Source organism: Desmodus rotundus, chromosome 6 (assembly GCF_022682495.2).
Source record: "Desmodus rotundus isolate HL8 chromosome 6, HLdesRot8A.1, whole genome shotgun sequence".
Classification (NCBI taxonomy): Eukaryota; Metazoa; Chordata; class Mammalia; order Chiroptera; family Phyllostomidae; genus Desmodus; species Desmodus rotundus.
This window is the reverse complement of record NC_071392.1, coordinates 9,670,364-9,739,546: the sequence shown is the minus strand read 5'-3', so window position 1 is coordinate 9,739,546 and position 69,183 is coordinate 9,670,364. Positions and strand designations below refer to the sequence as shown.

The 69,183-nt window shown below is 55.9% G+C and overlaps 2 protein-coding genes across 2 annotated transcripts in view; both read left to right on the top strand.

Annotated features, from left to right (window-relative positions):
• Positions 1-8,749, top strand: part of AQP1 (aquaporin 1 (Colton blood group)) — a 12,708-nt gene extending 3,959 nt beyond the window's left edge. Inside the window, exons 2-4 of the mRNA XM_024563106.4 lie at positions 5,314-5,478; positions 5,809-5,889; positions 6,701-8,749. Of these exons, the coding sequence (XP_024418874.1) occupies positions 5,314-5,478; positions 5,809-5,889; positions 6,701-6,880 (426 nt within the window). The 3' untranslated portion in view covers positions 6,881-8,749. The remainder of the gene's footprint in view (positions 1-5,313; positions 5,479-5,808; positions 5,890-6,700) is intronic.
• A 17,858-nt stretch (positions 8,750-26,607) lies between these two features.
• On the top strand, positions 26,608-36,162 carry GHRHR (growth hormone releasing hormone receptor). Its single transcript, XM_024563104.3, has 13 exons — positions 26,608-26,664; positions 26,927-27,029; positions 27,156-27,263; positions 27,981-28,078; positions 29,136-29,233; positions 29,573-29,705; positions 30,989-31,142; positions 31,357-31,417; positions 32,007-32,076; positions 32,728-32,819; positions 33,386-33,515; positions 34,148-34,189; positions 35,805-36,162. The coding sequence occupies exons 1-13, from the start codon at positions 26,608-26,610 to the stop codon at positions 35,928-35,930; spliced, it is 1,272 nt and encodes a 423-aa protein (XP_024418872.2). The 3' UTR covers positions 35,931-36,162.
• The last annotated feature ends 33,021 nt before the right edge of the window (positions 36,163-69,183 follow it).

Below are 69,183 nucleotides of genomic sequence, written 5' to 3'. Positions count from 1 at the left end.
GTGCCACCGCTGGGATGTATAATTACCGGTTCCAGCCAGAACCAGATGAGGGGGAGAGTGGCAGGACCTTTGCGGTGGAGACTCCCTCACTGCGGAAACTTTGGAGGCTGTTTACCCTGTTAGAGCAGCCCGCTGGCCCCTCGTTGCCACCTCCACCCCTGGCCCTCCCCAGGGCTTGCCTTGGGAAAGCCCCATGCAAAGGGGTGCCGCTCTGAGAGGGACGCTGGGTCTGAAGGGGCTTGCCCAGGCCACAGCCCACCCCTCCGGAGCCAATAGGTCCTGCAGGCCTCCCCGACCTGAGCTCAGCCCTGACAGTGCTCCCCACTTTCTCAAGGGCCCCTCCCAGCGGGCGTTTCTTTAGGACCCACCCAGCGGAGCTCTTCCCAGGCAGCTCAGAGAACCCCCTGCCTGCTTCTTGGGGACTGGCTTAGGAATCCTCCCCTGGGGGCACAGGAAGCCCTCCGTTCTTACAGGCAGAGCCTCCCTGGGGGCAGGGGAGTCTTGGTGCTCGCCCTTGGGAAGAACCCCTGTCTGGGGCTGAGCCCCCACGCCTGCAGTGGTGGGCAGGAGAACTCTGTCCTGGCCAGGGTCCCCTCAGCCAGGAACTCTCCCCAGGGACCAGAGGGACTCCTTGCCCACAGTGCTGCCCACTAGGGCGAGCATACCCTGAGGCTGAAAACCCCAACTCCAAAGATGGAGAAGAGGCTGGAAAATGAGCGGTTCCTTTGGGTGCCTCAAATCCACCACCAGGACAACTATCTGCTCAGTGTCAGGGAGGACTTTTTTTAATTGGGAAAGGCTGCCTCTGAGCCAGTGAGCTCCCCATCATGAGGGGTGTGCAAGGAGAATCTGTGTGGTGGCTGGCTGCTCTGGGTCACATGGCTGTGCACGGAGCAGCAGGGTGGTAGGCGGGAGGTCCTGTGACAGGCTGGATGCCTCATGGAACCCAGAGGTTCAGATGACCGGGGGTGGGCGGGTGGAGCCTGCATTGGGGTTTCTGGAGGCTGGCCGTGGGTCTGGGAGGCAGGGTCTGCACCCGGAAGGGAGGAATCCTGGAAACTCTCTGGGCTGGAGTCAGAGCCAAGGCCCCCATTTTCCCAAGTGGACATGCTTAAGCTTCACCAACACACACTCACACACACTCATGGGGGCACACACACATGGGCATGGGGCCATCCTCAAGTCTGGGTGCTTCCACCCAGGCCCTGGGAGCCCAGGAGGGCGGGGCAGGGGCTCCTCAGTGGAGCCTCGGCCTCGTCCTGGCAGCGGGGCGGGGGCTGCCTGGGAGTGAGGAAAGGAGGGAGGAAGGCAGGAGGAAGCCATCGCTTTGTGTATTGTTTCTCGTCAGGAAGATGAAATGGCTTCTGGGAGCAAATAAACAGCCTTTTGAGACCTGCTCTCTCTCACTCAAGGGGCCTCCTTTGCGTCTTCTCCCCTCTCTCCAGCCAGCAGGGGCACCTTTGCTCAGGTGTACCACACCTAGGGACACCCAGGGTGACCCACTCAGAAGTGCCAGTAGACACCCATGGCCGTCCAGGGCCACATGCTGCACGGAGACTGCCCCCAGCCCTCAGAGCCCCCGAGAGCCGGGACCCTAGTGGTCGGGGTTCTCCGACTCAGCGGAGACAGAGCCGGTTTGTCTGAATGTCCCGCTGAGAAAAAGTCTATCTTCTCAAATTAGGGGGTGCGGGGTTTTACATATTTTCCTTAAACCAAGCTTCTTAATTATGTGGCTCAAATCCTTCCCAGTCGTGTGTTTTATTTTTTGAATCCTTTATTCCATCGGTTTCCAAGAGCGGGTTGTTAAATTCTCCCTCTGCCCGCAGCTCATCCATGTTCTTGAAATTCTGTCGATTTTTGCGTCCTTGATTTTTAGGCTATATTTTCTGGTGAGTGAAGGTTGAGAATTTTTATGGCTTTTGGACAGGCTTGTCATGCACTTACTGGGTGGTGAATCTCTTGATGTCCGAGGAGAGGACAAGGAGGGAGACGCCCGCTGGCGCTGCAGACACAGGTCTACGCAGGCACACAGAGGGGCACAAACTGTGGGCACCCGGGGGCATGGGCACATGTGATGCCCACGGAGGGGTGACACAGGGCCCTCTGAGGCGCCCCCACTGTGAGTGCTGAGTCTTGGAGGCAGTTGCGGGGGGCAGGCCTCGCTGTCTCCCATCCCCTGTTCTTCAAGAAAAGATGCTCCAAGCCTCAGGCGGGCCTGGCTCTGGAGGGCCCCAAGGGCGGGGCCTGGGGTGCCCAGGCCAAGTAGTGGGCCCTGGGACTTGTAAGTAACCTTGGTCAGCCTGCTCATGGTCAGCAGAGAGGGTTTAAAGGTTTTTGCCTAGAGAGGCCAGCCCTGTGCCACTCTGGAGCCAGGATACCCCGGCAGCTGAAGCGCCATCTTCTGTCAGTTCCCCAGTCCCATCTGGGAGCGGCCAGGTCCCTTGGCTGGGCCTTGGGTAGCCAGAGCCTTGGTCTTGGCCTTTGTTCTCTCCTCCCTGAGCCTCGGTCTCTTCCTCTACCACCTCACAGAGCCCTTGTACCTGCTGTCCCGCAAGGACCACAGAGACAAGTGACTGCCCTGTGGCCCCTGGCTAGAAAGCAAATACACCATCCCTGGGTGCAGAGAGCTTTCCTGGATCCAGGCTGCTTCCAGAGAGGGTGGAAGTTCTAGATAATTAGCATCCTCCGCCACTCATGTTACCACAGAGTGAGTGGCCCCTCCAAAGTCTGGGCGGGGAGATGGAACGTCCTCACTGGGCTCTCAGGCGAGGAGGGTGGAGCACCCCCGTAGGAGGCAGGAGGGCTGTGAGGTGAGCTTCGACAGTTCAGTGGGAGTATGGGGGTGGGGCGTAAGAGCAGAAGCTAATTCCAGCCAGGGACCTGGGGAGGCTCCTTGGAGCTGGTGGGGTCTGAATGCACCTGGAGGGCTGGTGTCCATGGGCTCGGGGTGCGAGCTTGCATCTTTCAGCTGCTTCAGATTAAACGAGTGGATTGTTCCGTTGTTTTTTACTTGTAGTCACAAAACTGATGGTTATTTTTTTTTGGCATCCTCAACCAGTGAGATATCAGACCTGGGCTGGGCCAAACTACCTGGGGAGGAGCAAACGTATATTTTTTTCAATAACAACTGACTGCAACTGGGATGGGCCCTCCTATTAACTGCTTCAAGTTTAACGGGTTGTAAATAGTAACACATATTTGAATTTTTACCTGCTCTTTCCTGGACATCAAGTTTCAACAGACCTTTAACTACCCCTTCCAATTCTGAATTATCACGTTTTCCCAGATGTAAGTAACACAAGTACATTGGCAGTCAAAGGAGAGGTAATCAGTAGACAGTGAAGCAATCAGGGGAGGCTTCCTGATGGTGGTGGCAGTAATGGGTTTTGGAAGAAGAAGGTTTCCAACCTGTGTGGTTCTGGGCAGTGAGGAAGGGACATCCTAGAAACCCTGGGGCAGGTGGCCCATTCCTGTGGAACCAGAGTGCTGGGCATGGCACCAGCCCCAGCCCTCTGCCCCTGCTCACTTGGCATGAGAAGTGGTACCTTTGGGGAGTAGGAGCCGTGATGCTGGGACCTGTAAGAATGAGGTGGGGGGAGATGAGCTCATCCAGGCTACATTTGTGAAAGGGTTGGGTGGGGTGGGGGAGTGTGAGGCCAGAAGCCACTTAGAGCAATGGGTCCATTAATCAGCATGGAGGGGCTGGTTTCAGGACCCCCGCCAGCTAGCAATTAGACTGGCCCTGGGGAGCAGAGACAAGGCAGAGAGGAGCCAAAGCTTCCCAAGTGCTCAGACATGGAGTCTGGAGCAGGTATGAGTGTGATGGGTGTCGGTACAAGCAGCTGGCTGGGCACCAGCCCTGCGTCCACAGAGCCTGGTTCGGCACCCGGCACCCAGCAGGGCTCGACCCTATCTCCACTCCCCTGCCGGCCTGCCTCCCAATCCTGGGGGTAAGAGGAAAAAGGACCAGAACAAAGCTACAGCTTTTCTGCTCCCTCCTGCCCCTGCACCATTTTCCAAATGCCCAGAGACAGCTCCATTGCCTTCGATCTATTTTACACTCGGGGAAACTGAGGACCAGAGAAGGCAAGGCCACGGTCATGGTGCCAGCGAGTTAGAGAGTCAGGACCTGAGCACCTTGCGGTGGGGAGAAAGTGGGCATTGCCCAGAGGGCTGGCTGAGCTGAGGGTGCAGGGATCTGAGTCACTTTCCCTGTGACCCAGGGCTGCAGACAAAGGCGGGAAGAGAATTGTTCGTGCAAGCTGCCCTCACTGTGGGGCTGAGAAAACTTCTGGAGGGTGGAGGAGTGCCCCCCACCTAGGATTTTGCAAAATGCCCAACTGCCTTGGAGATACCCTCCTGCCCTCAGGAGGAGACTTCAAGTTTCCGCCTATCTGTTCACAACTGCCTGGGAGCAGGCAGCTGAGGCCCGCCCCCCCCCCCACCAGGGCCTCTCTGCGGGTGGGCCTGAGCTGGTGTGGCTGGCTCCCCTGTGTGGGCGCACCTGGACCCTGAGACCCCCATGTGGGGCAGAGCAGGGGCTCGCTGGGAGGGGTCTCCCCAGTGCAGCTGCAGGGGGAGGGCCCTGGTGACTTCACGGCGGCGGCTCCTGTCCCCTTCCTTTTCCATGAGTCATGCTACTAAAAGTGGCCCAGGAGCAAGTGTCAGCCAGACGGTGGTGGTGGGGCCTGTGTGGCCAGAGGGAGAGGGCTGGGCCAGGAGTGGGGGGAGAGGGCACAGACAGGGAGACCCCAGGCCCAGAAGATATGGGAGAGAGACACTGGAGCAGGGGAGAGGCAGGCACCAAGGGCGGAGGGACAGGGGGAGCTGGGCCAGCGGACTGAGGAGGACCCTCCCCAGCTTTGGGAGTTTTAGATGCAGCCAGGGATGGGGTAGGATGTTATGGACTTTGGGGATAAAAAGCAATCTCCAGCCGGGCCATCCCACCCATTTGCGTCTCCTCTCCTGAGTGTCCCTGACCATCTCCTCCCACGCCTGGGCCTTGCCCCTCATCTCTGGCCTTGGTCCCCACTGGCCCTGCACTGGATGTAGCTGACGCAGACACCCCCCCACCTCAATCCTACCCCAGGACTCTCCAGCCTCTGGGCAGAGCATCCAAGGTCTAGACAGGCACCAGGGGGTCAGCTGGTGCTGCCTCAACAGGTATGACAGGGGACAAGTCCTGATGTCCACCCCTAGCTGTCCCTCTAGGCCCAGCCAGGGGCTGGTGTGACAGGCTCTGAGGGCACTAAGGGTCTGACTCACTGCCCACGTGCCCTGCTCACCTAGCCCCGCTGTCCCTGTCCCCTACAGCTGGCCCCTGGCGTGAACCCAGGCCAGGGCCTGGGCATCGAGATCATCGCCACCCTGCAGCTGGTGCTGTGCGTGCTGGCCACCACTGACCGGAGGCGCCGTGACCTCGGGGGCTCGGCACCCCTCGCCATAGGCCTCTCTGTGGCCCTGGGACACCTGCTGGCGGTGAGTGAGGGGCCTTCCTGGGTGGGGGCAGTGGAGAGGGTGGGGGCAGACAGTGGAAGGGTCCTCCGACTGGGCTCATTCCATGGGGGACAAGAGCTCTTCGGGCCGGGGGCTGTGGGGGCAGGGTCGGGGGTTCAGGTCCTGCCCATGGCAGGGAAGCACAGTGACCTCCTGGCCGCCTTTCTGGGTCCACGCGCTCCTCTATCTGTGGTTCTGACTGCCACCTCTGTCCCCTCTCTGTGCCTCACGCTCTCTTCCTCTCCCTCCTCTCTGCTCCTCCGCCCCCTTCCCGGTGCCCCGCCCCCTTCCCGGTGCCCCGCCCCCTCACAGATTGACTACACCGGCTGCAGTATTAACCCTGCCCGGTCCTTCGGCTCTGCGGTGATCAGTCACAACTTCACGAACCACTGGGTAAGGACTGAAGGGCTGCCTGTGGAGGTGGGCGGGAGGCTGTAGTGCTTGTGGAAGGCCGGCCCCACCCTGTGAATCTCCTCCCGTCGCAGAGGCTCTGGGAGGCAGCCAGGGCCGAGGGATGCAGGACAGTGAGACCGGTGAGGAGGGGGCCGGAGGGGCCAGGCTGGGACCAGCATGGGCTGGGCGCCCCCTCCCAGCTCAGACCTACCCCAAGTCAACCAGCAGCTTGGTGGAGAGCGAGGCCTGAATCCAGGCTCCACTGCTTTCCAGCTGAGCGTGTCTGTGGGCAGGCTGTGGGCTCTCTCTGTGCCTGTGTCCTGAGCTGAGGGGTTGGGGTGGGTGCTACCCACCTGCCTCCCAGGCTGCCGGGAGGACACATGGCCTCGCCACCTGTAAGCTGAGTGCAGCACGGAGGGACCACTCCGTGGATTTAGCTGTTCTGGCTTTTGGTGTTTGTTCCAGGCCAGCCTTTCACCCAACTAGACCCTCTGTGGCCAAAGCTGGGGCGGGGCAGGGGGCCCCCTTAAGAAGGGGTGGGTCGGACCATGTCCAGCAGGCTGAGCTGGGCCACACAGAGGGAAGGAGATGCCCACTACCAGAGTCTTGGCTTGGGCCAGGTGTGGAGGGCCTGGAATCAGGATGCTGGGGCACAGCACTGCCTGCCTCTGCCCCAGACACTGGTGGGAGAGAACCCATTCGTAGGGTGGTGGGGCGGGGATTCGGGGAGAGCCTCCCAGGAGAGGGGACTTTCGGTGGAACCCCGAAGGCGGGGTCAGACACACTCTGAGCTTGCCTGCTCTGTTCCCAGGTTTTCTGGGTGGGGCCATTCATCGGGGCCGCCCTGGCTGTGCTCATCTACGACTTCATCCTGGCCCCGCGCAGCAGCGACCTCACAGACCGCATGAAGGTGTGCACCAGCGGCCAGGTGGAGGAGTACGACCTGGATGGCGACGACATCAACTCCAGGGTGGAGATGAAGCCCAAATAGAGGGGGCCAGGCCCGGGCATCCCCATGGGGGACAGGGACAGGGGCGGGCGGAGGGCGGGGAGGGGTGAAATCCATATTGTAGACACTCTGACAAGCTGGCCACCGTCACTTCCCGAGGGTGCAGAGGACGCATGTGGCCAAGCCTGATTTAAGGCTGTTGCTATCACTTTCTTTCTCTTTCTCTGTTTCCTGGCCTCGGGGCTTCCTGGAGACCAAGACTTACTTTTCACCCACTCCCTTGAAGTCACAGAGGAGGTGAAAGAGAGGGACCCACTCTGCCAAGTTGTCCCCTCAGAGTGTGATAGGAGGTGTGCCAGAAAGCACCCCTCCTCCCAAAGCAGCTCACCAGCTCACCTGCCACAGGTGCCTGGGGCTCCAAGTCATTGTTTTGTGCCTTTGGGCCTGGCCCTTTCCTGTAACTTGCACTTTGCCCCCTAGGGTGCCTTGAGGGAAAGAGACCCCAGGAGGGGCCGGGTTAGGAGCAAGTGGTGACAAGCTTCATCTGCACAGTTTGGCTTGCTTCCAGGGCCCTCCTTCGGCTGGGCTGCAGAACCTTGGGATGGTCCCTCAGTGACCCCGTCTGTGTAGTGGCAGGAACAGGGAGAGCTCTCTGTGGGCCTGAGGTCCCTCTCTAGGATTCCGTAAGTGTAGGCACACGGTGGATGCTGGAAGATGGGGTCTGGACCAGCGCTGCATCTTCCACTAGCGCTGTGTTCTTTCTCCAAGTACACAGCTGTAGCTGTGCGTCTAGTGAACACGTGTACGCACGCATGCGTGTTTCAAAGCAGCGAGTGACAGACAGTCTGGCTCTCGGAATCTCCCTCTGCAGTGGCCTGTCCAGACAGGGCCTGCTGTTGCTGAACAAAGGGCCGCTCAGAGGTCAAAGGAGGAATACCCATGTTTCCTCATCGAGTTTCGCTTGGCCTTTCCCACCTACAATGCATCATCTTGACCGTTATTCGGGTCTCCACTTCCTCCCACCAGAGTGGACACAGGTCCCTGTCGCGTGGGTGTGTGTTTATTAAGGGACAGTTTGTTACCCGAGGCCCCAAGTCTGGGGACAGATGACCACAAGGTGGCTCAGCCCACAGAAGCAGATGCCATTGCTGGATCCTCAGGGGGCTTCCAAGTCCCCAGCTGACTCTGAGGGGGGAGGAGCATCAGATGTCCCCCTTACTGCTGAGGTCCTGGCTGGAGGTGCTGAGGGCAGTGGGGTGACCTGTACAGGCTCCCCGTGTGACCTAGGCCACCGCCTTCTGTCCTCACTCACCTGGAGGGAGAATCGGCCTTGACCTGGTGAAGGGGCTGTGGCTGCAGCTCAAGTGCAGCTTGGAGCACAGAGTCTGTCCTGGGGCAGCTGTCCACGCAGTCCACTCAAGTCCATCAGGGCCGGAGTGGGTCCCCCATGGGCCCTCCACCACGGTGGTGGCAGAAACGGAGACACAACACCCAAATATCCAGAAGCAGGAAGCCCTTGACAGTACCGACCATCACAGCATGCCCACACTCTCTTCCCCCTCCCGAGCTGGGGCTTCCAGTCCACATAACGGGTGAGAAACCTGAGGCCCGAGGTCCCACAGCTAGATCTCGATTTGGCCGGGCCTGGCAGCCAAGGCATGTCTCTAGCTACTATCTGGACCACGAGATTGACCCCTCTCATCCCCAGCTTCTCGGTTTCTGCCTGGAGCACAGCCAGGGGCCCGGAGGGCGGAGGGTTGTGCTGCAGGGGGAGGGGCACACCCGCACTCCCCGCCTGGTTCTTGCTGTGTGCACCAGGGCGCTGCTTCTGTCTGCGCTGCATATATGTCTCTTTGGAATTGGAGTTTCATTCTATGCAAAGAAAATAAAGGAAAATGACTCCTAAGGTCATCCAGGCTTCCCGTAGTTTTCTTTCGTCACCGCGTTTCTACAGAGGACCTCTGGTCTGGGAGGGCATTGGGGCCCTCTCCTCGGGACGCAGTCTTGGGGGAGCCACTGCCACCTCCTGCCCCAGGACCCCTGGTCTCAGGGGGCAAACGCAGCCCAAGCCCAGCACTCCGTCGGAGGGACACAGGGCCCAGCCCCTGATAGGGCCCCTTTGTGATCGCAGCATGTGAAGGGATGGGGACAGTGGGACTGAAGTGTGACAGCCCTGTGAGCCCTCTGCCCTCCTAGTGGTGGGACTCAGGGAGCCCCAGGGATGGCCAGGCATCCTTCCTTCTGGTCCTTCACCCACGCCTGTGCTGGGTCCTGGGGCCCCGGGCTCAGTCCCATGGGGGAGGCAGGCCCACCCCCCAGAGCCGAGTGAGGGCCCACCCGGCGAGGGGGAGGCTGAGCTGGCTGGCAGAGGACCACTAGCAGAAACCAAGAGAGGAAGCACACCCTGAGCTCTGGGGGCATCTCTGCTCCTGGAGCTGCCCGGCCAGGCAGTGAGAACATGCATTTTCCCTGGAGGGCTCTGTGGCTTCCTCAGGAGAGGTCACAGTGGGCTGGCCTCTGCCCAGATGGTGACGGAGAGCCAGGGAGGGACCCCTCTGTGTACTCCTGCCTTTATAGCCTGTCCCTGTGTGGCCCCAAGGCCAGTGTGGGATGAAACAGACCCTGTCCTCACCCCCCAGGCCTCTTGAACTCACACAGTCCTCCCCACTCGTGGCTCCCCTCTACCCTGTGAGGGGCATGGAAGGTGTGTGGGTCCTCCGAGAATGTCCCAGGTCTCAGAGCAATGTCTCCGTCAAGCTGACACTTGGACCCAGAACCCTGACGCCGCCCCCCTGCCATGCACGCAGTCCAAGGGCTAGTTTCTCCAAGCAGGGACAATTGTATCGGCAGCAATGAGTGCTCCATGATAGGGGCAAGCCCCTTCCCGTGGCAGCCTGGAGTCTGGGAGGCTCTGAGAACCGTCATCCTTTTGGAGATCACCCTAGGCCACACAGGCTGGTGTCACCACAGATGGGGACTGAGCAGGGCTGGGGTGTCCGGGAAGGTCCTCGCGCCCCAGCAATCCTCCTAAGAAGCACGTGTCTTCTGGTGGAGGGTGTGGCTGACGGTGACACAGGGCCACCGGGCCGGGCCAGGGGGCCAGGCTGCCGCAGCGAAGGCCGAGCCAGCGCCGTGGGAGCAGGGTTTCTTTCTGCAGTGTGTGCGCTGGGCCCCTGGGAGTGGCACCTGGCCTGTCTCAGCCACTCAAACTGTCTGTGCATCTCCCAGGTGGGGGACAGGCTGGTGTGCACGGGGTGTGACCGCCTGGCCATGGGAACAGGGTATGGGCTAGCCCACGGCACCCCAGGCCCAACGCCGGGGTGTGCCAAGGCTACCTCGCACAGCCCCGCTTGGCTTTTCTTATTGTGTCCCATCCTCCCAGGCATGTAGCCCTCTCAGACCCTGCCTCAGGCCTGGCCCCCCTCCCCTCCACCCTCCTTTTCCTGGACCACCACTGGCCATTCCAGGGCAGACCCTTTCTTCCTGATTGTTTAATGGTAACTTCTAGAATCCTAGTGTTAAGAGATGGGGTCTGAGAAAGAGGCTGAGGAGCTGGTATTTTGTGAGAACTTACTATTCGTGAGGCTCTCCCCTCAGACTTCACACACAGTCTTTCTAGTCTTTACAGCACCCTTGGGAGATGAAGAGAGCTGCCTCCGTGTGCAGAGGATGCTGAGGCCCAGAAGATGAAATGGTTTGCCCAAGGCCCCACAGCAGGTGCGTGGCAGAACTGGGATTTGAACTTGCTCTGCCTGGCTTCAAAGATGGGGCTCTCTCCTCTCTGTGGCTGGCCAATTTTGTCATGACCTCCACTAAGTTCAGCTCTAGGCCAGCCAGCTGGGCAACCAGGCTTCCTCAGTCTGAGAGGTATTAAGAGGAAGGAGTAGGGAAGGAGGGGACTCTGGCACCAGGCAAAAGCTCAGTTCATTCCAAGACTAGTGGGACAGAGTGTCTGCTTGAGACACACCATCACCACCTGGCCCCAGGCTGCTTCTCTGGCACTGGCACCATCACAGCCTCCCCAGGGCCCTCTCAGCCTGACTGGTCCTTTACCTGGAAGGAAAACACCTGCTAAACCTGCTCACACAGTGGTTGTCCTCTCCCACCAGAGAACCTGAGAAGGAGAAGGGCAATGCTGCAAGCTGAGGAATAATAATGCACTAGGAAGGGGCCTCAGATACCATTCGGGCCTGGGGGCAAAAGCTTTGGGGCCAGCCTGTCCCTGACTCTCTGTCACCTTCCAGCCTGTGGGTTCAGTGCTTGAGGTACCCCATCTCTCAAGGGTCATCCCTGACTCTGCTCTGCTCGTGTTCTGTCCAGCCCAGCATAGAGGAGAGGTTTGGGGGGAATAACTAGAACTGGCGTGGGGCTTCTGGAGCAACCAGAGCCCTTGTCCATCCAACTTTAATGGAGAGAGTAAATTTCCTGGAAGATTCCATGACTCAACCTTTAACTTCCAGCTGCTGAGCATTCAGGTGACCACACACGTGAGGTGCTTGGTGGCGGGCACCTATTGCCCTGTCCAGTGTGTCTCTGCTGAGACTAGACAGCAGGTTCCTGCCCCCTTGGACTTCCCTGTGGTCCTGAGATGTGCACTCAGAGGTGACTCAGCTGGCCTGGACGGCTGTGCCCTCTGCCCTTGGCCCAGCAGGAAGCTGGATGTCATTCAGCAGTTACTCCGTCCTAGAATATTTGTCTCTCCATTAAACCCACAAGAGCAAAGAGTCGCTCTTGCACAGTTGCCCCACCTGTTCTGAGGCCTCCTAGGAACCCTGGTCCAGGCTGCACGATTTCCCAAAGTCCTTCAGAGGGAATGTCAGCGAGAGCCCGCGATCCACGTTCTGATTAACCTGCAGTTGCTTCTTAGTTGCACACATATACGACCTCAAGCATTGGGTCAATCGGGCCTGGGTTTCTGAGCCCCCAGGAATCTGGGGTCCTCGTACACCCGCATTTCCCTTTTGATATTTTCCTTTGTTCTCCAGGATCAAGCGGAGCCCTCCTTCCAGGTCCTGGAGCCGTGCTGAGAGGTCCATGGGAGAAGACTGGGTCTCTGAAGCTACCCTGGGCTGCGGCCAGTCAGCTGGTCAGGCAGAGGCACCACGCAGCCTCTGTGGGGCCGTGACTCTGGCCCTGGTCCCGGCACCTTGGCTCATCTCAAAAGCTCGAGTGGCCTCAAAGAGGCACCAAGTGCATGGATGGCTCGCGGCAGCCATTTGCCCCTTGGCCCCAAGGACCATGGCGCCTTTGGGGGGACCAGTAGATGCAGGGAGGGCTCTCTCCCTTTTGGGGTTCCCAGGCTGGTCCTCAGTATCCTGGGAACCAAAGCCGGGAGCTGGCCTGGAAAAGCACTGGAGGGCCTAGTGCCAGGGGCCCCCGCCCTTGGTGTGGCCCAGCCACGTGCTGGCCCATTAGGGTTTTTCCATCCCTCCTGTGGGTCACACCTTCACTGGTCAGGAGTCTCTCAAGGAGGGGGACAGTGATTAATGTTTTATGGACGAGCTGCTGGGCATGACGCCTTGTTTTCTTTAGGTTTAGAAGACAATGAGGGCGATGAGTGGAATTTGCTGGAGCACAGGGCCAATCTTGGGGGCTGAGGGCCCACAGGTGGTGATGTTTACTGTCCTTAGTGCTGAAAAGGGGGCGATTCTGGAGGCAGGGAAGGCAGGCGAGGCCTTTGCTTGTGAAACCATCATCCCCAGACCTCCAGAGAGAGCTCCCACCAGCGCCTTGGGCCCAGAGTGCGGAGGCCACTGGTGAAGGGTCCCCAGAAATGTCAGTGAGCTTGTTCTGCTCAGGTGACTCCTCCTCATTCCAATAAAACCACATTCTCTGCATATAGGGCTTTGCTTACTTTTCTGTGCTTCCCAGGGTGTTGATGGGGAACGAGGTGAGGGCACAACTGACCTTCAGCCATACGGGTCTGTACGGCCTCTCGGGTCCTGAAACGTGACAATGCTTCTAACTGGTCTGAGCTCCGTCTGCAAGAGTTCCTCCCCCCCCGGTGTCTGGCCTCCCTGGCTACCCTGGTCCTCGTCTGGTCTCTGGTCACCTCTGTGCTTCTCCACAGCCCAGTACTTGTAGGGTCAACGCCGTCATCAGCAGGGGGCCGCCAGGACCCTGTCCAGCACCACACTTGTGGGGCAGTTCTGGTGTACTGAAGCCCTGGCACATGTGGCTGTTACATGTTTTATATGTCACCTCTGGGTGGGACCCAAAACATTCAGTTATATGTGTGCGTGCATGTGTGTGTGTGTGTTGGGGGAGAACTCAGCCCTGTCACACACTTGGCGTTATCCTCTGATCTGTCCTAAGAACCTTCCCAGTGATTGTCACTTGTGGGAGAGCCGTGCACAGTTTGTATAAGGACACAGACCCAGGGCTCCTCCAGGTCCTGCAGCCTAGCCCATGGCCCGTCCCTGCCACACTGTCAAAGGCTGGAGACCTGTCCCCTGCCCACAGTCGTGTTGTTGCTGACAGACGTCGCCACCCGGTGCTGTGCTGGGTTGGCTGGAAGCCAGCCTGACCCCGAGTAAGAGAGCGGCAGCTTGAGAAGACTGGCCCGCTTGTGTTTGCGGGGGGGGCCTCCGTAAACACAAGGCATTTTCCCACAGACCCCTAAGTACGCAAATAGATCTATAATCTGGAGGGAGAAAAATGGATGGAGAGAGAGAGACTGCGTCTCAGTAAGCTCAGTGAGTGTGTCCAACCCACAAAAAGCAAACCCAGAGAGTCAATAAAGCCGAGGAAGTGCCCAGGGTGGAAGCCCACCCATCGTTCGGGCAGCCTTGAACACGCACATGTGGGCCGCACACCCCTGGCTCCTCACTCAACATGGGCTTTACCTTTTATGTAAACTTAGCTTATAGTTTTCATTATGCAACTTAGATGTAAATAACGGATGCCTTTAAGGAGCCCAACGAAGAAACCTGGACAAACTAAGCCTATAAAACCAATAAAATTCATTTTAATCACCTGAGTGTAAGACTGACCCCCTCCCCATGGGAGGTGCCCATGTCACGTGGGGGTCAGTACATTTTGAAGGTCACTTGGGTGTGTGTGTGAGGGGGTGAGTGGTGGGGGGGGTGTCAGTCCACGGAGCAAAAATCGGTGACTCCTGAGTTGGCCGTGGCGCCTATGGCAGGGTCTTCCACATTGTCGCCCATTGAGGGCACGACCCCATCGCAGCTTTTAGGTTATGTGTTTGAACTCCAAGGAAACATCCCTTACTTTGAGCTTGGGTTTTTGAACAATATGAAGGCATTTTATGAGATCCGCAGAGTGGGTGGGCCACTGCTGAGCTCCAGGCAGTCGGTACTGATCTGCCGGTGGGAAAAAGCAAGCTCCTAGGGGGTCTCGCAGGGGCCCGGCTCGCTTCCCCCTCGCCATTCAGGCCTCTTTGCCGACTAGATTACACTCCTTATTTTTATTTTTTTTTCTTAATTCAATGAGAATATTTTTCAATGAGAAGTGCCTAATAAATCAAACATGTGATAAGAATGCTGGCAACCTCTATTTCCATGCCTCATGCTTCCTCAGCTAACATTGCTGATGGAGTTAGGCCCTGGGTGAGTGTGTCTTTAACAAGCTGGTTCTGTGTGTCCGTCAAGTCAGCGACTGAAGTTGGCTTTGCAGGCGGCCCCTCCCAGAGCCGCAGGGCACAGGGCCTTTAATTTCAACAGACCACCTGGCACGTGCCCGAGGCCAAGCCTGCACTTACACCCTTCAAGTAAGTATTTGTGACCTTCTGGCCTAGCATCCTCTGCTTCCACCCACACTTCTGGGTCTTACCAGTGAAGACACGGACACACAGAAGTTTCCGGTTCTCCGGACACACCTGTGCCTTTTTGTTTCCTGCCTTGTTTTACCCGCTCTCTCCTACTCGGCACTTCTCCCAAGGCTTGGAGAGGTGTGTCTGCTCCATGCCCAGGCTTCCTGGGCTCTAAGGTGAGAACCACTCCGTTAAACTCCCGTGAAGTTCCAGGAGTCACTGACGCACCGGGATCGTGACCCATGGGCCAGTGGCTCCCTCCATCCGAGACGAACTCCAAGAATTTCCATGGCTGGCAGTGACTTCCTGGGCTGGAAGGAGCTGAGGCATCTGCCTCCAGGAATGTGGGGCCTAGAGACACCAAGCCCAGGAATGCCTTTGTGGGGCCCACACCTTCAGTTCCAGAAAATTCTGGGTGCTCCCAGCTCCCTGCTCATTTCCCTCCTCCTGCCTAAGAGTGAAGCCACCCCAGGCTGCCCCAGGTCGAATTTCTGGAGTGAAAATCCTAGAGTTAGGTGAGAAGTTGAGTTTAGCAGCCTGGGCCTTTTACCAACGGTGCCGTTCATGTGCCTGGACAAGGCCTTAGTGATGGGCTTAGGTGTGTCACCTGCCCTCTGTGGGCCTCGCAGGATGACAGCCCCAGCTCCTGGAGCTGTTGACTGATTTTCACAGGTGATGAGGCAAGTTGGACAAGCTCGCTGCCCTCTGGGAGACTGACCATAGTAGACTAAAAAAGAACTCATTTATCCAAGCTGGGGTTCACCAAACACGTTTGTCCCCAGAACTGTCTTTTGAGAGTGACTCACAGTGCTGTCTCAGAGGACCGATTTTCTGCAGAACACACCCTGGAAGTCTTGGGCTGGGCATTATCTCTGAGGCCCCCCAGCATTCAGGCTCCCCAGTTTAAAACCCCAGCTGGCTTGGTTTGTCGAAACCTCTCCTGAGGGCCAGTGAGAGGGAAGAGGGCCAGAGAGGAGTTCTGAGTCGAAGTGGGCGTGCTGGGGGGAGGGAGGCCGCTGCAGTGCGTGTGCACAGAGGGCAGTGGTGGAGGGAGTCGGGAGGGGGGAAGTAAGAGCCAGTTTAGAAGAGAAACCGAGAGATTATGATGGCTGAGAGAAAAACAGAGAGGGAGAAGGAGAGAGGACTGGGGTGGGGGTGGGCTGGGCTCGGTCTGGGTGATGGGTGGGGAGGACCTTAGTCCTCGCAGCGACTTCCGCTGGGCCCATCACTGATTAATCCCCATCCTGCTCTGTCCTGTCCCCCTGGGGAGCTTGTCCGGGAGCCAGTGGCAGGTGCCTGGTACGTCCAGAGAAGGCCTCCGGGAACGGAGCTCCGTGAATCATTGACTGGCCTTCGGTTGTGCAGGAAGCAGCTGGGCCTGGTGTCCCTGCCAAGCTCCTGGAGGTGTGGGCAAAGGTGGCGCAGGCTGGGTGGGGCCAAGCCAGGTCCCCATCTGGGGTGTCCAGAAATGGGGCTGCCCAAGGTGGGGCAGGACCAGCTTGGGGAGACAGGGCTCTCTCACCACCAGGGCCGGGAGAAGTGGGATGAGCACTGGGCTGGGAGTTCTAGGTCCTTCTCTGCCATGGGATTGCTGTGACCCCTTGAATGAGTCCTTTTTCCTCTCCTTGCCTCAGTTTCTTCATCCATACAATGAGGATGGAGTCCGCCCCAAACCCTTTCAAAACCTCAAAACCTCATGCCTGGAAGCCCCTCCCCATGGGCTGGCCTTGGGGGTCTTCCCACTCACGCCTCGCTCCTACCTATCTCTGCAGATCTACCCTACTTCCCCCCCACCCCAAGGCTCTGCACTCGCTCAGCGGTAGGCAGGAACACAGAGGGGTGGAGGCCTTGGGCCCATCCTTGGAGGCTCCGGGACGCCTGGGAAGACCCAGCCAGGCTGGGATCAGGTGGGTCCAGTTCTGTCTGGGGCAGGACTATGCTGAGTGTGGGTAACTGCTCAGACCCGGGTCTTACAGGCTGGCCCCCAAGGGGTGGTCTAGGGTGCTGTTTCCCCAGATACAACCTGGAGGGAACATGGGGTAGGCACAGAAGTGGGATCACCAGCCGAAGAGCCTGTTGGGGAGGAGGCCAGCCTGGGGTGCTCCGAGCAGACTCCTTAGGCTTGGAATCCCCAGGCTGGGGTAGGAAGGGAGGCTGGAACCCTGAGCGGTCGGGGAAGGGACGATTTGCCGTTTGCATGAGTGGCACCATGCGGGAGCGCCATGCCTGAACTCCACAGGCAGGGCTTCGCCTGGTCCTCCTACACCAGACCAGCTGAGAGTTAGGGTTCCCTCCTTCATCCGCTGGGAAATATCTATTGAGCCCCTGCTATGTGTCAAGCACCATTCTGGGTACGGGGGAATGAACAAAACAGACCAGGCTTACATTTTATAGATGAAGCAACTATGAATCCGAGAGGTTAGGCAACTGACGCTGAGTGGCAGGGCTTGAACAGGCAGCACGGGAGTCGGCGCCGTGATCCGGCCTGCGGCCTTTCCACCTTTCCACCTCTCTGCACAGGTCAGGTTGGCGGGACCGCGGGGCCGAGAACTGGGGAGAACGCCCAGCTGCCGGGCTTGTGAGTGAGGCCGAGTCATTTCCCTTCTCTGGGCTGTCTCTAAACGTCCTCGGTCGGCTCTGAGGGCCTTGGCCGAGCACTCTGGCGTTGCTGCAGGGGGCCACCACGGAAATTCAATGTTTAAAGGGAGCCGCTACTGGTCTGTGAGCCTGGTCTGTGAGCCTGGTCTGTGAGCCCAGTCTGTGAGCCCGGTGTAGGCACTGGGCCCTGCTGTGTCCATGGGGAGCCCCCGAAGCTTCCTGAGGAGGGGAGGGGAACGGCAGAGAACCCCTGAACTCCACTTGCCCTGAGCCCCTCCTCATTTTCCAGGACCTGGGTTATCAGGGGAAGCAGCTGAAACTTTGGACAAACAGTGGGGCAGGCAGGGACACAGGGACAGATGGTTTATAAATAAGGGGGCTGGGAGGGGCGGGGCTGGTTGGTGTGGGGAGGGTGAGCTGCAGTGAGAGGCCAGGAGAGGGCCCCTGGGGGACGTCCAGCCCCTCCTTACACTCACCGCCTCGTCACAGCTCAGGGGCAGGCCCCTCAGGTCAGGACTGAGTGCCAGCACCCAGGCAACCAGCTCCAGGCTCAGGGGTCCTCCCAGCTGGGAATGGGGGTGCTTCCCCCTGAGACTCCCAGGCTCCACCCGGCTGCCTTAACAGCACCAGGCACCCAGGGGGCCCACAGAGGCACACTGTCTTCAGTGGGGTTCCCAGAGGAGAGATGGGTGGGCAGTCCGATAGGTAGATGGGAGGGGGCAGAAAGGACAGGACAGAGGAGGGGACACGGGGAGGACTTTTATCTGAGGGAAGGGAGCAAATGCGACACACCTGTATCTCTCGCTTGGAACAAAGGAGCAGCTTCCTTCCCACCCTTCCCAGTACGCTTCAAGTTTTCTGTCGCATTAGAACAATGACACACTTGTACAATAATACGTGTCGCTCGTAGGGCGGTTTAGACCCTGGGCTCTGAAGCCAGGTGGCTTGGGTGAGAATCCAGACTCTCCTACTGGCTGTGGGCTCTCCAACAAAGCACTGGTGCCTCAGTCTCCTCATCTGTAAAATGGGGACCCACCCATGGAGCTGTTGTGAGGATTAAATGAGCTCACGGACGTAACGTGCTTATCAAAGGGCCTGGCACAGAGTAAGCTCTGTGTTGGTATTAACTGTTAGAGAAGTAAGTGATGAACTTGAGTAATGCAGTAAACACCCATGAGCCTGCTCCTCATCCCGAGAACTTCAGCCTTTCCAGCAATGTGCGTCTAGCTATGTGCCCGTCCTCTGCTCCCCGAAGAGCCCTCAGGGATGCCCACTCTCCTGAATTTTGTGTTTGTCATTCCTTGGCAAAAAAAAAAAAAAAAATTATCATGCTTGTGTATATACCTTTTTTGAGTTTGATAAAAATGGTGGCCTATTGCAGATGTTTTTCCGGGATGTTCCCTCCCCCTTCGGTTCCTGAGATTTGTCCATGTGAGTCTTGCCTGTGGCAGGAGGCCATTAACTGTGGGGGACTCGGGCCCCTCCCGACCATGGCCACACTGCAGCCGGGAGCACCCTCCTCAGCTGCTGGCCCCCTCCGGCGCTGCTCAGGCGGGCCCCTCAGCCCCCCTGCTCTGTCTCCACCAGACCTGGGGCCACTTTTCATGGGCACACCCTTCTTCTGTTGTTTGGGAGGAGTGGCTGGCCAGGTAGCCCCCTAGCTTTGCTCCTGACTGGCTGTGTGACCCTGGGTAGGTCTCCAGCCCTCTTTGGGCCTCAGTTTCCCCACCTGTGAGGAGAGTGGGCAAAATGGCGGATCCTGCTCGGCAGCTGAGTCCTTCCTCCGCCTGCAGGGGTGCATGGCCTCATCTGGGAAGTCTGGGGAAGGGTGCAGGTGGCACAGTGTGTGGGGTGCAGCCCTGCTCTCTTCTCTCTGTGGGGTGTGGCGGGCATTTGTCCCCCGATGCTCTCTGCTCCCAGCATCTCGAGTTTGTGTATAAACCTCTTCCAGGCCCAATAAGCCACTGAAATTTAGAGTCAGAATCTTATGGTGAACCACAGTGTGTGACTTGGGCCACAGAGAGCACTGGGGGCTGGGAGCCAGGAGACTTGGTCCCCAACCCCACTGAGAGAACAGTTTCCTGTGTGAACTGGGGCACCTCGGTTTCTTCTGCAAAATAAGGACAATTGTCCCTGCTGGGCACATACCAGAGACAGCTGGGCCTGTGCCCCTCACGGGGAGGCCCTCTGGTCGGGCCCGGCTAGAGAAAGCTGGCTCTGGGAGAGGGAGGGCAAAGTCTGTGTAAGTTTAAAGTTCCTGAGAGATGAGCTATCCATGCTCAAATCCAAGCACCTTCTTCGGTTGGAAGAAAACAAAGTGTCACATTGTTCTCGCAGGGGCAGGGAGGGTGCCGGCAGAAGGCCAGCGCCCCCCCTGCACCCCTGCCGGTCCACACCTCATCCTGCCCCACCCTGCCCCTCCCTGGGGACCATAGCAGGTGCTTTTCTCTGGGGACCATAAACTCCGTTCAGCAGAAAAATCACTTTGCCTCTGTGAGACAGACTGGAAGCCTCACAGCAGAACCTGCTTTGCCATCCAGAGGCCAAGGAATCGAAGCATCATTAATGGTACCCCGAACACCCTCGGCCCTGGTTCTCTTCCTGATCGCGACCTTGGCTGGAGACTGCCTGACCCGGCCCCACAGTTAGTCCTGACCTGTCCCCCAGTCTGAGCTCCAACCCTGGTTCGCTGAAGACCCCAAATAGATGGCAGGCTGAGCTCCAACCCTGACCTCTGACCGTGGCCCAATGCAGAGCTGGGTCGGAGGGCCCCTGAGAGAGTGGCTGATGGCAACAGACAGCCAGTGCCCCTGCAGAGCCCCAGCGGGGTGTGGCGCCCTCTCAGAGGGCCAAGGATGGGGGCCTCTGCCTGTAGGGATCCATTCTGAGGTACCAGGGCCCCTGATCCTGTGCTAGAGGAAAGGGCAGAGTCAGGGAGCAGGGCCAGGGGCTAAAACTTAGCCAGGGCAGGGGTCACTCTGGCCTTGTTCTGAGTACCTTCTGCCTCGAGCTCAGCCCAGAAAGGGACATTGAGCCAAGTATCCAGAAATTGCTGCTCCCTCAGACCGCTCACCAGCTACAAGAAAGACCCCAGTCCCAGCAACAGGCAAGCCCAGAGCCACCCTGAGACAGCCACCACCAGGAAGGGGCTGCGTTTGCTCCACAGGACCACCAGGGGGCGCCAGACATAGAGAGGACGGAAAACCTGTGGTCCTGTGCCCGGGGTGCTGTGCTGTGGGCCCCGCTCTGAGAAGAACCTGTCGGTCCCTGCCCTCAAGGAGCCCACCGGCGTGTGGGACAGACCTACTCGACCCTGATGCAGGGAAGAAAGAAACACTAGCAACTGCGATCATTTAAAATTTTGTATAGTACTACTGTTTGGTTGTTTTTCCTGAAAATGAGTTTCTTGAAAGTAGCATATAGTTGGGTCTTGATTTCTCTTTCAATCCGACAGTTTCCTTAATTGGGGCGATGAGTCCATTTACATTGAATTTTTAAGTTAATATTGCTGGGTTTACTTCTATAGTTTTGCTCTTTTCCCTTTATTTGTCCCATCTGCTCTTTGTTTCCACTTTATTCCCTTTCTTTTCCTTCTTCTTCTTCTTCTTTTTTTATTAATCAGTTTTGATGTGACTTATTTTATCTCCAGTTTTGGGCTAATTAACCATATCTGTTTGTTTTATTTTGTGATGTGGGAGATTAAGAATTTCCAATATATACCTTTAACTTGCTGCAACCTGCCTCCCCACTGTATTACACTGTTTCATGCAGAATACGAACTTTATAACCACCCACTTCCAGTTCCCTCCTCTAGTCCTTTTTCCTATTATTTCACACTTTTTACTTCTTACCTATGCTGTATTAATTATAGTTTTGTTTTAATTAATTATTTTCCCCTTAAAAACTGTGGTAAAATATGCATCACATAAAAATGACCATTGGAAGCATTTTAAGTGTACAATTCAGCGACATCAAGGGCATTCACAGTGTTGGGCCACCATCATCACTGTCTGCCATATTCCCAGAACTTTTCATTTTCCAAACAGGAACTCCCTACCCATGAAGTAACAACCGCCCATCCCCCGTTGCTCCAGACCTCGGTAGCCGTTCTTCCGCTTCCCGGGTCTTTGACTTTGATTACTCTAAGTGCCTCACTGAAGTGGAATTCTGCCGTCTCTGTCTTTCCGTGTCTGGCCTCTTTTACTTAGCAAACCTCCTTTTACAGGGTCCGTCCATGCTGTAGCCCGTGTCACAAGCTGATTCCTTTTTATGGCCGAGTAATATTCCGTTCCGGGCAGAGGCCACATGTTGTTTGTCCGCTCCTCTGTTGATGGACGCTTGGCTGGTTTCCAGCGTTTGGCTACTGTGACCAATATTGCCGAACACATTGCTGTGAGGCAAGTACTGTTGGAGTTCCTGCTTTCAGGGTTTTGTTTTGTTTTTTTTGTATGCATACCCAGGGGTGAAATTGCTGAGTCATATGGCAATTCTATGGTTAACCTTTTGATACACGGCCAAACTGTCTCCGAAAGCAACTGCGCCATTTTACATTCCTACAGGCTTGCACGATGATTCCAATTTTTCCACATCCTCATCCACACTCCTCATTTTCCATTAAAAAAGAGTAACAGACATCCTAGTGGGTGTGACATTATATCTCATAGTAGTTTCGATTTGTATCCCTCAAATGACTAATCATGCTGAACTCTTTTTCATGTCTATATCATTTGGGGACTATGTCTGTTTGAGTCCTTGGCCCATTTTTGATTTGGGTGGTTTATTTTTTTGTTGTTCAGTTTTAAGAGTTCTTTATATATTCTGAATATTAGTTCATGATCAGATATATGACCTGCAAATATTTTTCTTATTCCACGGGTTGTCTTTTCATTCTTTTGATAGTGTCCTTTGCTGCACTCAAGTTTTTAATTGTAATGACGTCCAATTTGTCTCCTTTTCTTTGTTTCTTGTGTTTTCGGTGCCATAGTTAAGAAACCATCGTGAAATCCAAGGTAATGGGGATTTTCCCTTGTGTTTTCCGCTACGAATTTTAGGTGTAGCTCTTGAGTTTAGGTCTTTATTCATTTTGAGTTAATTTTGTATGTAATGTAAGGTAAGGAAGGATCCAACTTCATTTGTGCACATGGAGACCCAGTTTCTCCAGCACCATTTGGTGAAAAGACTGTCCTTCCCCACCGAATGGTCCTGGTCACCTCGTCAAAGAACCAACTGACCATATATACCAGGGTTTATTTTTAACCCTGTTCTCTATTCTATGCCAGGTTCTCTATTCTATTCCACTGGCTTATTTATCTTTCTGCCTGTACCACACTGCTTTGGTTACAGTAGCTTTGAAGTAAGTTTTGGAATCAGGAAGTATGAGGCTTCTAACTTTGTTTCTTTTTTTTTCAAAATTGTTTTGACTTTTCAGGGACCCTTGAAATTCTGTGTGAATGTTAGTATGGATTTTTCTAATTCTGAAAATAAAAAGGTTATCCGTATTTTCACAAGGACTGCTTTGAATCTGTACGTGAGTTTGGGAAGTATGTCCATCTTAACAATATCGTCTTCCGGTTCCTGAACACAAGATATCTTTCCCTTTCTTCACATCTTTTTTTCTCTCTTTAGATCTTTAATTTATTTCAGAAATGTTTTGCAGTTTATTATGTGAAAGACTTTCACCTCCTTGGTTAAATTCACTCCAAAGTATTTTATTCTTTTTGATGCTTTTGTAAATGGAATGGTTTCCGTAATTTCCGTTTCAGATTGTTGTTGTGTGTGTAGGAAAACAGCCGATTTTTTGCATGTCGAGCTTGTATCCTGCAACTGTGTTGAATTTGGTCATTAACCCTAACAGCTGTGTGTGTGTATGTTTGCGTACTCTTTAGAATTTTTTACAGGTAAGATCACGTTATTTTCGAACAGAGATACACCCACATACATTACCCCCTCCCCCCACCATTCGGGTACGTTTTATTTCTTTTTCTTGCCCAGTTATTCTGGCCAGACCTTCTAGTACTATGCTGAATGGCAGTGGAGAAACCAGACCTCCCTCTTGGTTCCTGATATCTTAGGGAGGAAGCTTGCGGCTTTTCACCACTGAGTGTGCTGTTCTCGTGGGTTTTCGTACACGGCCCATATCGTGCGAGGGAAGCTCACTCTGTCCTTAGCACACTGAGTGTTCTTATCTTGAAAGGGCGCCAGATGTCATCAAAGGCTTTGTCTGCGTCAGTGGAGGAGGTCATATGCGCTCTTTTCCTTCACCCACTAAAACCCAATATGTTGTCTATTTTGTTTGGATTTCTTGTTTTTAATGCAGGAGGAGGGCAAATCCATCCCTGTTATTCTGTCGTGGCTGGAAGCAGAAGTTCCTCAAATACATTATTGTGAACTCTCTCCATGTTGACATGAGTAGATTTAACTTATCTCTTTGATGCCCTACAGCATCTCAGTGCACGAATATGTCCTATTTTATCGAGCTATTCCGTTGCTGTTTTCTGGGTTTTACTGCATGTCATAAGCAACACTGCCCTCTGGGGCACATATGCAGAAAAGGAACTTCTGGAGTATAGGGTATATTCATTTATCGATCCAATTGATCGCAGTGAATTGCTTTCCGAAGTGTGTGCATAAAGTTCACCCCCATCTGGATATACGGAAGTGCCATTTCCCCGCATTTGTTCCTGGGCTTCATACTGTCAGACGCTGGCTTCTTAGGCAGTGCGACAGGTGGGAAAGGGTGGCCATTATTATTTTAATTCTCTGTTTTGTTGAGTATTGGTAACATTGAACATCTCTTTCTGTTTATTTGTCCTGCATGTTACTTATTTTTGAGTTGCCTGTTCATATCCTTTGCTCACTTTTCTATTGAGTTATTTTTCTCTTTATTATTGATCTGCAGGTATTTTAAATTATTACTTTATATTATCTCTTTATTTGTCATTGTTGGCCACAACTATTGCTTGTAGTTTTACCTATTTGTCTTTTCTTGAACACACATTTAAAAAAAAAAAGTTGATGTGGTCAAATGTATTAAGCTTGTATTTATAGTTTTAATTTTTTTTATTTAGAAAGTCTCCTTTCTTCTAAGGAGAAATTTCCATCATCGGAAAACATCTGCTTTTGTTGTTTTACACTTAGGGCTTTGAAACTTATAGAATTTACACTTGGTAAACGTGAGCTAGAGAGCTAATCTTGTTTTTCCCGTACAAAGACTCGGTTGTTCTAACCGTATTTGCTGATAGTTCATCCTTGTTCTGTGCTGGCAGCAATGAGTCCCCCGTGGGCTGGTCTGTGTGAAGCCCTTTACTATATATGTTTTCCTTGACTACTTATCCCATCCACCCTGCAAGCAAGGGAGCATCCCCACTTTTCAGGTGGGGAAACTGAGTCTCAGAAAGGTTAAATAAATTGGTCAAGGTCACATAGATAGCAAGTGGTGGAGGCAGAATTGAATGCTGAGTAGCTACAGAGCTAGTTACAGGTGGGCATTCGGTGACCCTGGCCTGTTCAGAAGGGACAGTGGGCCTGAGGGATCCTTGGGGACGTGAGCGATTAGATCGGGGCTTGTCAACCTTAGTCCTGTTGGCCCTGTGAACTGGCTGGTTCGTCCTATGGTGTGGGGGCCGTCCTGTGCATTGTAGGGTGTTTAACAGCATCCCTGGTTCCTATCCATTCACATCAAGTAGCACTTCCCTACCCCTCCCTCCTTCCTACCCTTGACCTTGACCCCTGGTTATGGTAATAAAAGCTGTCTCTAGGCATTGCTACATGTTCCCTGAGAGCATAAATTGTTCCCTTTGAAGAACCACTAATTCACATAATATTAATAATTATTAAGTATCAATATCAATGATTAACCATCACTAATGCTAATGAAACTGACACTAATTATCAACAGTGATTAGTGGTGATATTTGTCCTTGGGCTCTTGCCTCTTCGTAGCTGAAGGACAGAAGGTTCTAGCTTGTCCTCTAAGCCACACCTTCCCAGGGGTCTACTCTCTGAGCCTGTGAGTCCTCCCGGGGACTGCGGTGGAGGAGCTTGCTGGAGTGTGTGTGTGGGGGGTGCCCTGAACCCGTGAAGAGCGCCATGCAGGTATCTGGCTTGTGGGGTCGCACACTCGGATGCTTGTGCAAGGGCAGGGGGTCTGGGGCCTGGGGAGGTTCATGTTTTCTTTTCAATATACTTTTCTTCAACGCCTCGTTGCTGACGAAGACAGATGGAAAAATAAAACCTAGCTGATGTAAAACGATCCAGATGTGGCGGGGGCGGGGGGCCCTCCTCATTCACGATTCCCGTCAGGTGTAAACACAGCTGGTGGGGTGGTGCCCCGCCCGGCGAGCTCTGGGGACGCAAATGCTGGGGCAGCCCATCAGTGGACGGTAAACATGTGCTTCCAAATCCCAGAATGCTCTGCCAGGTCCAGGGTCGTTTAGACACTGTCTTTACCTTGGCCAGTGGGGCTCTACCTTTTACAGTCTAAAAGTATAATAAAAACGATCAGGTAACACACGCTGAAAACAGTTTGAGGGGCTGTGCAAGGCCTCTTGTTTCTGCCGCTGAGAACAGTCGTCCTGTCCCACTCAGCATGGCCGCTCCGCGGACAGCCTTGAAAACTCCCTCCCACTCCTCAGCCTCGATTTCCTTGTTGCCATGAGGACTTCTGGAGGGACTCCGACCCGCCCCCATCCCTCCCTCTGCCCTGAAGTCCAGAGTCTTCGCATGTGCAGGCTTCCCCTCGCATCCAGGCTGACGTCCTGGCCAGGGGAAGGAATGAGGTTCTGACCACGGGCCACCTTCTCAGCCAGTCCAGACACATGCTTCGCAATCACCTTTCTCTTCCTAAACTCGTTCTCCTCTCTAGCCCCCACTGACACCCTACTCCCACCCCCGCTGGGTCCCCACAGCCCTGAGCCCACCCTCCAGCCCTGGGACGAGGCTGGGATCACCAACCACACTGGCAGTCCATGTCTCTGAGGGCAGCCCATGTCTCTGGCTTCTTCTCTGACCCTCCTTCATTGGTAGGGAGATGGTGCGGGGGAGGGGGAGGGAGGCTCTCTCCAGAATGGGCCAGCAAAATGGTAAAGAGTATGGACCTATTGGGGCAGGAAGTGTCCTGTGGCTGTCACCATCCTGGACCCTTGCTATCAAGACAGGCACACAGGTTGACATACAGAGTGGAAGGGGTGGAAGGGGGTGGAAGGGCTCAGCCCCTCCCAGCCGGGGACACAGAGTCCCACACCAGGACACAGCTGGGCACGGTGTCCTGCAATCCTGGTAAATATTCAGCTGGTTCTGCCCCTTTGTTGGCCTCTGCCTACGCAATCAGCCCCCAGAGAAGGGGAGGGAAGAGGGCCAGGGCTCCGAAAGGCTGACGGCAGGACCCTGCTGAGCCCCTGCCATGGACTGCCGGGTGTGGGGTGCCTGCGTCCTCTGCTTGCTGAGCCTATTACCAGTCGTGAGTAGCCAGCTCAGACCCTCCTGCCCGCGGCCAGGCTCCAAGTCTGGGAGCCACAGGGCCGGGGTGGGGTTCAGCTGGAGCCCAGTGGGATCCCCACTGCCCGTCCTCGGTGTGGAAGTCTCTCCCCACGAAGCAGGTGGCACCGTGGCCTGGAGAACTTCTGATACCCATGGCTCTCCCCTCCCCTCCCCTCCCCTCCCCTCCCCTCCGCAGAAGAAGCACCAAATGGCTCGGCCAGTCCGTTAACCCTGTCCTGCAGGTATCGGGCCATGCGCACCCAGAGTGTGACTTCATTAGCCGGTTGAGAGAGGACGAGAGTGCATGTCTACAAGGAGCAGAGGGGACGCGCAACACCACCCTGGGTACGAGGCTTAGGAGACAGGGGATGGCTTCTTGGACTCCTTCACCTCCTCCAGCCCCCCCTCTCAGGATGTTGGACAGGGCTGTCCCCTGGGCTGAACCCGTGCTGGTCCCACCCATCTGTCTAGGCTGCCCCTTGACCTGGGATGGGCTGCTGTGCTGGCCGGTGGTGGGCCCTGGTGAGTGGGTGACTCTCCCCTGCCCAGATTTCTTCTCTCACTTCAGCACAGAGCCAGGTGAGTGTCCTGGGGGGTGGGGGGCAGGGAGGGGAAGTGTTTTCACCTGGTGGTGACTGAATACGGCAGAGACATCCCTGGTGTGAGGGCAGGCGGACCTGGATTTGAACAACTTCCTCTCTTTCCGTGTGACCTTGGGCAAGTCAATTCACCTCCCTGACCCTTGGTTTCCCAACCTGTGACCTTACAGAGGGCGAGGTTTAGTGAGCAGGGAATGGGAGTAACCTTCCCTGGATGTTGCTGAAGGGTTGGCTGTGTGGTAGGTACAGTGGGCAGAGCTTGTTATGCACGATGCCACCAGCTGCCTAGTTGGGGGAGGCGGGGAGAGCCCCCCTGCCCCACTCTGCCTCCCCTCCCTGGCCTGGGTGTCAGGGGTGGACAGTTCCTCCAGGAGCACAGACAGCCTCCTTTCCTCCCCCCGGCCCTCAGTGCCCTGGGGGCCCAACTCACCACTCTGCCTCTTGGGGGAATGACCCTCTCAGGTTAATAGAGGCCAGAGAAGAAGGCGCCAGAGAAAAAGGCCCCAGAGTGTGTCCCAGGCAGGGCCTGGAACCCAGGCCTCTGGCGAGAAGGCTCCCCTCCCTCTGCCTCCCTCAGGGGCTGTCTGTGCAGCCTGCCAGGGTCAGTCCATGGCCCTGGCTCCCCAGCCCCTCCCAGGGACAGGGGAGGCGTCATTGTGACCGGATTTCTGCTTCCCCACCTGTGCTGGCCTCCCAGGCGCAGTGAAGCGGGACTGCACCACCACTGGCTGGTCTGAGCCCTTCCCTCCATACGCCGTGGCCTGCCCTGTGCCCCTGGAGCTGCCGACCGAGGAGGTATGAGGCTTCGTGCTGGAAGGCTCACTGTGGATGTTGGGTGGGGGGGCTGGTGTGCCTATGTGTAGGGGCCATCATTTCCATTACAGCCCACAGGTTGGAGTGTTGATTACAGCAGATGTCCAGAAGGTGGCAGTGTCTGGAAGAGGGGGGCTTGTGCTAGGAGGGCCAACGTGCTGGCCACCATCTCCTTGGCTTGTCATCTCTGTACCCAGGCCTCCAGGGCAGGGAGTCTTGGGTGGTTCCAGGGACACAAGGTCTTCTCCTGGTCCTGGGCAGGCTCCTTCCCCGGCTCATCCTCAGCCTGTGGAGCAGTGTGCTCAGCTGTGGGGTGGGCAAATGAGGGAAACTCCAGCCCACAAGTGGTCGCAGGGATGCTGCCTAGAGCTGGCACGCCCCGTCTGTGAGTCGAGCAGGGCTTTTCAAGGTGCTGCCAGGCCCATAACCCTGCATCTCTTCGCTCTCCGCCCTGCGAGGCGAAGCCCGAGTCTGACCGCTTATCAGGGGGAAAGAGAGTCAGAGTGCCAGCGATTGCCAGCCTCCCTCGGGGGGCGGCGCCCCGCTCCCCTCCTTGGCCTGCACCTCCTCCGTCCTGGGGTCCAGGCTGGTGGGCTGAGACCGACCACACACTTGGTCAGAGAATGAGCTTTCCCTGATGGTGGTCGCCGACTGTCCCCTTTATTTGGGGACATTGTGTTTCCAAGCCGACAAGCAAGCTGAATGTCAACAAACAAGCCCGATTTCCTCCTGGGCTTCTGTCGTTCCCCAGGGACGTGGGGTTCCCGCCGCCTCTCCCAGCCCCAGAGCCCCAGAGCCCCAGTGGGGGTGAGGCACCCCTTCCACCACCCCCTCTGGCACCAGCAGAGGGTCAGGCAGAGGGCCGGCGAAACATAAACACTTAGTTCACCGGAGGAAGCTTGCCGGGGTCCCTACGGACAACCTCGGCCCCCCAGCGGGGAGTTGGGGGTAGAACTGAGAGAGTGACCTGCTAGTGGTCAAGCCTCCCGCTCCCCAGAGGCACAGTTTCTGAGACTTTCCCCATCTCCACGCTCCCCAGAGATCTTACTTCTCCACGGTGAAGGTCATCTACACCCTGGGACACAGCGTCTCTAGCGTGGCCCTCTTGGTGGCCATCGCCATTCTGGTCACTCTCAGGTTTGCCATCCATGTCGCCTGCTCAGGAGCTTTTGCTGCCTCCCCATTGTGCACAGCACCGAGCTCGATTCCTCGCCTGGGGATTTGAGAGATTCCCGGGTCCAGGTGCCACGCCCGTGTCCAAGCTGTCCCTTGCTTTTCCCCATGGGTAGACCCCTCCCGGGACTCACCCCTACCTCTTTGCCTTTGCTCATGTGCAGCTTGGAATGCCGGCCTCCTTTCTCCTCTGTGTATTCATAGCCACCCAAATTCAAAGCCCACCCCGCTACCCTCTTCTCGGAACCCCCTTTGCCTCCTCCCACTATGTCCCCGGTTCCTCATTCCTCCCCACCCCCGCAGGAGGCTCCACTGCCCCCGGAACTACATCCACATCCAGCTCTTCACCACCTTTATCCTCAAGGCGGGAGCTGTGTTCCTGAAGGATGCCTCCCTCTTCCATGACGAGAACGTGGACCACTGCAGCTTCTCCAGCGTAACAACCACGGCTGGGGGGATGCCGGGGGTGTGGGGGTGGGTGGGAGGCTGGATCAGAGACCTAGATGCACCTGCCGGAGCCTGCCCAGCCCTGTTAGCTAACCTGGGCTCTGGCATTGCTAGTTCCAGGACAGGAAATCGCCCCCTACCTTCCCACCCCTCTCCGGGGTCAGGCCCTATAGCCTCAAGCCATTTGCTGGCCCCTGGTGCCAATCAGGTCTTTCCCTGTATTCTACTCTCCACTCCTTATCGGCACACCCACCCCCTTCCACATTCCACCCGAGAGCAGTCACTCCATGAAAGGCATCCTGCAAGGTTAAGGGAGAACCAGGTGAAGGGAGCTGAGAGCTGGGAGGGAACAAGAGAGAGTGTCAGGGAAGAGACGGCTTGGGAGCTGGGTGGGCAGCAGTGATGGGGAATGGGAGGGAGGACAGTGAAATAGAGGGACCAGGATGAACAGACTCACATACAGGAGAACCTGGGACGTGTGCAAGGGACAGGGAAGGCATCGTGGGGGAGGGGAGGAGGGAGAAGGTGAGGAGATAGAAAGTGAATGAAGCCAGGCAGACTACGGAGGCCCCACACTTAGGAGGTACTCGAAAACGGTGCTGGAGATGGGCAGATGAGTGAAGGAGCAAACCAACCAATGACCTGGAGTAGTTAATTAAAGAAAAACAACAAGAAGAAGGTCTATTGAGCCCTTAGGTGCCAGGCACTAGACTAGCTGCCTCGCATAAACAATGTCATCACCTTTTCTTTCCTACATGTTTCCCGTTTGTAGATGAGGGACAGGGGCAATGTCACACAGCTGCTTAGTGGTGGGACTGCGACCCAGCCCGGGCCGTGTGAGCCCTGGCAGATGAGTGAATGGAGGGGGTGTGTGTGCGGATGTTTGCAGGCCAGAGCTGAGTGTGAATACCTGGCACTCCCTCTCTGCCGCTTTAGGCACTGGAGCAAGCTCAGGAAGCGTGGGGCTAGTGTGGCAAGAGTAGCAATTGTACACCGTGTCCACTCAGTCCTCACGGTCAGGGCATGAGCTAAGCCCAGAAAGTTCTCCTCTTACAGATGAGAAGCTCAGGCATGGGGTTGGGGTGGAGGGAGGGGGTGGCCCAGCTAACAGATGGTCAGTTTGAACCCAGGCCACCGGATCCCACATCTGGGTTCTTCACCACCACATTACATTGCTGCAGCCAAGGTGGAGGGGCCCTGGGTGGGGTAGGGAGACTTGGGTGGGCTCCAGTGGGTGTCCCAGCTCTGAAGCACCCAGTCCCCGGCCCGCAGGTTCTGTGCAAGGTCTCTGTGGCCACCTCCCATTTTGCCACCATGACCAACTTCAGCTGGCTGTTGGCAGAAGCCGTCTACCTGACCTGCCTCTTGGCCTCCACGTCGCCCAGCACCAGGACAGCCTTCTGGCAGCTGGTTCTCGCTGGCTGGGGTGAGTCCTGAGGGCAGGACTGGGCATGTCCCAGGAGGCCCCCTCGGCTCAGTGAGGGGAAGGGACATCAGTGGCCCTACAGCGAGGGTTGGAGAAGGGGCCCAGTCCTGCCTTCACTGTGCCCTGTGTGGTGGGCAGTGGTGGTAAGAGGTGGGGGCAGGTCTCTGAGCCAAGGATGTAGACTCCTCCCTTGTGTCCCCTCTGTGTTCCACAGGGCTCCCCCTGCTCTTCACTGGCTCGTGGGTGGGTTGCAAGTTGGCCTTCGAGGATGTTGCGTGAGTCTGGGTGACCTCGTCACTCCGGTCGTGAGGCCCCGGGATGGGGCGTGGGCGGCATGGTCAGGCAGCATGGCTCTTCTCCAAGCTGGGAGAGGAGGAGGAGCCTCGGTCCCGCCTTCAGGAGCTCCCAGGATTGGGACAGGGTGGGAGATGGGGAGGCAGTCTGTAGATAGTACACACCAGAGCCCTGGTGGAAGGGGCCCTGGATTCTTAGGACTTCGACGCTCAGGGAGAGGCAGCGGTGGGGTTGGGGGTGGGGGCGGTTGGGGGGGCGAGTGTAAGTTGGGGCCTCCTGGAACCCAGCAAGAAGGCAGCAAATAGTTTGATTTTCCAGAAGTTTATCCATCTAGGTGGAGAGAAAGGGTGAGCCCAGAATGGATTGGACGTCCTTCTAAAAGGGACCCAACTCTCTGAGAGACAAGATAGGCTGCCTGGGAGGTGGGGGAGGCTGGGAGGCTCCAGGGCCAGGGACAGGAGCCAGGATACCGGTAGGCAGACAGCAGGGAAGAGGGAGGCTCACGAGGTTACCATGGAAAGGGGCACCATCCTCAGCCTCAGCCTCAGCCCTGACTTGTCCTCTCCCCAGGTGCTGGGACCTGGATGACAGCTCCCCCTACTGGTGGATCATCAAAGGGCCCATCGTCCTCTCTGTTGGGGTCAGCCCCTGGGGCCAGTGTCCTCTGCTTTATTCACCCAACCGCCCTGGGTCCCCCAAGGGGCTGTGTATTGTAGGAAACATGACTCCAGGCTGTGAGGCCCTCTCTGGACCTCAGTCTCGTTGGTAAAACCAGGGTGTGGTCTCGATCGGCGCTCAGGCCCCTTCTAGCTCAGAGTCCAGACCAACCTGGTCACAGCTCGTGGACTACTGCAGCGAGAGGCTGGGCAGGCAAGGGAGGGGTGGGGTGGTGCCTGCTCCCACCAGGACACAGGGTGGTCGGGAGTGGTTTGCATGGCCTTGGTGAATGTGCCCATGTCCCCAATTTAGCAATTGTGCCAAGTGAAGGCCACTTGCTCTGTGCCAGAGAAGCCCTTGGGATATGCTGAATGCGGGCAAGGCCTGGCCTCCCACACTTGATGCCAGGACGGAAGGTGGCGGGGGGTCTGAGCCCCTGCCCTCTGAAGTTGGCACGTGGGACCCCCTAGTCTCCAGCCTATAAGTTCTAGAGCAATGGCCTGTGCATCCATCCACTGCACAGCCCTGTGTCTCAAGGATTTGGGGTTTCTAGTTCCAAAAGAGGCCCCGTGCCAGGCCACCAGGGCCACCCCCTGACATCTTGCCTTCCACCTTTCTGCACCTCTATTTCCAGGTGAACTTTGGGCTTTTTCTCAATATTATTCGCATCCTGCTGAGGAAACTGGAGCCAGCCCAGGGCAGTCTCCATGCCCAGTCTCAGTACTGGTAACATGCATGCACATTTTGGGGGATTCTGGGGCATAACTGGAAGGAGTCAGTGTGGTTCTGTTTTATTCATGTTCGGGCCTTCCTGATCCTGGCCCATGCTCCTCCCCGTGTTCCCAGAGACAGAATAGATCTGGTCCCTGCCTTCCGGGAGATCATAGGATGGGAAGGTTGGAGGCTCCAAACACCCACGTGCCAGGCCAAATAGGCTGATGAGTGCTGGGATCAACTTCTGTAAGAACCTGCAGAAGGAGGTCCTTTCTAGTTGGAGAATAGGGATGGGGTATGGTCAGGGAAGACTTCCTGGAGGAAGTGGTCTTTGAACTAGACTTTGAAAGATTCATAGACTTTGATTGGAATAAATTGAGACAGAAGCATTTGGCATAGAGAAAAGCAGTGCCCAGGGGCCCAAAGTAAGGAAGCCCAGGGTGCATGTGGGGAGGATGGAGGTCCCTGGGGTGAAGAGTTGATATGCAGAGCTGGTGGGAAGTGAGAGAAGGCAGGGGGCAGGAGGGAGTTTGCAATTCTAGGCTTGGGAGCCTGAAGCTCCTCCTCCACTCCTGCAGGCGTCTCTCCAAGTCAACGCTTCTCCTCATCCCACTGTTTGGAGTTCACTACATCATCTTCAACTTCCTGCCTGACAGTGCTGGCCTGGGCGTCCGCCTCCCCCTGGAGCTGGGCCTGGGCTCCTTTCAGGTGAGGACCCCCACAGGCGCTGCTGCCCTCGGAGGCCTGGGGCAGGAGGAAGGGGCTGCTGCCCATAGGCTTGACTGACTTCATGTCAGGGTGAGGACTGCTCGGCTGGCCATTCTTCCTTCTCGTCGCCCATCTGTTTATTCAACTATTTGTCCACTTTCCACCATCCATCTCCCTATTAATTCAGATACCCCTGTACCTACCTAATCATCCATCTCCCCATCCATCCATCCATCCATCCACCCACTTATCTATTCACCTGCCTACCCATCCATCCACCCATCCACCTTTCTATGCACCTACCCCTCCATCCACACGTCGATCCAATCTGCCTAGCATTTACTCGGCACCCATCATATACCAGGCTCTGTGTGCAATACTGAGGGATGCACAGGTAAAGAAAGCTAGAGAAATAGGGCCAACAGCACAGACTTGGCCGGCTTGCTATGATGATTACATGAGACAAAGTCCTGGCACATAGCGAGTAATGTGTCTACCATCCCCTTTGCTCAAAGACCTGGCTCAAGCCACAGCCCAGAGGGTGGGTAGGGGAAAAGGTAGTAGAAAGACAACAAACACCTTGAGGCCAGGCCAAGGTATCCTGATGGGGTCCTTTCTCTTTGGCTTCACAGGGCTTCATCGTTGCCGTCCTGTACTGCTTCCTCAACCAAGAGGTATGTGGCTCTCCAGGCCATCCTTGCCCACTGAGCCAAGCCTCCCACCAGTCCTAAGGCCCCCTGCCTTCTGCTCAGACCCTGTAAATCCCAGCTCAGGCCAAACTTTGACTCCTGCGATCCTTCGAAGGGGTCTGTCCTGAGCTTCTGGATCAAGCTGAACCTGAATGCCTTCTGAAAACATCTTTTACCCATCCTCCCTCTGGGCTGGGCCAAGATTACTCTCCATTCAGCAAGGGGGTGGAGGAGGCCTTTGCGGATCAGAAGGCAGATCCAGGGGTGGGCTCTGTGTTCCTAAAAACTGAACAAAAGGGAGAGTGGGAGAGGGAATAAGCCAGCTCCAGGAGTGAGAGAGAGAGAGAGAGAGAGAGAGAGAGAGAGAGAGAGAGAGAGAGAGAGAGGGAACCTGGAAGAGATAGACAGACCGAAAGAACAGCCCAAGCAGAGGAGGACATACACAGGATAGACGGACTAGATGGTATTGATGTGCTTGTAGAAACATGGAGAGATTGCAGGCAGAGAGGAGCTAATTCAAGCATCCCAACCAGAAGATGCCTGGCATGTTTTCCTTAGACTTACTTTGTGGGTAGAGGTAAGAGAATTGAACTCAGTGCCCCAGGCAGCCGGGCCCCGTGCTATAGGTGCAGACAGGCTCCCTGTAGTGACCAAAGGCTTGCTGTGGGCTCTGCATTCTGGGGGAGACCTGGGTGTGCGTGCCTGTCCCCCAGCTGTGGGGTGCCGCTCTCCCCTCACCTGCCACCTCTGTGTCGGACTGGCTCCCTCTCCTCTGACTCTCTCTGCTCCCACCCCTGACTCTGGACTGCAGTGGCTGCTGGGCCCTGGAGGGTGCAGGGGAGGCAAGGAACAGCCCTGGGTGAGGCAGGTGGGGCCTGGGAAAGGGGATTCCACCAAGAGCTGTAAAGAGCTCTGTACCCAGAGCAGTCTTAGGGACCAGAGAGTTGTTACACACTTTTGGCAACAGGGAGCTTACTACCTATGAATAGCTCATTGTCAGACAGCTCACCTTAACATTGAACCTTTTGTCTTTCACCACAGCCTAAGTTCAGCTGCCAGGTGGCTTGCAGCCTCTCGCTCCCTCTGCCCCCACAGCCCCTTGGAGAGGTGAAGATACAGATGTTCCCCTGCACCTCCCAGGCTACTCTTCTTTCTGTTTCTCTCCACCTCCTCAACCACAAGTCCCCAGACAGAGCGTGAAGCCCTCTCTCCCTTCAGGTCCTTTCCCCTGGACCCATTCCCCAGGGGCCACAGGTCAGCGCAGTGGGCAGTGGCCGCCCCAACCCCAGAGCAGGGACAGTCTAAGCTGTTCGGGAGGACCGAGTAGTTATCCTTATCTGGGTCCAGACAAAGACGGTGCTCAAGGAGACAGGAAGGAGCTAAAGGGATCAGCAGGGAACCTGCACGGGAAGGAGGAAGTGGCATCGCTCAGAGGTGGGCCTCGGCAGTGGCCAACCATGGCCTCTCCTGCCCCAACAGCTCTGTCTTGGTTTCTCCTTCATGGCCTCTCCTGGCACTCTCGGTCCACCTGGGGCTGAGTAAAGAGGAGGTAATGAAAAGGATGGGAACCTGTTCTAACGTCCTCCCCTTGTCCCTACAGGTGAGGACGGAGATCTCACGGAGATGGCATGGCCATAACCCCAAGCTTCTGCCAGCCCGGAGGACCCACTCCAGGTGGACAATGCCTTTCCGCTCGGGGACTAAGGTGCTGACATCTGTGTGCTAGGCTGGCCACCTGATGCACCTGGAATCCACACCTGACCTTGGGCAGCTCCAGTGGGTCTGCCACGTTCCACAGGAGAGGGACCAACACCCCCTGGGAGCCCTCAGTCCACACCCCCACCCAAGCTGCCGCCCAGCCCTGGGCAGGAAGGCCCTCCTTCCCCTCCGGTACCTGACTCTTTTCTCCTGGCCCCCTGTGTGTCTAATTCTGTTCCCCTGGTTCCTCTGTCTCCGTTCTTCTCACGTGCCTCCAGAGGAGCCTATAAACCTGTAGGTGGATGGATAGCCGTGTGCGTGAATACATGTGCCTCCCAGGGGGCTCCACGGCCTGCGATTGGATCTCTGGTGCCTGGGGTGTATCGGTCCTCAGTTCCCGTGACATCACCATCCTGTATCTATGCAAGGGTCTCCTCTATAATTGACCTTTAAAACCGACTCTGTCTCGTTTCCACTTCTGCTCCAGTCTCCTCCTCCCACGGGCACGCATTCCAATGTGAATGTTTGTGTCTGTGTTCTTGCGAACTGTGGAGTGTTCTGTGTGTCTGTCCTTTTCACTGATGCTCAGGCTGTCAGTTCTGTGCCTGGCGTCTTGCTTCCAATGCCCTTCCCCTCCGCACTGGGTTTTAAGAGATCCACTGGGTGCTGGGTGCTCACCTGGTCCCTTGTTTGGACAGCTGTATAGTGCCCCATGGTGTCACCGCCTGTGTGACCTTCCCTGTCTCCCTCCCCCCCCAGGGGAAGCCTTACATGCCGGTCCCCTCGTGGACCTGGGAGTAGGAGTGCCAGGTCATCAGCTACGGCTTTTCTTAATGTGACAGTAGTGACAGATTGCGCAGCAGAACGGCGGCAAAGTCTACACTCCCACCAGCAGCTCCGCCAACACTTGGCTTCCCCAGCTTGTTAGTGCTTGCAAGTCAGATGGGTGCGAGTGGCAGCTCCGTGGTTGCCATTTGCATTTCTCTGTGGACTAGCGAGTGAGCATCGCTCCTTGTGCCTGTTAGCCCTTTGGGTTTGTTCTTCTGAGAAGGCTTGGGTTTCTTTGCACATTTTTCTCTAGGGTTGGGGTTCCTCTGTTCTAGGTCTTTCTCTCATGTCCTCTCTGTTACGTGCCTTCTTGTGCCCCCAGCCTAATGGGGCCCCTGATGTAACACATCGTCACGGTCCACCCCTTCCCAACCCTGTTCCTTGCCCGGAGGGAGGACGTTGAGACTGGGCACTGTCCTCGGGGACGTGTTTGTTGATGGATGGGGATGGAGGGAGATTTTAGGATAGAGAACAGGCAGAAAAGGATGCTGCAGGTCAGAAGGAAATCTCTCCCTGGCTTGGTCTACCCAAAGCAGATCCGTCCTGCAGACTCAGCCCCATTCGCTGGCCTCCAGGAAGCCTTCCCTGCCTGCCATTCCTCCTCTGATGGACACACCCTCCTCCCTTAAGGTCACGTGAAAACCAAGGTCACCGTGTTGGCTGTGCTGCCTGACTTCCCAGCACCTCCCTGGTCACACAAACGTCAAGATGCAAACGCTGTCTAAAAGCCCCCTCACGCATTCCTGCCCTCGGTCCCATGTGGACAGTGATTCCTGCTCATCACAGGGCATCTGGGAGACAGAGAAGCGGTCCAAAAAATAAAAATAAAAATAAAACTCAGCCGCAACCTCATTCCCCGAAGATAATCACCATTGATAATTTGGTATGTTTTCTGAAGATATTTTTCTCTATATTTTGGAAACATCTCGAGATCATATTACATTTATAAATGTGTATCTTGCTTCTTATGCTTAAAATTAACATACACCATATGAAAATGGCCAGTGAGCCCATGGAAAGGTGCTCACGATCATTAGTGATTGGGAAAATGCAAGTCAAAACCACAAGGAGATGTGATTTCACCCCCGCTGGGATGGCTACAATGAAAAAAAAATAGACAAAAACAAGTGTTGACGAGGATGTGAAGACATTGGAACGTTCATACACTGCTCGTGGGAGTTTCAAATGGTGCAGTTGCTTTGGCAAAAAATCTGGTAGCTCCTCAAATAGTCCAACACTGAGTTACCGTAGGACCCAGCAAATCCAGTTGTAGGTATGTGGGCAAGAGAGTTGGAGACATATATGCACACAGAGACTGTGCATGAATATTCACAGCAGCATTATTCGTAATTGCCGAGGCCCATCACCTGGCGAATGGATAAACAAAATGAGGTAGAGCCCTACAGTCGAGTGTTACTCTATAATAAAGAATAAGGAAATGCTGATAACGTGACACAGCACGGATGAGCCCTGAAAACACTGTGCTCGGTGAGAGACGTTAGTCACAAAGTAGCACACGTAGCGTGTGATTCCCTTTACGTGAAACGCCCAGGACAGGCAAATCCACAGAGACAGACGGTGGGCAGACGTTTCCGGGGGTTGGGGGCTGGGGGAGGGGGAGACGGACTGACTGCTGAGGGCCCGGGTTTCCTTTACGGGTGACGAAGTGCTCTGAAGTTGAACGGTGTGATGGCCGCACACTCTGTGAATGTACTGAAATCCGCCGACCCCCCCCCCCCACGGGGGAGATCTGTGACGTGTGAGTTACGCTTCAGTAGAATCGTTGTGGAGAAGAACAAACAACTGGTCGGTGCAGAACACTCGCAAAGCTTTGGTTCCGCCGCACAGTGCGTGAGTCTACCTAACAGTCTTTACCCAGCCAGTCATTGTTCAACAAATGCGTTGGCGGAGGTTGCTCCCAAGTTTTAAATAAACAGTTGGGATAACCTTTCTTGCATACAATTCTTCATGTACATTTCAAAAAGATAAAAACTTCAGAATAAACTCTTAGCCTAGAAATTCTAAGCCAATGGCATGCATATAATAAGGCTTTCAATTCCTGTTGGCGAGTTCCTGTTGGGTCGTTAGTGGTCAGCGTCAGCGGCCCGCAGGGGTTAGTGTCGGTGGGTCGTTAGCAGTGAGTTTATGGTGGTGGCAGCAGTGGAAGTTCCCTCTGTGACTTGTCTGTCCCTTCCCTAGTGGTGTCATCTATGGCTGGGAGCTGGCTTCTTTCTTTCTTCCGATTCCCCTGGAGCCTCACATTGCTGCACTTTTCTGGTCTCTTCCACCTCGGCAATCCCAGGACTGAGACTACAGGGAGGGTTCCTGGACCGACCCCTGGCTGGCAAACCCCACCCTCCTCAGGCATCAGCATCGCCATCTGTAGCAGCAAGGAGTCATCTGTAGCATCTGTAGTCAGCCGCTGGGTGACTTCTGAGGACTCTTCAGCAGGGACTTAGGTTTACAGGCCGTGGGAAGTTGAGATGAGCAATACTCAATTTAGCCACCAGGTGGCAGGGTAACTGAGGCCAAGGACCCTGGCCGAGCGGTTGTGCTCCCTGGATGAGGCCTCAGCACTAGAACTGAGGCAGGGCTCCCAGGCAGGGCCTGGGTCACAGTGAGCCAGGACAGCGGGGCAGGAAGCTCCTGGAAGAGGACAGAAATGGGACACTCAGACCCCAGTCTTGGGGAGGAAGCGGCTGATAAAAGGAGAGAGAGCTGAAGAGACAGGAGACCTGGGGCCCATTGCAGACTCTGGGCAGGGTTCAGAGCAGAAGCAGGCCCCCCCGCCCAACCCCTCACCACCCCCTGGTTTCTACAGGGAAAGCAGGATTTCCCATCATCCACTGCAGCGTCTCCCTGCCAGCCTCTACGCAGGTCCTGAAAGGAATTCCCTAAAGGGAAAGAAGAGACTTCCCTCCTGTTGTGGCCAGCCTGTGCTCCTCTACACCGTGGGGAGGGGGAGGCAAGACTAAAAGTGAGGGGCCTGTTCCCCATCCCTGGAGAGGCCCGAGAAAGGTTCAGGAGATCCCCAGGGATGAGCCGCAACCTGGATGTGAATAAGAACAGGTGTGTGGGGCTCAGACTGTCTGGGTAGTGGAAGTTCAGAGGACAGGGTGTGGGTGAGGCCACGAGCAGTCAGGGAAGGCTTCCTGGAGGAGGGGACACAGGCTGGTTATATAGACCCTAGAACCCCACCAGGTCAAGCACCATCACCTGCTGGGCAGGAAGCAAGAATATGGCTGACCTCAGCTGGAGGAGCAAGGCTTTTAGGAAGGGTCGGCAGGACAGATTGGTGGGCCTAACACCCAGGTTCTCCGTGGGCGTTCCTGTGAGGGCTCTGGGCCCTGCTGGGCCACTCGTTCTTTCACTTGGTGTTTGCTAAGTAGGTGCTAGAGCCTAGAAGCACAGCTGCCAACCACTCCAGAAGGTTCCTCCTGGAGAGGCTTAGGGTGTGGGAGAGAGCGGCAGGAGGAAGTCAGCGCCAGGTGGAACTGAGACTGGCCAAGCACAGCGGTGAAAGAGTCTGGCTTTTCCGGACCCCCATGTGGTGTGTCTGGCATTGCATCCTCACTGTTCTGATGTGAACAGCTGTGTGTCTGCGACCCAAGCAGTGGACTGGGGAATTTGTCTCGGTGGTTTCCTGGCACAGGGAAGGTGCTCCTCCTGGCTGCGCTCCTGGAGACAGGTGAGCTCCCTAAAGTTCTTGAGTACTTTGTGCTTCTGCTGAACCTAGTATGAGGGGTCCTGACTCACACCCTCCCCAATGCTGGCCTGTCTGTGGGTGGGTGGGGGTCTTGACAAGGATGAAGAGGGTGGGAAATAGTCATGGGACCTCTAGGAACGGGGTCGCCTTCAGAGGTGGGTCCAAGCTCTGGAAACTAGCAAGAGGCCGCCTCTGCAGATGTTTGGGCCTTTTTTTCCGACAGTCTGTTCTCTCTCTCCTGTGCGAGTCTCTTTGTGCGGGCATTTCTCTCCTGGCACCCTCCCTGCTCTGCGTCTCTCCCTGCCATCTCTGTCTCTCTCTGTCTCTCTGTCTCTGTCTCTCTCAGTCCTTGTCTCTGTCTCTCTCTTTGTTTTTGTCTCTCTTTCTTTCTGTTCATAAGGCCTGAGCTTCCAGCTGTGAGAAGTGACAGAGAAGCCCATCGGGCAGCTGGCCTGTGTCTGTGATGCCGGACATCTGGTTCCTGGGGCCGGCGGGAGGTGGCTGGAGCTTTTCACGGGCGTGCAGATGGCCAGCTCTCCATCTGTCAGAACTCTCCTCTTGGTCCCTCTGCCCAACCCCCACAGCCGCGGCTCTTTCTCTTTCTGCCCCATCTTCCCCCCAGACCCGTAGGACCATTCTAACCCAAATGTGCCTTCTAGAAACAGGGTATTGTGTGTGTGTGTGGGGGGGGGGTCCTGGATGGCAGGTGGGACGACATAACCCCAGCTTACAGACAGACCCTCCCTGCAGGCGTCCCCAGGAGCAGGACAGGTGGGCGGACGGAGGGGATGGGATTGATGGGCAGGCTGTTCCCCTGCTTTGAGGTGTTGCATAAGCATCCGCAGCCCTGCACGCATCCCCATGGTTACCGATGGGAAAGGCTGGCTGTGGTGGCATCACCATGGCACCGATGTGGCCCACAGCTCAGCCAGGCATGGTGCTGGCACACAGTAGCTCTGGGCTTGCACTGGACAGCCCTCTGCCAGGCAGTGCCCCTCCCGGACACCCATCAGCCCTCGGAATCACGTAGGGGACAAGCGGCCCCAGGGCCAGCCTCTGGGGCAGGCAGAAGGGCCCCCTCAACCTCTCAGCCCAGCAGCCCTGGGAACAAACTTGCCTCCCACACCAGCTGATTCAGCACAGGCAGACCTGAAGCTCAGTCCTGGCCTTGACCCCAGGCCAAGCTCAAGGCCCACCCACAGCCCCAGTCCTTCCTGTAACCCCCGCCTCAGTCTGAACTTGGGCCTAACTGGAGCCCTAACCAAGCACAGCCTCAGCCCTCAACTTGGGCCCTGCAGGAACCTTGACTTTGCCCCTGGCCCTCACCTTAGTCTTCTGGTCTCTTGCACACCCTCTGACTAGGGCTGGGCCTGGGGGATCTCACCAAGTGGAAGGGAAAATCTGGAGACCTAAGCCCTGCTTTTGGGGGTGAGTAGTGTGCTGAGCACTGAGAACAGCGGCGTGGGACTCGGGCCAGTGGGGCTGTGGGGTTCAAATGTCAGGGGTCCGCTGTGGGGCAGAGTCAGAGAAGTGCAGAGACGGGGGTGTTGGGCCTAAAAGGAGGAGGAGTACTTGAAGAAAGGAAAGATCCGGGCAGAGGAGCAGCTGACAGAGCACGTGACCTGTGGGACTGGATCAGATCTTTCGAAAAGAGACTGTGTGTGCACAGCGGTTTCTCTGGGGTTCGCTCTGGTTGCCGGAGCACAGGGCCGGGGCAGGTTAGCAGCACCCAGTGAAATCCCCTGGGAGGGAGGCTTGCCGAGGTCGTGACCATGGCCTGGGTGGGGAGATCCTCATGGAGGGTGGCAGGAGACTCCCACGCGTGTGCCCTACCCGAGCCCAAGCTCCTGGTCCAGCTGTCTCCTCTGCGGCTGTGGGGTATCTGGGCATTGCTCACTGAGCAGGCCGCAGGCCCGCTTCTCCTGCTGGACTCTGGTTCTGTGAATTCCCATCTGCCCGGGGACTTCCTGCCTGGTCCCAGGAGTGATTCCTGAATCTCCACGGGGAGGTTCCGAGCCCCAGAACCACTACCTCTGTGATGGCCCAGGGCTCCTGTGACACCCCTCTTACCGTGCTCCCGTTGGCCCTTCTGAGGCATGGCCCACATGGCAGGGATCCAGCCAATCCCTCCTGGCACTCCCCACTTCCACCATGACTCGGAGGAAGAACAGAGATTCCTTTCCAGAGCTGGCAGGGCTCTGTGTGGCCCGGAGCAGCCCACCTCCCAGCCTCACCTTCTTCCACCCTCCTCCCCCATGCTCTGCCCTCCTCATGGTCCCCAGGCACCCCTGCCTCCCCTCCCCCGCCAGGCTGTGCTCATTTCAGCACAACTGCTGCTCGGAACACCCTCCTCCAAATGCTTCCTATGACTGCTGTCCTACAGCCACGCCCCAGTCAGCACCAGTGCCGCCACCTCCGAGAGGCCCACCCTGACCACCCGGTGACATCACTCACCGTTACATTGCACTTCCTTGTTTTATTTTCTTCGTGGCACTAAGTGGTAATTACAGTTGATTCTCATTAATCACGGTTGTTATGTTCTACAAAGTCCCCGTGAACACTGAGTGAGCACACACAGAGCCATAGCTCCTGGAAGAAATGCAGCGTGGGATTCCCGAAAGCCTGTGGTCCCACCATTCTTCTGGGTCTTTCTGTGTATAGACACCTTACTCAGCATCTAGATGCTCCCTGACTCTGGGTTTGAGGCATTTCCTCTGGATAAACCCATCGTATGATGAAAATATTGTTACATCAAAAGCGCATTTAACACGCCTAACCTACCACACACGACGGCCCAGCCCAGTCTGCCTTAAACACGCTCGGGACACTTCCCAGGCCCTACAGTCACAGGGCCTTGAGTCCCACCTCGAGCGGCCTCGCCTGCCTCCTCTTCTCACAGCAAGCAGGAGACACAGGTGGGCGTTTCGTAGACGTGATGAGATGTGAAGAAACAAAACTCAACATCCGAAAACACTGAGGACATAACACACGGCAGAGCGTGGGTGGTCGACCCACTCGATCGTGGGCTTTGGTTCCTGGCCTCTGCCCAGCATCACGGGAGTGTGCCATACTGCTTATTGCTAGCCCAGGAAAGATCAAAATTCACAATTGAAAATTTGAAGTACCTTCCGCTGAATGCATTTTGCTTTCACACCATCGGAAAGTGGAGAAATCGTGAGTCAGGACCGTCAGTAAATCGCTGACTCATTGACAGTGAACTCACGGCCGACAGCCCTTCGTGACTGGATGAGGCCGATCTAGCACGAACATCTTCTCCATAAGGCACATCACAGCCTTCTCGTACTCAGGGACACCACACAGCACACCAGCACTGCACTCGGGGGTCCTTTGAATCAGCAGCATCACCACCGGAAAGCTCTCAATGAGAAAAGCCTGGCGCTACACAGGCCGTGAAAAGCACGCTAGTTCACAGCATGGGAGTGGGGACAGGGAGGCAGAGTGCCGCCGTGTGTGACCTCAGCAGGGAGCGCGGGCTCGGGGCATGTGGGGGGGGCGTGCGGGTTCTGTGCATGTCTGAGAGTGATGGACAGCACTGAGAGAGCTGCCTTGGGGGCGCTAACGAGTGTTAGCTGGGAGGGAGTTCCCAGGCGTGAAATCTGCAAATGAGGAAGACCAACTGCATAGTCTGCATAGTGTATACGCTCATGTTTATTGCCAGGCTTCCCTTTGTCTTATCCCCAGCCGACCCCAAGGTCAAGGTCAGGATTCACAGATGTCTCATAAAGACTTGTCGATTGACCGACCTGCCTCACATCCATATGCTCATACACCCACCCCCACCCCATGCACGCACACTCACATTTACACACCCACACATTCACACACACGCAGAGCCCTCAGGAGGTCTCAAAGCAGAAAAGATGGGCCATTGCTTTCCCTAGCGCTCCTGCCTTGGGGAGGCAGGGGAGGGGAGGAAAGTTCTGCAAGGAGGGTGTCAGTGAGGGTCCTGGTCCTGAAGTCTCCTACCACTGTCCTCTCCTGGGTCAGACCTGTCACCTGTCGAGGGAAGGTCCTGTGTGCAGGCGTGCTGTGTAAGCTCCCCCCTGCAGGGATTGGGGTGTGCACAACCAGGCTGTGGTCCCCTGGATCCGGTCTTAGGAGACAGTGCGTGTGTGGGCACGTGTGCATGCATCAAATGTGTGTGTATCACGTGTGTGTGCATGGGCTCCAGCCCTGCCCTGCCGCGGCCTGCAGGCTTCCTAGCAGCTGCGGAGCTCGCTGTACTGACAGGGCCCATAATCACGGGAAATTACCCAGCACAGAACTGAAATTAAGGCTGTTGCTGCTGCCACAGACCTGTTTATAGAGCCTAGCGAGCGCCCGGAAGAGCCTCGGGAGGGGACTGTGCTGAAAGGGGGCGCTTCTGGGGAGGACGGGGTGGAGAGACGGCGGAGAGACCACGGAGAGAAGATGACAGCCTCTTGTGTTTGTCGAGAGCCTAGGAAGTGCCAAGCACTGTGCTGGTTCATTCCATGCTTCGCTGTATTGTGTTCTCCCGGCAGCCCTGCGCAGTGGGGGCCTGACCAAGAGGTCAGGTAGGGAGCATCAGGTCATGAAGCGTGTAACTAGCAGAGCTGGGTTTGAATGCAGGGCTGTTTGACTCTGGGGTCAAACTGTGGGGCAGGGAACTCCCTCCACAGAGGACAGCAATAGGGACACTTGTCCACGCAGCCTGGGACGGGCTCTCTGGGTCCGATCTTGCCCCCCAGCAGTCTCAAGGAGAACCTGGTTCACTGGTGGGGCGCTGTGGAGAGAGGCACCTCATCTCCATGGCCCACGTGGCATATGCTGGCACACACCCAGGGGGGCCTCCAACCACCAAGCCCCTCTGTTTGAGCAATAAAGACGTTAGTAGTGCCAGGGGCTGTTCTATCCCCCCTTTCCCCCTGCCCCAGAGGACCCTTTGAGGAGTTTCCATCATCCCATTTTACAGACAAGAAAACTGAGGCACGGGGAGGTTATGAGGTTTGCCAAAGGTCGTAGACCCAGGGGGTCATGGAGGCAGGATTTGGACCTCGGCGTTCTGGCAGCCAAAGCCCTGCCTGACCGTCGTGCTGTAGTGCCTCCCTCGCCTTCCCAGGTCAGAAACACGCTGCAGGCCGTCTGGTGAGTGGCCACCTGGTCTCTTCCACCTAAACACACCCCTTCCCCAGTCCTCTGAGGGTCTGCAGAGGGGCCCTCCCTCCTCGAAGGGGCTTGAAGCAGCCGCTCAGAGGCGTGTGCCCCCTGGGTCTTCTCTCCAGGTCCGAACACGTTCTGGCACGTAGTTGTCATGCTCTCCACCAGCCTGAGCCAGGCAGACGGCGAGGCTGACGGTGTTCCAGGCCCGGGGCTGCTGCTTTGCATGAGCTCATTGATCTTTTTAATGTTCGGGTTGTGACCAGCATTTAATAATTTTAATGAAATGGAAGAGAACAGGAAGCAGAGCGCAGCACAGCTATTGAGGGCAAGGGTGGTCTCATGAAACTTTAATTTCCACTTTATGTATCTAGCAGGTTGGTGCTACATCACCACAAAAAGTGTATTTCTCACTGTGGGTGGAGCCAAACCAAAGTTTGGGAAACAGTCCTGTGGTTGCCATCTTGCTTCTAGTGTCCTATTTAGGTTCTCGTGTCAGCCCAGCCAGCCTGGGACTTCCCGTCAGGCTGAGCCAAGCCCAGTCTGGGGTGGGGGCACGCAGAGAGAGAAGTGACCTTACTGACCGAGCAATGATAAAAGGGACCACTGTGTCATGGGTGCTCACCACGTGCCAGGCTCTGTGCCAGGCGCTTGACTTGCACCATCTTTACAGTGGCATGTTCTGTCCATTCCACAGATGAGGAAACTGAGGCTCGGGGAGCTCACACACATCGGAACTGGGTTCAAGTGTGAGACCGGGTGGCAGGCAGGACAGTTCTAGTCACAGGTAGGCAGTGACCAGGATGCACTCTGACCCTCCCACCCTACCTCCATGTCACCTTCTTCCCCATCCTGGACCCCAAGATGGGGGCTCCTGCCAAGTTCCTCTGAGGCCCCCTCCGCTGAGGGCCTGCCAGAGCCTGTGGGTCTATCTGGAAGCAGCTTCGGTGACCGTGGGGCAGGCTGACTGTGGAGGCTTGCTGGGAGCGTGGGGCGGGGTGGGGGGACCGGAGGGAGCAGAGCCTGGACCAGACTCCAGCTGAGTCTGTTGAGCAACCCTTGGGCCCGCTCAAACCACTGCCCCAGCCTGGGCTTCATTCCCCCCACCCCCTCTCACGCAATCCTCAGCTGGCGGCCAGACGCAGGCGCCACACCCCCTGGTGCTGTGGAAGGACCCCCATGCCTGCAGGGAGCTGCTAGGGTCCAGCAAGTCTGCCCTCAGCCTGGGGCTCCACTCCCTCTGCCCTGGTCCACGCCCCGTGCCCTGATGGCCCAGCCTGCAAAGCCACCAGGTCCACTCCTCTCCCAGCCTCTGCCTTCTCGGAGGCAGGGGACCTGGCGTGACACTGAGTGTGGAGTTAGTAGAACCTGGGCTCATGCCAGGGCTGGATTCAGAGGAGAATACGGTCGCTGTTCCTTCCCACCCCCGCCCTCCAAAACACTGCAATTCAAAATAAACCCTATTATTTGCCAAACTCTCTGGTAGCTCCCCATTTTCCTCAAAGTAACTGCTACAGGCCTGGTAGTGGCCCACACAGGGCCGCAAAGGCCTACAACGTTCTGCTCCTCTGGACTCTGCTTGCTTCTCTCCTTCAGTGGCCTGGCTGCAGCCATGCCGGTCTCCTCGCCGTGCCTGCCCCAGGCCTTTGTACCTGTTCTCTCTACCTGGGGCAATCTTCCCCAGGTACCCGCACGGCTCATCCCTTCACCTAGGTGAGGCCTCCTGGCCCAATGGCACCCTTCAGCGCTAGCCGTGGCCATGTCTTAAGCTACTTTCTCGGTTTATTTTCTTTTTTACTATACCTACTACTAAAATATGTATGACTTACGTATCTAGCCATTAGAATGTAAGCTCTGCGAGGGCAGGGTGTTTGGTTTAGATTGTTCAATGGTGCCCAACACAGATCAGGCATTAGGAAAATGTTTGTAGAAAGGAATTGAAATAGAATTGAAATGTGTGAAGAGGTCCAGCGTTCTGGTTTCTCCCATGACTTCCCTGGACCTCTCATATCAAAGTCTCTGAAACCAAAGTCATCTGAAGAAAACTTCCTTTGACATTCTCGCTTGGCTCCAGGCCTCTCCTGGGGTGGTATCTGCTCAGATTCAGGGCCTGGCCCCACGTGTGCCCTCCTGGGTGCCAGACCCTGCCAGGGCACATGGGAATGGGAGAGACACGCCCTGCCCTCCAGGAGCCCGCCGTTTGGCAAGGAGGCTGACAAGGGAACAGGCAGCAACGACAGGGTTATGACAGGGAAGCACCAGGGGCCATGGGCGTGCAAAGCCAGGGAGAGTGCCCCAGACCGGTAGAAGAGCTTGCACGGGTCACCTAAGTCCTTACACCCTGTTCCCTTGTGGTGACACAGTGGAGGACATAAACGTACAGGCTTTATTTATTTGCTCTCCCAAAGAGCCGAAGGCGGGGCGGAGAGAGCAAACCCATTTTATGGCTGTTGCCATGTTAATGTTTTTCACATGTCACTTCCTGCTCCTTTCCCAAATTGTAGTCCCATCCAGAGCTCCAGGAGCCTGGGTCCCATCTGCCTCACCTTGCCTCCTTCCTGCCTCTTCCCAGGGGAGCCCAGGCCTGGCCTTGGTAAAGCTGGGCATTGGGACTCAGAGCGGGAGAGTGACTCGCACACGGTCACAGAGTTGGGGCAGGGGCAGGGGCAGGGGCCAGGCCTGCTGCCTCCTATCCCTTGTCCCTTCCACTGCCAGACATGTTTGGAGGCCCAGGCTCCAGCCCGGGCTGCCCCAGAGGAAGCACGGCCCCTGGCTCTGCTAAGCCTTCATCCAGTCCTCCCGTGCCATTGGGACCCCCAGTTGGCTCAGGGCCCGGGGGTGCTGGCTGGAGGCGTGGGAGTCAGGGCAAAGCCAGTTCTCACTAAAGCCTTTGCACATCTCCCTGGGGCTCCCTGCTACCTTGTTCCCTCCCCTCATCCCCCCTTACCCCCCCCCCCTTGGGAGGACCACAGCCAGTCCTCTTGGGGCAGACTCTCCCAAAGCTCAAGAATACTTCAGGGCTAGAGGGGTTCATGAAGTTCACAGGTCATGTCTATTCCTGCCATACTACAAAGGAGGAAACTGAGGCCCAGAGAAGGCAAGAGGCCTGCCCTGGTCCCAGGGGACCAGAGGCAGGGCCAGGTCTGGAGTCAGAGTTCTTGGTCAACATTGAGTCTGAGACCATCTGCCCTTTCAGGACCTCTGGTATGTTTCCTCTGGGTAGCATCCTGGATTCCTGGTGTCTAACTAACCTTGAATGTCTCCAGTGACAGGGGACTCATTACCATTCTGTGCTTTCTCTTGGCCTCCCATCATTCCTGTTCTCTTGACCTCTGGACCCAGGCCTTAAAGTTCAAGTTCCCTGCCTTCTCAGCTGGTGCTCAGAAAGACCCTCACAAGCTTCTTGTCTCTCCAGGTTCACAGGGGGAGTTCTGTCCTCCTGCTGCCACTTTTCCAGTCAAAACAGCACACCAGGGGCTTGAGACCAGGCTTGCTTATCCTTGTTATCCATTTACTCAAAAACCGTTACTGAACACACGTTCTGCTATGTAGCAGGTACTTTTTCCAGGCACCAGGGGTGTGCTAGTGAAAGCAAACAGAAAGATCAGACCAAAACAAGACTTGGAGGGTCTCTCACTGAGCCCCTCCCTCCCCATTTCAGAGCCTCATGCAGCTGTGAGACCAATAACCAGGAGGGCAGAGGATCAGGGCAGTAAAGAGACAGACACACAAGGGGAGGTATTCAAAACAGAAGTGTGACAGGGCACACGGAAACTTTACAAACCCCTAGCTCCGTGATTAGCTACAACTCCTCTGCCAGGAAATGACGAGTCTGCCCTTTGACCTTCTGCTGCACTTGGAGGCCCAGGAGCCCTTGGGAACAGCTGGAACATCTGGTCATCTCCCACCAAGGAAGCCTGGGCCCAGGCCCGCTTGGGTCAGGGGCGGGGCCGGGTAGGACATGTAGATTCAGCAGGCTTCTTCCTGCTCCCAAATTCCCAATACCACTTCTCGAGCCAAGGTGGCCTGGCGCCTCCCCAGCCTCACCACGAGACCCTTCTCATCCTGCCTGCAGCCTCTGGCCTCTCCGAGTGGCCCCAGTCCATCCTGTGTTCCTCCTCTGTGGGCACAGTGGGGATGTCGGCTATCCTGAAGGAACCCCAGGCTGAGGGGCAGGGCCAGGGTGCCTGCTGAGCTCACTCTGTAGGGACAGTGGGGGACCCGGATATGGGAGATTAGAGGTAAGAAGGTGGATATGGGCCAGGGCCAGCAGGAGGAGGCCACCTGCAGGGGAGGTCAGGGCTGGGAGGATTGATGTGATGGGGGCAATGGAGGAGGTGGCTGAGGTGGTGGTCAAGGAGCAGCCAAGTCATAGCACAGGCTGAGATGGATCAAAACCCACCTCCACCCTGCTATTGGGGCTGACCCTTGAGGATGGGAGGAGTCATGGACCTAACTGGGGCCTCCAGATTTATGCTGAAGTCCTAACCCTCCCGTGCCCAGATTTGGCAATGGGTCATTTTAAGAGGTGATGAAGGGTAAAATAAGGCCAATAGGGTGGGTCTTTAACCCAGTCTGACTGGTGTTCTTATAAAAAGGATAATTTGAGCACAGACAGGTATAGAGGGAAGACCACCTGAAGACACAGAGAGATGGCCACCATCTACAAGCCAAGAAAAGAGGCCTCAGCAGAAACCCAACCTGCCAACTCCTCGGTCTTGGATTTCCAGCCTCCAGAACTGTGAGAAAACCATGCCAGCCCTTTAAGCCGCCCAGTCTGTGATATGTTACAGCAGCCCTAGCAAGCCAATACAGGTGGAAAGCTCTCCGTTTCCATGGAGGCCCAGCTGTCCAGATGCTCTGCCAGGAAAGAGGCAAGTACACCTTTAGGATCACACACCTGGCTGTTATTTCCTGTGGATTAGGGTCAAAACTGGGGCAGCTGGAGCAGTTGATGTTCTAGAACAGAGACTAGACAGGAAGAGTTCCCCATGGGAAGCTGTGCTCACTTTCGGGAATATAGGTGAAAACCAGATACAACATTGGCCAGACGGAAAGACCAGCCAGAAGGAGCAGTCACTGACTTCCTCATGGACGTTTCAGGGATATAGGTGCCTCCCCCCCCTACCCTGAGGGCCTGAGGCCAGCAGACAGTCTGCATAAAGAGGCCATCACACGGATCCAGCAATGCTGGGGCAGCCTCACCTACATGCCTCTGGGAGGCAGTGGGTCAGGAGAGCCATTTAGCCTCGAGAGCAGGGTGCGTGTCCACAGAACACTGATAGAAAGAGCTGACACTTTTCTATCTGTCACATTAGTCATTAGACATCAGGTTGCATGTTCTCAGCCCGTCACATGTGTCATCTTCACTAACCCTCATAAAACCCCATGGGGTAGGCACTACGGACGCCCCCATTTTGCACATGAGCACACTGAGGACAAACTGCCTACATGACTTGGCAAAGGCCACCCCTCCGACCAGGGGGAAGAATGGTCGCGTCAGATGCAGAAGAGACTTGGAGGAAAAGGCGAGGGTGTAAGAGAGTGGCCCCCTGGGCTCCCTTCCAAAGTCCGTCCCCCGCCCCCAGTCTGAAGTAACTTTATTTATTTATTTGAATCCTTCAGTAAAGAGCTACTTAACTGTCCCCTGGGGCCCCGGGGTATTTAGTCTAAGGAAGATGAGCCTCACAAGACTCTTACTGAGATAACCAAAATGGTCAGCTCAAGTACAGAATCATAAACGTTGGTGCATGCGTATCTTAAATATTCAGGCTAATCTGTGTGAACCAGTCTTGATGCAGAGCCAAGGCAGGAGAATGCTGGCCGGAAGTTCTTTTTTTTTTTTTTTTTCATGAACTGTACCCATGATGCCTCCTCTGTGACTTCCTGTGCTGGTTTCTTTATAGAGTGGTGACAGCATACAGCCTTGCTGGGGCGTCTCAAGGCTGGGTTTACATTGCTGGGGTGTCCTAGGTCCAGGTGCCCGCCCTCTGGCTCTTTCTTTCCAGTCGGCCAGCAGTGAGTTATGGCCCTATGACTTTCCCTGGGTGACGCAGTGGATGTGGCAGTGATGGGCGTCCTGTCTGGGCAGGAGCTTAAAGAGCCAGCCCAATCTCCCCCGTGTGTTCTTTCCCTTCAGCCTTGGTTTCTGGCAAAGGTCCAGACACCGGCTGAATGGTTAGTCTGATCAGCTGGGGGCTGGAAGCAGAGCCCACACTGACCACAATGACCATGCAGTATGAATAAGAAAAGTTCCTGCACAGGAACTTTTCTGAGGTTCGGGTAGTTATTCACTCCTGCAGCCTGGTCTGTCTCATCCTAACCGACACACTCATGAAGTAATGAGTCCAGTTCTAGCCTTGGCTTTCCGATGTGTTTAGCTCTGTTTCTCCAGGATTCTCAGATGGTCTCGCTCAGACCTCACTTGACAAGTCCTCTTGGCTATTTGCTTTTACTGTGGGACACCCATGGGCCCCAGCCCTGGCCCATGATGCTATTCCTGTGACCAGCAGGTGGAACTCCAAGGGGGTGTTCACTGTGCACACACAAGGCCGCCCCGTGCGTGTGGCCATCTGGCCATTTGGAGTGTGCTGAGGGCAGGACAACGGCAGCCTCTCCTCTTGTACCTTCCCCTGTTGAGAGAGACAATTTGCGATGCTCCTCAGGCATCCCTGAACCTTTTCCCTGGGTATGCTAAGAGGGCCAGGCCCTGATTGCTCTTCACCTGAGCTAGCCCTCAAGGTTGCGCTTGCCATGAGCAGCCTTGAGAGATGAAGCAGCATCTGTCACCGTGCAGAGAACGAGCTTCCCTCCACGTGCTGTAAGCGGGGACTCTCCCAAGCCCAGTGTTGCGCTCCTGTAACGTCACCCACTGCATGGCCCACCCCTGTGGGCCCCTGGCACTGCCTTTGTGGGACTTGGGCAGCATGGGAGACCTGGAGTGAACCAATGCGAAGTTTCGGCTACTGCCTTTGTCCTGAGCCCATTTCCTCTGACCCAGGCAGGATCATCTTCAGGAGCAGGCTGACTTGTGAGCTCATAAATAGGGTGAAGTCTCAGATGCTGCACTGCTGTTGACACTGCCGACCACGACTCAGCATGCACAGCACTGGGCATGGTGAGGGCCGACGGGCAGCAGCAGGTGTACTTTCCACTCCATGGTCTGGGGGTCAGGGGGTCTCAGGACAGTCTCCTCCCATATCTAATGCTTCCTGGGGCCTCAGCTTTACCCTCTGGGTTGGGGATACCAACCTGGGACCCCCTACTTCACACTCAGGCCGTGAGATTCGCAAGTTTGAGGGAAGATGGCTGGTGTTCTCTGGTAATCATCAGCTGATCCCTGTCTTCTCTGAGATAATGCCATCACACTTGGACTCCTCCCAGAGAGACTCGGGGAAAGAGAAAGGAAGCATTTGCTGTCAGGGAGACGGGAGGACAGCAACCAGAAGAGACCCAGCTGGCTGCTGCATCTCTGGTTCTGGGCGTCTGCGCAAACGGACAGGCTGGACTCCCTGGCTCCCAGGGCTCTGTTTGGAATGGGAGACACAATGGCCACCTCCAGGAAGTGGGTAGGGAGGACTTGCCTTCATTTCTGCGTTTGTGTCACCAGGGAAGCCGTGGTGCCTGGCAAGGACAGAGCGCACCAGAAACCAGGCGCAGGACATGCCTGTGCCATTTCTCCCTAGGTCACTCAGGAATTCGCCCCCAAGCTGTTGCCTAGCAAAGCTAGAGTGCATTCATACAGCTCACATGAATAAGGACCTTAGTGAAAAATTAGAGGGGGGGGAGCAAGAAAGGGACAGTTATGTGGCATCTTTGCTGTGCCCTCACTGGGGACACACATGACCCTGTAGCCCTTTGCCATACTTCAGGGCAGGACGCAGGCTGAGGAAAGACTGTCTCTGTACGTTTACAGGTTGGGTGGAAGGGGATGGAAGAGGCAGGGTGGCTGTGGCAGCACTAGGGAGAGGAGAGGGTGGCAGGAAAGAGAGGAAGCAAATGAGGATGAGGTCTCATTCTCAGTAGTGGCATGGTGGCCAACCGGCCGGGAGGACCCCTGTTTCTGCTCATCTACCACACCTGGCCCAGGGCTTTCTCTTCACAGAGGATTCTGGGAAAGGTTGGCTCTCAGAGCCTCTGGTCCTCAGGGAGGGGGGTCAGGCCAGTCTCAGGAATCCACCCCCCCACCTTCCTCCCACGAAGGGCCTGTCACCAGGAGAAGGATGACCCTCCCGTGTCCGAGTCCTCATTTTACTTGCAGCTCGGTGCTAATGCAATTGCTGGCTCTAACCTAATTCTCCATTGATGCTCGAGTCCTTTGCCTGCCGATATTAAAACTCTTTTCATTTAATTGTGTAGAAGATAGATCCTCCTCGGTCGTCAGGTGGTAAATATAGAAGAGCTGATGTGTAGCTCTAATTTCTTCCCTGGCAGGCCTCCTGCAGCTCTGAGTAATTGGGGACCAAGATGCTCTGAACGGGGAGGGTCAGGAAGGAGGGAATAGGGAGTCGGAGCAGCACCTCACCCTGGTCAGGAGGTTGCAGATCAAGGACAAGTGGGCCTGAGTGCAATCTGAACTCTAGACCCTTCTGCTGGTAGGGTTGCAATGACGGAATGCTTCTAGGCATGGGGGTCAGGGTGAGAGCGTGCCCATTCCAGCTCTACCCTCTGCCAGCTGTGTGACCTCCAGCAACTCACTTGGCCTCTCTGGGCATCAGTTTCCTCCTCTGTAAAGTGAAGGTAAAAAGGATATCTGCCTCATGAAGAGGCTGAGAATGCAGTGAGGTAATTTGCCTAAAGCCCAAAATAACAGCTGGCGCCTGGTAAGTGATAATCACACGACATTGGGCCACAGTGGGTCTCAAAGGTCCCCAAACCCAGTGTGAAGCAGAAAGTGTTAGCTACTCAAGCGACAAGCAGGCATTAACTCTACTCTCTCAGAAAGTTGAAGGGTTCTGTGTCGGGGCCTTTCGGATGGCTTTTCCAGAAAAAGAAGGTTGCATTGAGGTGGGTTTTCCCTGCATAGAAGTTTCCCAGTCTACAGCAGGGGCAGTGCAGTCACCCCGCTCCTCTTGAGGGTATCCCCAGGAAGCAGAGGGAACCAGTGACCTCAGGCTGCTGCCAGGTCTTCCCAGGAAGCTCTCAGAGACCAAGACTGCTGGGACCTGCAGCTCGCCCTCACCGGAGCAGTCTGGTGCTGCGGGAAGCCCCGCTTGGCACGGAGGAGGCTTCAGAGCCACAGTTATTCCCCAAGCTTCCTGCCTGGTGAGGTGTTAGGCCAGAAATGCTAGTTCCAGGGCCAGAACCAGGGTAGGGAGAGTGAGGTACTCGCCTGGGGTGCACAATTTAAGAAGCCCCCCAAACTCAGTAATCAAGATAAATAATATTTTAATGTAATATTTTTAAAACATTGAAACTAATGAAAAAATCCACGATGAACAAAATGTCACACTTTGAAACACAGACAGGCTCTGGGCCTGTCCCTTCAGGACCCCGAGAGGGAGGGCCTCTCCTGCCTCACCGAGTCCCCGGCCCAGCCCACAGCTCGGGTCCCTTCCCTCTCTATGAACAAACGGGTCAGAAAGAGGCAATGTTTGGGGCAGGCTCAGCATGCCGCGCTGCTGTGCGGAGGAGGGTTGAATTCTCCTGCTCAGAGAGAAGTACCTCATGCAGGTGTGAGGTTTGCAGAGGGGACCAGAGGGGGTGGCTATGACGACCCCCACCCCCACCAAAAGGCACTGAAAGGCTGCTTTCCCCCCTCATTCCTTTGGGGCGTTCTCTGTGGGCTCTCTTTAAGAATTCAGAAGCTCTTAGAATGACTAAGTGCTACCAGACCTTAACCTGTTCAGTTGTTGAGAACCCTCTGCTCCCCCGGCTCCACTCCAGACAGCTGGGGACCGTCTCTACTTGTCCAAATCCTGGACAGACTGGCAGTGCTGGCTTGCCTGTCTCCCTCCCCCAGGAAGCCCTCTCAGCCCCTCCAGCTCAGTAGCCCCCACCCCCATTCGTTCCAAAAGCACACATTTGAGCACCAGCTATGTGCCAGGCTGGATTATGGAGATACAAGGATTGAATGAAAACGCAATTGTGCTTGGGGAACTCAAAATGATGCCAGCACATAGTCAGGTTTAAGTTGTGCTGGAAGGGTTAGAATGAAAAGCGTCAATCTCTGGTCCACGCTGCTCCAAGTTCGGTCACACCTCTAGGCTCTAACAGTTTTCCTTCTTTTGGTTGATTCATTTAGTATTTAGCTACGTTTTTCTAAATATATGCATACACAGTATTTTTTGATTTATCGCTTTTGCGCATTAGCTTTTGACCTCCTGCCGTGGTAAATAAAGACCTAAACCTTCCTTCTTCCTCCTGCTTCCTTTCCTTTCATACTCCCAATAGCGTTATTTTCTAATTTTCCGTTGAACAAAAGCACTGCTGAGCCTAGTTATACATTATAACTGCATTCTTTCCTTATACAATTCTTCTTTTCTCTAGAGTTCATAAATCCCTTTTTTATTTGCCTGATGTCTGGTATCTATTGTTGATTTTTTCTAAGCATTTGATGTCTCTGCCCCTTGCCTGTTGATAGTAGTTTCCAATCAGTCAAACACGTTGGTTTCTTTTTTGAAAATATATTTTTTGAGATTTTATTTATTTATTTGTAGAGAGAGGGGCATAGAGAGAGAGGGAAAGAAATACCAGTGTGTGGTTGCCTCTCAAGCACCCCCTACTGGGGACCTGGCTCACAACCCAGGCATGTGCCCTGACTAGGAATGGAACTGGCGACCCTTTGGTTCACAGCCCATGCTCAGTCCACTGAGCCACACCAGCCAGGGCTCAAACACACTGGTTTCATTGCCCCTCGATTCTCTTGTCCTGGTCCGGACTCCTTGCTTGCTGGGTTGACACCCAATTGCGCTCCCAGGACAGGCTTCGCCTTTGTGCCGAGATGGACCTTCTGTGATCAAGTCCTCATTCCAGGGTCTCTTTTCTGTCTCTTCCTGGGGCCGCTCCCCTGTTTCGGTAGCTTCCGGAAAAAGGGGGCATGGGAAGTGAATGTTGCAGTCCTCTTTCTATCTTTAACCTTTCCTCACCCTGGGTTGATGGTTCCCGAGAGCATGGATTTCCAGGTTGGACGTATTTTCCCCTGTAAAGTTTTGCCATTGTCTTTGAACTTCCGGGGCTGCCAGAGCATCGCGACCCTTGCCGCTCTGACTTCGTGGCCAGCTTTTGTCACTTTGGAAGCTCCTACAATCTCTTCATGACCGACCGTGAACTTTTTTGCATCCGTTGTGCTGGGCACTGGGTGAATCTTTTTATGTTGTAAATTTATGCCCTTCAACGCTGGTCAGTTTTTATGTGTCGTTTCTTTGATAATTTTTCTTCTCCATTTCCTCTGTCCTCACTTTCTTGAATTTTCTTCTACCAGATGTTGGACTTCCTAAAATGGAGCTCCAATTTTTTGTTGTAATATTTTCCCCCATGTTCTTTTCTTTTTTCAGTTTTCTCCTTTTCTGATAGATTCTTTACGTTTCATCTTCCACCCTTTTATTGACTTTTGAATTTATTACTCTTTTTATTTTAATTTCCCAGAGCTCATTTTTGTTCTCAGTTCTGTTTTCAAATCTTTGCATCTGGATGTGCTTTCTTTTTCATTAAAAACGTTATCATTAGTGTTCTCACTGAGGTTTTCTTCTGTTCCCTGCTTTATCTCTATTTCTTTTTTTTTCCCTTCCATTTGGACTTTGTGTTTTCTTTGTATGGACCTTGGTCTTTAATGTCGGAAGTGGTCAGATGGCAAATCTCCCTTCCTGTTGGGGGCAGGGGGTGGGCACCCAAACAGATTGTGCCTATCTTACTTTATGGGTCTGCTCAGGTCTCCGAGAGGAACCTGACATCCCGCCTGAAGGGGGGCCATTCACCCTCTGGGATTCAGGAGGAGGGGAGGGACCACCTGAGAGAGGTTTCAGAAATGGAAACACAGGACTTGTTTTTTCCCGAACTTACTTTGTGTTTGTTGGTTGCCTCCTTAGCTATTGTGTACCTACCTTGAGCTCTTTTTAAACTCTCCAACAAATCATGAAACTGCTCTCAGTTCTGTCCACTTCCTCAGGTAACCTATACATTCACTTCCTTTTCTTTTTTGGAGACATGCCCCTGAGAGCCTCCTGTTCCCACTTGGAGGAGCTGCCCTCTGCATCTCTTCCTCAGCTCTCCTTCTAGAACTGTCCTTTCCAGCTTCCACGTGAGAGCTCGCTCCCTGGGAAGCCTTTGGCTTCAACCCTATCACTCACGGGTTATTCCGTGTGAATGCGATTCTGACTCCTTCCTGAGTTGGCTTTAATGATAGGAGTTGGGGGTGAAGGGGACAGAGCCAGGGATCCAGGGCACTGGAGAGGTTTAAAATGCCTTTGTTTGAGGTCATACAGCGTGGCCAGGCAGAGACAGGGAGCCAGGGCTCCTTCTGTACCTGCATCCCAGGGCTACAGCGGTCTCCTGGGCCCTTGCCACCCCCTCTGTCCTCTGCCCATCATCCCAGAGTGGAGGCCAACCAGGTGGGTGCTGAGGAGACTCTGCCAGGACAGATGTGAGCTGCGAGGAAGTATGTGGAAAAGGAAGGCAAATAAAACACCTCTGCAGCCCTTACCACCCCCCCAACTCTGCTGCCACTGGAGGGTGGCCCATCTCCCAGTTCCCAGTTCCTCATTTCTTGCTGGGGCTGTGGAAGGTGGGTAGGGCATTGGACCCCAAGCCCTCCACAGCCCCATTTCCTTCCAGCTGAGGGTGGAGGTTTTTGTTGTCGTTTCCTTGGTGTTTTTTGGCATAAAGGGTGAGCTCTGGTTGTCATGGCAACTCCAGCAGAGGGAAGGAGGGGAGGGCCTGGGAGGGTGAATTTGTTCCTCTGTCAGCTGATTCTCCAAGTGGGGATCTGCAGAGGTCAGAGGCTGAGGGTTGAGCAAAAAGCCCTGGTCTAGGAAGGTCCTGTGGGTCCCCACATCTTCCTGTCCAGCCTGGCTCCAAGCTGGCTTCTGCACCACGCAAGTCTTCTTCCTTCCGGGGAGATGTGGGAATCCCCCACTATGACTTGAGGTTCTGGGTGCGAGTGGAGAAGAAGGAAGGAGAACCTCCACAGAGAACTGTCCAGGGGCCAGGACATGTGCTGACCCCATACTCCTGCTGGGGCAGCAGCCAGGGAGTGGGACAGGGGCAGGGAGTGCCCTGGGGAAGTCTGAGAACACAGACTCAGCCTCTATGAACCTTAGATCAGGAAGTCAAATAAGAGTGCAGGACCAGGCATCTGGTGGTTAAGCATCTTTCCAAGGAAGCCATCTCCCTTTGCTAGTTTTTCCTTAAAACATATGTCCCTCCAGTTCAGTTTTCCACTTTTGACACTGACACAATGACAAATAAATCATTTTTTTTCACTTAAACAACAGCATGTGTCCAGTGGTAAATGGCAGCTGGCACTAGGAATGTGGGGGGAGGGTGGGCAATAGGGAGTGGTGGAGACTGTGGCCAAAGGGGGTGACAGGCACAACTCCAACCAATCCAGGTGACTGTTGTCACATGGATATACTGCCTCAATTGCTCAGGAGAAACCAGAAATCCAGATTGCGCACAGTTTCCAGGACTTTCCCCTTTTCCTCACCCTCGCCCATCCCATGGCCCATGTAGACCCAGGGCCTTTGCAGGATCAAAGACGAGGCAGCCCCTGCTGTCACCTGAACAGTTACAATGAGCTAAACCTTTAGACAGTACCCCATTTGCCTCTACCTGCCTCGACAGGCAGGGACCTGGGGGCTCAGCAGGGCAGAGACCTGCTTGGCCAAAGGCCCTGAGTGGCTTATTGGCAGGTCTGCAGCTGGAGTGCCCCAGGTCGATAAACAGAAAGACAACCCAAGAGTGCCTGTGCTGTCAGGAGCACAGGATGATCACCTTGCTCCTTCAGGCCAGCTGGGGCCGAGGGCCTGGGGCCGCGAACGAAGCAGCTCCCATTTGCGGGACTGGCGCCAGGCTCGGTGATTTACAGATATCTGTCGAACAGCAGGTCCCGGTCTGTGGGAAGCACAATTTCATTCCCGCACCCACAGCTCCTCTAAAAATGTGTTACTGGGGAGGTCTTCTCCTGCTTTATTAGATGAAAACTCAGGCAGGTCTCATGTCTTTTCCGCTCACTCTAAGGCCACAGAGAAGACATTAATTAAAACTTGGAAATTGCTTTCACAGCACTTTTTCCCCTTGCCTAGCTAGGTCAGGTCGGCAGTGGGAAGTGGGATGTGGCTGGCTCCTTTGTTCTCTCCTGGTGTTGCTCCCCTCTTTCAGCAGCCCTCCAGCCGGTCCTGCCGCCAGTTTCTGCCCCCTCCTGGGTGTGGGAGGGGTGGCAAGGGGAGGAAAGGTCTCCTCAGAGCTGGTGCCATCGGCAGCTAGCTTGCAGCTCCTCCTGGGTGACCCCTGTGTGGGTGTCTCTGCTGTGGTGGTCTGGGGAAGGAGACGGCACCCATCCAAGGTAGCGGTGTCCCCCCCACCCCTGGTCCCTCACCCAACCACAGGGGCCCCAGATTGACTAGACCATCCCAAGGAGCTTGATTTGTACCAGATGCCTTTTGCCTGCACCACTCTCCTGCTGTGTGACCTTGTTAAAGACCTTGGGTAACTGCTCCTGGCCCTAATTGTCCTCAGCTGTACAATAAACAGGCTCCCTTCCTGCTGGCACGGAGCAGGTAGGCCCTCGAAGGGGTGGGCTGCCAGGGCGAGCAGGGAACTGCTTACCTCTCCACCGCTCTCATCCAGTCCCTGTCTGGGAGGGCAGCTGCTTTGGGGAGGGGAAGGAGGGGCAGGTAGACTGCAGAGACTTGGAGGAGAGAGTCGGCAGCAGGCCAGGTCAGTGTAGAAGGCCGAGAAAGGTAGCGGTGGCCTGAGGGAAAGAAGGAGAGCAAGAGAGAGGGAGACTGAAGCAGGGATGGAGGAGCTGGAGGGGTGTCCTCTGCCCTCCATTACCCCTTAGCCCGATGATGGAGAATCTACCTGTTGTGTACCTCCTTCAGGCCGCCCGCTGTGGCTCACCTGCTCAGAAAGTGGGTGGCAACTACCTCCAAGAGTTCCTTCATCTGTGCGCACCCCTGGGCTCTGACCCAATGCCGGCCACACGGCTGACCAGAGCCACAAGGCTGCCCAGCTCAGTCCTTAGACAGGGGCTTGGTGAGGGATGGTGGCATGTGTGGTTCATATAAGGGATCAGATTGCCTGGGTTCACATCCCTGCTGGCTTCTCACCGTTTCCATGGGCCTGTCGCTTAACCCCTGTGACTCAGTTTACCTGGCTATGAGGTGGGGTAATAATGAGATAATCCAAGTAGAGCTGCAAGTTTGGGATATGATGAGGTCTCCATAGATACATACTGCTGTTACTTGAGGCTCTTTGGACATGGGGACAGCAGACAAACGTTTAAATTCTGTACACCTGTGTTTGTACACACTGACAGGGGACCGTGAGCCTGGCTCCGACACCCTGCAAAGGGGGCAACAGAATCCAGCTGGTCATAAATGGAATAGCAACTGTCTCCAATTACCGGCTCCTCCTTGGCTTTAAAAAATATTTCTAACCTTCAGGATATATTTTATCCTCACCCAAAAATATGTTTATTGATTTTAGAGAGAGAGGAAGGGAGAGAGAGAGAGAGAGAGAAACATTGTTTGGTTGTCTCCCTATGCGCTCTGACCAGGGACCAAACCTGCAGCCTAGGTAGGTGCCCTGACGAGGGATCGACCCCACAACCTTTTGGTGTACCAGACAACACCGCAACCACCTGAGCCACCTGGCCAGGCCTGGGGAGGATGTTAATGCCTGTTGTAGAGATGAGCAGGTCACGGGAGCATGGGTGGTTTGTGAGGGGTCACGCCCAGCTGGGGAAGCTGGGACTCCTTTGGTTTAGGCTCAGGGAGGGGGGATGGGGGGGTGCAGGGGTGGGGACAGGAAGAGGAAGTGCTCCTGCTTAGTTCCTGTCCAACAATCCTCATTATTTTCCCCACATTCTGTTCCTTGCTGATTCTGAACAGCAGAAACAAGATCTTAATGCCATAATTACCTGTCTATTTGAGGAGAAAATTAGACTAAAACGTCCCAGAGCTTTCAGCCTACAGTTTGGGAGACAGGAGGGCAGCCCTGGGCAGGAAGGAAGAGAGAAGCTTCTTCACAGGAGGGTGTTTGAGCTGCCAGGGCCTCAGGAAGCAGCCATCCCAGGCCCCAGTCAAAGCCTGGGACAGGGGGTCAATGCCAGGGGTAAATTCCTAGACCCAGGCCTCCCCCCTGCAAAATGCAGGCTCCTAAACCCCTCCCCCGCCCAAGAAGACATGGTGCAGAACCCACCCAGGACCACTGGGGTCCCACGGTGTTCTTGAGAAAAATGTAAGTTGTTAGGCAAGGTAAGGGTAGAGGACATGAGCAGTCCCTCCAGGTATGGAAGGGCCCTGCTCTGCACCCCTCCCCCACTTCCACTGCATCCTGGTCTTCACGTGCTTGGTCTACTGCAAAGACTGCGATAGGAGACCTGACCTCCAGAAGCCTCCGACTGGTGGACAGCAGCCTGCTCTGCAGGTTAGCCAGAGAGGAGCCCAGGCTGAGGTCATAGCCAGGCTGGAGGGCAGGGCTCAGCTAGCCAGGCAGGAGAGCTCAGAAAAGGGAGGGGGCTGGCCAGCTGGGGAGGCTCCTATCTGAGGGTGGACAGAGCTGGTCCTTTAGGGCCAGGGCATAGGGCTGAGGTGGAAGAACCCTCAGGCGGCGGCATTGTCTTGTTCTAGTGGAGGCAGAGTTAGAGACGAGACAGGAAGGGAGGCTGGAATGGAGAAGACAGGTAAAGAGAAAACAGAGACCTGGGGCTGCCTGCGGAGAGAGGATAATGTCAGACAGGATGCATGGGCCACGGAGCCAGAGGACTCAGAACCAGGGGATGGCTGGATCAGATTAGCAGGTGGCAAAACTCCCGCTGCCTCTGGCTAGAGTGTGTGTGAGCATAGAGGCCTGGTGACCTGGCAGGAGAATGTTGCATTTGGTAAAAGGAACAGTCCCCTGGCTTGGGCACTTCCTGTGGTGGAAAGGTGGACTCAGCCCTGGCTGGTGTGGTTCAGTGGATTGAGTGCCGGCCTGCGAACCAAAGGGTTGCAGGTTCAATTCCCAGTCATGTCACAAGCCTGGGTTGTGGGCCAGGTTCCCAGTAGGGAGTGCATGAGAGGCCACCACACACTCCCTCTTTCTCCCTCCTTTCCCCTCCACCTAAAAATAAAAAAAAAAAGAAAAGAAAAAAAGAAAGAAAGGAGGACTCAGTACCTTCATAACAGAGAGGGGCTAGGCTGGGCAGGTCAGACCTGGATGGGGGGTGACCGATGCAGAAGAGGCTACTCCTAGGTTCCGGGTTTGGGCCATTGAGGGGATGGTGGCGCCCTAACACAGTGACGGGCCTCCTTGTGGACGACTGCCAACTCCCTGGGAGGCGCAGTGTGGAGGGGTCAGGAGACAGTTGGATAGACAGGGATTTGGGCCCACTGGCCAATAGGCAGTGGGCAGAGAATGGCCCTCAGTTGGGTGGGGATGTGGGGCAAGGCAGGAGTGTCACAGCCCATGGGAACATCTGTCCCCTCCCACTGGGATTGTGCTATGACCCCACTCTAACAGCCGCCTAAGAGTTTCTGCAAAGAGTGACAGGAGGTCAGGGCCACCATCATTTAAGGGGAGGCGATGAGCAGGGTCACGGAAGCCGAGGACATGGCCATAGGTACCCAGGGTTGTAGTGGGGCCTGAGGCTGCCAGGAGGTCGGGGGCCTTGGGGTCCCAGCCCAGGGGGAGCTGAGGGACAAGCCCAGATCCCAGAACCAGGTCCAGCCTGCTGCTGTTGGAACCTGTCTGTAGCTGTCCTGGAAGGAATGTTGGGGTGCATTACTCAGGGCCCCCAAAGCACAGGGAGCCATTCCACCTGTGCTTCTGGGATGGAGAAGCTGACTACCCAGCACCTTGCCCCTCTCCCAGCCCAGCTGTCCTCTTGGCCCTCCTCCCCCTTCCTTTCTCCTTCCTCCCTTCAGACCCCGAGGACTAGACCACCACGAGCCTGAGTGTGGTACCGGTTCCTGGTCCCCACTCCCAGGGCCCAGGACTCTCCCTTTGCAGGGGACATGGGTACCACAGACTAGACCTGAATTTTAGGCTGTAGTTCAGATCTCTTGTTGCATAGATATCCGATGGATGGCCTTGGGGGCTAGACTTTTGGGGGAGGCTCAGGCTGGGACTAGATTTTGAGGTGACAAGGTGTACCAGCAAGTTCATCATAGGGACACTGGCTAGGAGAGGGGATGGCTGTGCCACGCACCACGCCACAGCAATGGAAGCTCAGTGCCCAGCTGATGGCCGAGGGAGGCAGCAGCACCTGGGTGCTGGGGAGCTAAGAGTACGCAGGGGGCACCTGGCCCCCAGGCAGTGCTGACTCATTCCCGCAGCCACTGTGGCTAGAACATCCAGTCCCCGAAGGCAAACCAGAGCTTATCTGGGCCATCCGCCTGCCTGTGGTGTCTGATGTGATGTCCCCGAGGAGGCAGTGTCCTCTGCACTGGCACTTGCCTGCAGCCTGGTGGCCCTGTGCAGCTGAGCTGAGGCGCCGTGAGGGCAGCCCCTGAAATCCACGGCTCCCTGACCAGAGGGCACACAAGTCCCAGCCAGTCTTAGAGGCACAGGGTGAGCCCCTGCCTAGAGACAAAAGGGACCCTAGGTCCTGTTTTTGCAATCTCTGCCAGGGGCCAGCCCCCGAACTGTATCCCCTCGCTGAGGGGCACTGCTGTCTCACCCCTGGTCTCACAAGTCCTGCTGGGATCATGGAGCCACGCCCAGAACAGAGGCTCCATGGGGGTCGGGGCCGGAGTGTAGAGAGGGGGAATCGGCTTTAAACGTGTGAGGTGTAGTTTTTCAAACATTTTTAGCAGAACCTCAATGACTAAGATGCATGAAGGTGGTCACTTTGCTTGCCATAGGGGTCGGGGGCTGGGCCCACCAACTGACCCCTGTCCTCCGTGCCCACCCACAGCCACCACTGCAGGTCCTCGATGACCCTCCAGGGGTACTACAGTTAGAGAAACCATGGATTGGCTCCAATCTCTGTGCGAAAAACTCAGCTGACCTGTTTCACAGACACGCACTCTGAGACTTAACAGGGAGGAGTGACTTCCGTGAGGTCGTTTGTGGCAAAGCCAGGGACATGAACCCAGGTCTCTGCCTCCCAGCCTGGGGCCTCACAGCTGCCCCAGAGAACGGCATCTTCCTGACCACAGCTCCATTTGAAAGAATTAATTGTACGGTCCTAATTATGTGTCTCGATATTCTAAGCCCCTTACATCTGCTTGGAAGTGGGCAGAGTAAATGTAAATGGCTGTGGAAAATCATTGTGCTTCCATTCTGCTCAGCTCTGGTCTTGGCTCCCTGGGGGATGGGGGGTGGGGCAGAGGATAAAATAAGGTGAATCTGGTCCCTGCCCTTGTGCACACACAGTCAGGGTGAGGAGTCCAGGAAAGAGGGTGGCCCACCCCCAGGAGCTGAAGGCAGGCTGGACAGGAGAATGGGTGCTCTGTACTGTGCCACATGGCAGGGGGTGGGGTAGATGTCCCCAGGGCGTCCCAACTGGCTGCAGTTTCTGTTTCTGGCCCAAAATGCTATTAATAATATGGACTCCACCACTTACTAGCTGTGCCGTAGTTAGGGTAAGTTTGCTGACCCCTCTGTACCTTAGTTGCCTCCTCTGCAGTGTGGAGGTGACAAAAGCACAAGTCTCAAAGAGTTGTGTGACATTTATCATGCATCGATGCTTGCAAAACCCTGAGCAGTGCACCTGGCATATGGCACGTGCCCCTTGACGATGAGCCTACGGTGACAGCCGTGTGGCAGCCCGCTCAGGTGAGCATCCACCCCGGAGGAGAAGCTGTGGGGTGAGCTCTCCCAACAGCGGGGCTTCTCGCCTGAGGCTTAGCTGATGGAAACTGGTCTAAGGGAAAAGAAGGAGCCCTGGCCCAGGAAGCCAGAGGGTGGAACTCAGACCCTTGCTCTGCCACTGAGGACTTGTATCTTCTCCGGGCCTCAGTTTTCGCATCTGTCAAATGGGGAGTGTGATGCCGAACACCAGGGTGCTGTGAGTGTTAGGTCGGATCCGCGTGTAAGATGCTGTCACTACGGCATACTGGAGGAAGCGTTCAGAGAGTGTTGGTGCCCTCCCAGCATGGCCGGGCCGGAGGGCTCTGAGTTACAAATCCCACAAGGACCCTCCTGAGGGTTTGGGGAGAAGAAGCAGGTGGCGGCGGCAGCAGCTAACACGGGCGGAAGCAGGGTGCGATGTCAGGCTGGACAGAGCGGACCTTCACTGTCCTTCACTCAGCACGTTTTCCCAGACGTGAACAGGGTCTGGTCCCTGGACTGCATCCTGGGCAGACAGACATGGTGATGTATTCCTGTACACAGCGGCTCCCAGGCTGGGGAGAGCGGGTGACGATGTCCTCCTAAATGTACACTGTGCCGGGGGAGGTACCAAGGCTGGCCCCGGGGCTGGGCAGCGTCAGGGTTTGCTCTGGCGTGGCTGGGTTGGAAGGAGAGCTACCATTGCAGACAGGCATGCCAGGCAGTTGAAGGGCATCCCAGGTGGAGGGAACAAGCACAAGTACAGCGGCCAGAAGTCATGAGAGGGCCCAGCAGACCAAGAGAAGTTCTAAGTTGTGAATTTTTCTTCCCAAACTGAGACAGTCCATCCCTTGCCTAGGTCACCCGGTTCAACCAGGACCAGGATTCTTCCTGGAAGGGTCAGCAGGTCTTTTAACCCAAGTCCATTTCCAAAATTCCTGCAAAGCCACAAACAGCATGACCAACAGTCCACTTTTGAAATGCAGACCAAAGCACCAGGGCTGCCCAGGAGAATATGGACTGAAACCTCGCCGCAGGGCCTGGGCGGGTTTGGGGAAGCTTGTGGTGAGCTCAGAGAGGATCAGCCTAGGCCCAGGCCCGTAAGGCTTCTTGGAGGAGGAGGCGATGTTGGTGGAGGCCTGCCCCTGTGCTCACCACCATTCCCAGCATGCCCCCCAGCCCACGGCCTGTGTCAGCAGACAGCCAGGCTAGAAAAACTGTGGGCACTATTCACTTCCTACCGCCGATCAGGGCTGGGACTTTTCCTCACATCGCTTCTCGCTAAGAAGACAGGCCTCTTCTCAGGCACGCTGCTGACATGTTTTCTTTTCCCCAGACGAGGATAATCAGCCTGTTTGGGAGTTAGGCTGACAGCGCAGGCAGCAGGCGGGGGTGGGGATGGGAGGCCCCGGGGCTGCAGGCAGCTCGGCAGAGCAGACACTGCCTGGGTGACAACCACAACCTCCAGCAGGTGGGGATTTCCGCTCACCACATGGAGGAGAAGGCTGGGGGGCAATTTTGCTCAGTTACGTGAACCAGAGAGCCAGCCTGGCTGTCTTCCCATTTACCCCCTGCCTGCACGTCAGTGCTGGAAAGTGGCCAGCCATCCCCCTGCCCCATCCAGATCAGAGCCTGGAGTCACTCTGGGTATCTCCAGACCTCTCACAGCAGGGGCCTGTCCCTGTCCCTCCCCTTCCAGGGCTAACCCACCCCCTTGCTGATAGCCCCGCCCCCACAACCCTGAAAGGCTCAGCCCCAGGCCCCAGCCCAGGCTGGGGGTGTGCTTTTCATGGACACATGAACTGGGGGTGTGGTGGGGAAGCGCCCACCAGCCCTGGGGTCTCTGTGGGCAGGTCACAGGGGAGCCCCTCTCCTGCTTGAGGGTCAGCACACAGGGCCTTGTGTTGCTCAGAATTTCTAAGCACTCGGTTGGAAAGGCTTGTGCACTACCTGAGGTGCGTTATTTTAAATCACCTGCAGCAAAGCACCCATAGTCACCTTGAGAATAATCCCTCCACCCGGCCTTGCACCTTGGGTCTCTGGAGGTCTGAGGGGGTCCCACCCCTGCTTCCATTTGGGCACTCAGCTTCCATTTCTCCGCCCAGAGCTGGGAGTTTCCCCCAGACCCTGAGGCCACAGGTCAGTCCCTACGGCTCCAGAGAGTGGGGATTAGTGTGCGCCTTTAACAGGGCCTGAGGGCTTCCCAGGGGGGCAGTCTGGGGGCCTGGCCTCAGATGCCAACACGCCCCCTGGCTGTGTGCCCCCAGGTTGCAGCTCCAGGAGGTGGGCAGAGCCCAGGGCTGGGAGGCAGGGCCCCGGCTCTGTCCTCTGTTCCCAGCCGCTGACCCTCACTGTGGCAGTGAGTGGGCCCCTCCACCCCTCCGCACCTCAGTTTTTCTGTCTGCCTAATGGGTGTGTGGGAGACCCCTGTAAAGTATACAGAGGCTGTAGCCACTGGAGAGGCACCTGGGGGACCACCAGCCATCTGTCCCCGGGCAGCCCTGCAGCCATGTGCAGCCGCTTTCCTGCTCTGTGGTCTCCCAGGCAACGCGGTGTGGCCTGCCAAGCTCCTGGCCGGGCCCTGGCTCCGAACACATCTTCAGTGCCACGCAGAGATGGCTGATGGCAGGAGCCAGGGTGAGGCCCAGCCTCCCCAGCTGTCGCAGGGGGCCGTCACACAAACCCCGAGCAGGCCAGGAGGAGCCTGCTGGGGCCAGGGGGCCTGGGAAAGTCGCTCAGAGTCCCTGGCTGCCCCTCCCCTACCTCATCCTCCTGTCTCTGCCTTCTCAGTGACCTGTTCTTTCCAGAACACTCCATTAGGAATCTCACAGCTCTGGGCCTCAGTCTCCCCATGTGTTGAAGGGGTGGGGGCTGATCTCTAGGCCTCAGATGGCCCGAGACAAGGGCCAGGAGATCAGAGGCCTGCAGGATGGGCCCCACGCCGTCTTCAGAAAGCTGCCCCCCGCTGCCCCAACAGGGCATGAGAGGGTGCCGCACTGAAGGACATTTATTAGACAGGGTCTCCAGAACCATTTGCCCCAAGATCCAGAGACCACCCTAGCTCCTTGCCCCATGCCCCTGGTGAGTGTCCTTCTCCCGGCTGGCTTTGCTGCCGGCCTCTCCCTCGGCCACTGGCCAGGATTTGCAGGTTTGTGAGCGGGGCAGCTCTTTCTTTGGTTACAGTTGCTCCTGCGTTAAGGCCATTATTCCATCGGGGTCCTGAAAGATGCAGAAGCCGGAGCCGGCCCTTGGAGGTGGGGCCCAGGGCATGTGCAGAGAGGAGAGAGACTGAAGCTTCTGCTGTGGATAGCTGGGTGCAGGGGGTAATGGGGGTAGGGGACGTCTGGCAGCACCCACAAGACGAGGACAGGGTGAGGAAGTATGGCTCCCCTCCCACAGGTTCCAGGGCCGGGCCAGAAGGGAGAACCAGCCCAATGTGGTGATACAGAACCGGGGTTCGGCCGCCTACCCCTCGAAAGCTGCTATTCAAGAGACAGAGTCTGATGGCAGGAAAGCAGGGTTGTTCAGGAGGTGGCAGCTTGAGGGATGGGGACTCTTGTCACAAAGGCATCTTAGCATCTCAGTGCAGGAAGGGTTTGAGGGGTGGGGGAGGGGAAGGCAGAACGGAGGAAACTAGAGAGGGTGCTGGGTCACAGTCCGGGTCAGCACAGTCTGCCCTGTAACCATCTCGAGC

What these genes read in the sequence shown, in the direction of transcription:
- GHRHR (XM_024563104.3), top strand. Translation starts at nt 26,608, where the DNA reads ATGGACTGCCGGGTGTGGGGTGCCTGCGTCCTCTGCTTGCTGAGCCTA. An exon ending in GCCATTCTGGTCACTCTCAG is followed by an intron (nt 29,234 to 29,572) that starts GTTTGCCATCCA and finishes CCACCCCCGCAG; the next exon opens with GAGGCTCCACTGCCCCCGGA. An exon ending in TTGGCCTTCGAGGATGTTGC is followed by an intron (nt 31,418 to 32,006) that starts GTGAGTCTGGGT and finishes TCCTCTCCCCAG; the next exon opens with GTGCTGGGACCTGGATGACA.